Source organism: Eschrichtius robustus, chromosome 14 (assembly GCF_028021215.1).
Source record: "Eschrichtius robustus isolate mEscRob2 chromosome 14, mEscRob2.pri, whole genome shotgun sequence".
NCBI lineage: Eukaryota > Metazoa > Chordata > Mammalia > Artiodactyla > Eschrichtiidae > Eschrichtius > Eschrichtius robustus.
This window is the reverse complement of record NC_090837.1, coordinates 20,262,113-20,333,697: the sequence shown is the minus strand read 5'-3', so window position 1 is coordinate 20,333,697 and position 71,585 is coordinate 20,262,113. Positions and strand designations below refer to the sequence as shown.

General features: G+C 44.5%; 1 protein-coding gene across 3 annotated transcripts; it reads left to right on the top strand.

Annotated features, from left to right (window-relative positions):
* The first annotated feature begins 13,568 nt into the window (after positions 1 to 13,568).
* Positions 13,569 to 71,214, top strand: SLC5A1 (solute carrier family 5 member 1). 3 transcript variants are annotated; one of them, XM_068562604.1, is made up of 15 exons: positions 13,569 to 13,703; positions 18,664 to 18,735; positions 38,405 to 38,509; positions 39,112 to 39,171; positions 40,348 to 40,452; positions 50,531 to 50,636; positions 51,721 to 51,801; positions 53,509 to 53,729; positions 53,975 to 54,110; positions 55,513 to 55,620; positions 59,386 to 59,536; positions 61,486 to 61,654; positions 65,959 to 66,174; positions 67,700 to 67,803; positions 70,989 to 71,214. In XM_068562604.1, the coding sequence occupies exons 1-15, from the start codon at positions 13,569 to 13,571 to the stop codon at positions 71,212 to 71,214; spliced, it is 1,995 nt and encodes a 664-aa protein (XP_068418705.1). The 3 variants fall into 3 exon arrangements, with proteins under 3 accessions (XP_068418705.1, XP_068418706.1, XP_068418704.1); XM_068562605.1 differs by having other exon boundaries at positions 67,700 to 67,805; positions 71,000 to 71,214; XM_068562603.1 differs by having other exon boundaries at positions 67,700 to 67,805; positions 70,997 to 71,214.
* Positions 71,215 to 71,585: the final 371 nt, after the last annotated feature.

Sequence of the window (71,585 nt, the reverse complement as noted above, 5' to 3'; positions counted from 1 at the left end):
CCTGTTCCATTGATCTATATTTCTGTTTTTGTGCCAGTACCATACTGTCTTGACTACTGTAGCTTTGTAGTATAGTCTGAAGTCCAGGAGCCCGATTCCTCCAGCTCTGTTTTTCTTTCTCAAGATTGCTTGGCTATTCGGGGTCTTTTGTGTTTCCATACAAATTGTGAAATTTTTTGTTCTAGTTCTGTGAAAAATGCCATGAGTAGTTTGATAGAGATTGCATTGAATCTATAGATTGCTTTGGGTAGTATAGTCATTTTCACAATATCGATTTTTCCAGTCCAAGAACATGGTATATCTCTCCATCTGTTTGTATCATCTTTAATTTCTTTCATCAGTGTCTTATAGTTTTCTGCATACAGGTCTTTTGTCTCCTGAGGTAGGCTTATTCCTAGGTATTTTGTTCTTTTTGTTGCAATGGTAAATGGGAGTGTTTCCTTAATTTCTCTTTCAGATTATTCATCATTAGTGGATAGGAATGCAAGAGATTTCTGTGCATTAGTTTTGTATCCTGTTACTTTACCAAATTAATTGATTAGCTCTAGTAGTTTTCTGGTAGCATCTTTAGGATTCTCTATGTATAGTATCATGTCATCTGCAAACAGTGACAGCTTTACTTCTTTTCCGATTTGGATTCTTTTTATTTCTTTTCCTTCTCTGATTGCCAGGGCTAAAACTTCCAAAACTATGTTGAATAATAGTGGTGAGAGTGGACAACCTTTTCTTGTTCCTGATCTTAGAGGAATTGGTTTCAGTTTTTCACCATTGAGAACAATGTTGGCTGTGGGTTTGTCATATATGGCCTTTATTATGTTGAGGTAAGTTCCCTCTATGCCTACTTTCTAGAGGGTTTTTATCATAAACGGGTGTTGAATTTTGTTGACAGCTTTTTCTGCATCTATTGAGATGATCATATGGTTTTTCTCCTTCAATTTGTTAATATGGTGTATCACATTGATTGATTCGCGTATATTGAAGAATCCTTGCATTCCTGGGATAAACCCCACTTGATCATGGTGTATGATCCTTTTAATGTGCTGTTGGATTCTGTTTGCTAGTATTTTGTTGAGGATTTTTGCATCTATGTTCATCAGTGATATTGGCCTGTAGTTTTCTTTCTTTGTGACATCTTTGTCTGGTTTTGGTATCAGGGTGATGGTGGCCTTGTAGAATAAGTTTGCTCATTTTGGAAGAGTTTGAGAAGGGCAGGTGTTAGCTCTTCTCTAAATATTTGACAGAATTCACCTGTGAAGCCATCTGGTCCTGGGCTGTTGTTTGTTGGAAGATTTTTAATCACAGTCTCAACTTCAGTGCTTGTGATTGGTCTGTTTATATTTTCTATTTCTTCCTGGTTCAGTTTCAGAAGGTTGTGTTTTTCTAAGAATTTGTCCATTTCTTCCAGGTTGCCCATTTTATTGGCATATAGTTGCTTGTAGTAATCTCTCATGATGCTTTGTATTTCTGCAGTGTCAGTTGTTACTTCTCCTTTTTCATTTCTAATTTGATTTGAGTCTTCTCCATTTTTTTCTTGATGAGTTCTGCCCATTTTTGGATTGGGTTGTTTGTTTTTTGGATATTGAGCTGCATGAGCTGCTTGTAAATTTTGGAGATTAGTCCTTCGTCAGTTGCTTCATTTGCAAACATTTTCTCCCATTCTGAGTGTTGTCTTTTCGTCTTGTTTATGTTTTCCTTTGCTGTGCAAAAGCTTTTAAGTTTCATTAGGTACCATTTGTTTATTTATGTTTTTATTTCCATTCCTCTAGGAGGTGGGTCAAAAAGGATCTTGTTGTGATTTATGTCATGGAATGTTCTGCCTATGATTTCCTCTAAGAGTTTTATAGTGTCTGGCCTTACATTTAGGTCTTTAGGAAGGCAATTCTGACACATGTGAACCATGGGGACATTATGCTAGGTGAAATAAGCTAGTCACGAAAGGACAAATACTATATGATTCCACTTATATGAGGTACCTAGAGTAGTCAAGGTCTTAGATACAGAAAGTAGAATGTTGGTTGCCAGAAGCTGGGTGGGGGTGCGAGGATGGGGAGTTACTGTTTAATAGGTACAGAGTTTCCGTTTTGCAAGATGAAAGGAGTTCTGTGGATGGGTGATGGTGATGGTAGCACAATAATGTAAATGTACTTAATGGAACTGAACTGTACACTTAGAAATGGTTAAGATGTAACTTATGTTCTGTGTATTTTAGCACAATTAAAAAGAAAAACCTATAGTAAGATTTGTTTAGTTAACATATTTATTGAGCTCTATAGCTTCCAGGCCATGTGTGCTAGACACAGGAGATAGAACCTGAACAAGAAAGATATAGTCTCTGCTCTCACAGGGAGGAAGAGAGGCAAGAAATAAGTAAACAAGGAAATCAACAAGATATTTATATTTTGTTATGAGTACTATGAAATTCTTGAACTGGGGTGGGGTGGGGCTGTTTTAGTTAAGATGGTCAGAGAAGGTGGTAGTTCTTATTCTTTTTCTGAGTCACTGATCTTCTGAGAATCTGATGAAAGCTATGGGTCCTCTCTCCAAGAAAACACTAACCTGATCACAATTGTGTATACAATTTAAGGGAGTCCATGGATGTTCAAAACCCAACTCTGAGGGGTCCATGAATCTAAGGTCAGGAACACCTGCTTTACTGGTTCCCCAGTGTTCTATAGGATAAATTCCAGGCTGCTTAGTATGCCACACAAGGTCCCCTGTGGTCCAATTCCTGTCCACATCTCTGGCCTTATCTCCGACTGTTCTGCACAGCCAGGTAGACCACAAGCACTCACTGTTCCCTGAATATGCATACTGTGTTCTCTCACATCTTAAAATCTTTCCCCAACTGCGTTGCCTCAGGAAAACCTACTTATCCCTGAAGACTCAGTGCAAATATCCCCTCTTAATGATTATTTCTTTTGCTCCGCTCCCTACATCTTTTAGTGAGACCAAATCAAGCGTGTTTTACCTCACCTTGCCTCACCATCTATCATGTTATAATTTTTTGTATTCATTATTTTAATTCATTTATTTGCCCAGCTAATATTTATTGAGCATTTACTATATCTCAGCCCCAGTCCTAGGCACAGTAATGGCCAAGAGATACTGGGGCTACCCTCATGAAGCTTATAGTCTAGTGGGAACTGTAGACAGTAAATATATAGTTATACAACTAAAAGTCAATTGAAAATTGAGACAAGGACAGGAAGGACAAGAGTATGGCTTGAGAACAGGGTTCTCAGAGAGCTTTTAGGCTAAGCATGGGGTGCAGGTCAAGAAGACTCTTGGAAGAAATTTAAGCTGAGATTAAAGAATTATGAGAGTTATCCAGGTGAAGAGCAGGGGAGAAAGTGTCCTTGCATAGGGAACAGCACATGCATATCAGATGTAAACTTTCCTTAATGGACTGGGAGGGCCCCCAGGCAGAATTTGTCTTCTTTTTTTTTGGCTAGTATTTTCTTCTCCCCCCCTCACTTCATTGAGGCATAATTGACAAAATTGTATATATTTAAGGTATACAATGTGATGATTTGATATATAGATACATTGTAAAATGATTACCATGATCAAATTAACACATTAATCACCTCACATAGTTACCATTTTTTAATACCCCCAAAATATAAGGAACTCAAACAATATATGAGGAGCCGAGTACATGAAAATGTGCTCAACATCACTAATCATCAGACAAATGCAAATCAAAACCACTATGAAATATCATCTCACACTTCTTAGAATGACTATCATCAAAAAGACAAGATAACAACTGTTGGCAAGGATGTGGAGTTGGTGGGAGTGTAAATTGGTACAACCATCATGGAAAACAGTATGGAAGATCCTCAAAAATTAAAAATAGAATACTATATGATCCAGCAATCCCACTTCTGGGTATATATTCTAAGGAAATGAAATCTGTATCTCAAAGAGATATCTATACTCCCATGTTCATTGCAAAGATTGTATCCTATTCAAGTTTGTAGCCCCCAGTACCTGCTGTAGAATGGATACTCTGAATGAATGGATGAAGTTTCTCAATGTACAATTATCAGGACTAGCCATTAGATGGGAGAGAGTATTCTTTTGATGGTGAAATAAATTCACCTTTTCATTCTGCTCAAATGACTTGTTGAACAAATGGATGAAACTAATGAAACTCTTAGGATCAGCCAACAGGTTGGGGGGAAATAATCTGCATGGGGAATTAAATTTTTATCTCCAGACCTAGTGCCTTGTGCATGGGTTTTTAAAAAATTGAGGTGTATATATGTCCATGCCACTCTCTCACTTTGTCCCAGGTTACCCTTCCACCTCCCCGTGTCCTCAAGTCCATTCTCTAGTAGGTCCGCATCTTTATTCCCATTTATTTATTTATTTATTTTTAGATTGTAAAACCGATAGCTAGTGGGAAGCAGCTGCATAGCACAGGGAGATCAGCTCGGTGCTTTGTGACCATCTAGAGGGGTGAGATAGGGAGGGTGGGAGGGAGGGAGATGCAAGAGGGAAGAGATATGGGGATACATGTATATGTATAGCTCATTCACTTTGTTATAAAGCAGAAACTTTATTGTAAAGCAATTATACTCCAATAAAGATGTTAAAAAAATTGAGGTGAAATTTATATAACATAAAATTAACCATTTTAAAGTGAAAAATTCAGTGTCATCGAGTGCATGCAGCTGCCACCTCTATCTGGTTCCAAAATGTTTTCATCCCCCCAAAAGGAAACTCTATGCCCACTGAGCACATGTATGTGCTTTAAGCTTCTAAAAGGCAGGGACTACACATGTCTTGCTCACTTTGTACCCCTGATGCCTAGACAAATGCACAACTGGTATTTGTTGAATATATAAATGACTTGCCATCCTCATTGTAACCTTTGTGGGTCTTTCAGTTGCCCAAGGACTTTTGAGCCTGGTTTTTGTGTTCCTGGAATCCTGGTCTCAGTGGCCGGTGGATGGATGGGTGGCTATTGGCTGTGTGTGGGGTAAGGTTCACAGGTGAGAGCTCTGGTGAGTTCCTCAGGCAATGCCTTTGGCTACCTCCTGCCAGGAACTGCTTCTCTGTCTCATCTTACAGAGGGAGCTGGAATACATGGGTGATAGTCACACTGAGGTGTGGCTCTCAGAGAGCTGACTTCTCCAGGGCCTTTTAACTCTGCTACTCTACCTGCTGTCTTCCTAGGCTCTGGGTTTTCAGAAAACCAGAGGGGGTGACAGAAGATAGTGCCTGTAACACTGCTGACTTTTGCCTGCATCTGTTACAATTAACGACTCACTGGTATGCCTCACACCAACAGGCAGCTGGGACCGAGTGCCAAGCCAGGGGTGAGGTGGGGGGAGGAAAGAGGGAGGCCTACTGAGGAGTAGGCTTGGAATCAGGGCTAAGGCTTCACCTCCCTTTTCTTAGTCCTCTTCTCTTCCTGCTCTCTGCACTTGGGGTTAGAATATGGGTGGTATTAGACCCATGTGGGTCTAATACCATAGCCCAAGGGGTTGAGCACCAGCTTGACTTTTTACCAACGTGGGCAGGATACTATGAGTGTCAGTGCTCTCATCTATAAAATCCGGATAACAATAGGGTCATTGTGAAGACGAAAGTTGTATCACTTGTCCCAACACACAGTATCAGTTATCTTTTTTGTATCTGTCTTCTGCTCCTTGTATGTTTTCTCATTTATCTTAGATATTATTATCTCCATTTTGTAAGTGAGGATACAGAGGTCTCCCAAATTAGATAACTTGTCCTGAGGTTACTGAGCTAATAAGAGGAGGAGCCAGAATTTCCACCCAGTGCACTTCCCACATTTCTTTAGAGCTGTCAACTTCTTTGGGTGAAGAGCATCCAGGGAGAGGTGAGATGCTTTATGAGCAATGGTCATGTTCCCCCTTTCCACTTTTAGAAATGGTGTTGAGCAATAGAAAATGTCACCCCTGGGGCCAGCAGATGTAGTGGGGCGGATGAGACCTAGGATGAAGTGCCACTGACATGCTTCTGACATGCAGCTGTCAAGGGCTTATTGTCCCCAGTTTGTAAATGGAGACAGAGATTCAGGGAGCTTCAGGGCCCAGGCTAGAGTCATAGAATTGGCACTGGGATTCTTTTTAAGGGAACAGCTGGTTAAATTCTGTTAATTTGACAGGTGAGGTAATAGTCTCTGAGAGGGAAGTGACTTGGCTAAGGCCACCTGGCAGAGGAAGCAGCACCTGAACCCAGGCCTCCTGACTCCTGGCCATGCACTGTTCCTGTTGCCCCAGGCTGAGGAACAGGGTTGAGGCAGTGCCCTGTGAAGAGCTCTGGGAAAGATAGGCTATGGCATCTTGCAGCATCTTGCCCCACAGCTACTCCCTAAAACCTGCCTGGGATTTGGGATCTAGAGGAAAGAACTATAGATTACTGCTAAGCAACTTGGGTTCTGGTCCCGGCCCAAAGCTGGCATGTATGGTGGGCACTAGCAAGCCTCTGTTAGATCAGATTGGAGCCTCACTGTAGAGGTGATTCTCAGATGACATAAGGTGCTTACCCAAGGTCACCCAGCATGACAGAGACCTAGCCAGGGCTCAGATGCTGGGATGGAGCCCCCCCAGGGGTCAACCCCCTGTTGACTTTAGCTTTAGAGAGAGGGTCAGGAGCACTTTGTCTCTTTCAGCTTTCCATTCTTCCCTTACTACCCCCAGGCCCAGACATTAGCTTGGGAGAGAAGGGTGGGCAGCCTGAGGCCAACTCACTGGTTCCCTTTCCTGGCCCTTCTATTCATTCTCACCTCTTCTCCTGGCAGCTTTTTAGCTTTTACCCCTGGGCCTGGACTTACCCCTCCAGTAGCTCCTTCCTCTCCTCCCTGCCCTTACCAAAGCAGCTTCAATCCTGCTTCCTCTTGTTACCAAACTAAACTTGGGTCTGCTTGTCCAACTCAGCAAAACCAATCTACTCATCAGGTTGTGGTGAAGAAAAGTACAGCATTTGTTTGCAGGGTGCCAACCAAGGAGAACGGGCAGCTATTGCTCAAGAGACCTGGACTGCCCAGTGGCTTTCAGGCAAGAGTTTTTAAAGGCAACACTGGAATGAGGGTTGTAGGGTGTGTGGTGATCCCATGAGGGATCAGCTCATGGACATTTTTCTGATTGGTTGGTGGTGAGGTAACAGGGTGATATTTTAGGAATCTTAACCATCAACCTTCTGGTTCCAACCAGTCTGGGGTCTACATGCTTGTGGTCAGCATGTAGTCACCATCCTCCACCAGCTGGGGGATCTTAGTTTCCGCAGAACAACTCAAAGATATGCATCAGATTGTTATCTATATCCCTTCAGGAGGAACTAGGAGTCCTGTTACTCTCTTGTTCTAATCATTAACTGCTTAAGTCTGCTCTTTGGAACTTGAGGAAGACCAAACAAGAAGTGGTGGACATGGAGGGGCTTGTACACAGGAAGGCCCTGCAGGGTCCTGCTTGGTTTCAGTTCCCCCTTTTCTTTGATACTCCTCAATCCTTAGGGGAAGAGGGGTGGGACAAGAAAGGGAATAAAGTTTTGGATAGAAAAGTTAATCATAAACTTGGCAGGGAAACTCAGTTTTAAGGGGACTCAGTTTCACTCCATCAAATCCTTCCAAATTCAGGCTCCTTCACCATCACTGATTGCAGTAGCCCAAATAATGGCCACCCAAAGATAACAGGTCCTAATCCTTGGAACCTGTAAATTCTACCTTATTTGGAAGAAGGGTCTTTGCAGATGTTATTAAGTTAAGGATCCTAGATTGTTCTGGTGGGCCCTAAATGCCATCATAAATGTTTTTATAAGGGAGGGGCAGAGGGAGATTTGGCAGACAGACACAGAAGAGAAGGCAATGTGAAGCTGGAGGCAGATAGTGTGATTCCACTTATATGAAGCATCTAGAGTAGTCACATTCATAGAGACAGAAAGTCGAATGGTGATTTCCAGGGGCTGGGGGAAGAGGGAGTGCGGAGTTACTGTTTAATGGGTACAGTGTTTCAGTTTGAGAAAATGAAGTTTTTGAAGATAGATGGTGGTGATGGTTGTACAACAACATGAATGTACTGAATGCCACTAATTGTACTCTTAAAAATAGTTAAAATGGTAAATTTTATGTTATGTGTATTTAACCACACGCACACCAAAAGAGACAGAGGTAGAGATTAGAGTGATATGGCCACAAGCCACAGAATGCTGGCAGCCACCAGAAGCTGGAAGAGGCAAGGAAGGATCCTCCCCTAGACCCTCAGTAGTGTGGCCCTGCTGATAACTTGATTTCAGGCCAGTGAAACTGATTTTGGATTTCTGCCTTCCAGAACTGTGAGAGAATAGATTTCTGTTGTTTTAAGCCACTGAGTTTGTGGTAATTTGTTACATCAGCCACAGGAAGCTAATACACTGATCAGCAACCTGCTTCTCACACCTGAGCTTGCAACCAGGAAAAGGTAAAGGAGAGAAAATCATAGCAGCCCCCTCTGTCCCTCACCTTCACCCTCTCATTGTCAACAAGGCTTCTTCACATCCCACTTGCACCTCGTAGGTACATAAGACAGTCCTTGTCTACACCATTTTACAGACGTTCAAAGGGAGAGTCACGGATGCAAGTGAGCTGTCCATGGTCCACTGTTGGTGATGGCTGAGCTGAAATTCAAAGTAGTCATATGGGTCCCCTCCTCAGGCAACTTCCCGAACTCATGGCCTCCTCACCTAGGTAATTGATTTCACTGTGGGACAAGAGTTCAGAAGCTGGCCATTCCACTGTGGGGTCCCTTGCTAAACAGCGCCGTTTGGCCAGTGTGAGGTGGACACTGGGGCCTGCTGGGGAGGACCTTCCTGGCTGGCAGGAGCAGGTGGGACTCTTGTGGGACCTGCATAGATGAGTAGTGAGGACAGAGGCAGAGAAGAGGAGACGGGACAATTCCCACTTAGTAATGAATCATTACCCTCCAAATCTTGGGTCTCTCCCCAGCCATCTGTACATACTAGCAACCTCTGGGTCATTTGAATATTTGTTTTTCTCCAACAGTCGGGTTTAGCTGTGAATCTGTGGGCACCTGGCTTTTCAAGCTTAAGACCCCAATCTGACCAGAGGTTGTGAACCTTTGTGGGTTCAGGTGGGGTCTGCTTCTTGCTTTCACATCTGTGTTTCCTCATCAGCCTCATCTTCCCCACAGCCGGGTTGTTTGGCCAGCTTTCTTCGTTCTCTGAGGTCCTGGTAACAAGGTCCCTTTTAATAACTAGACCCTGGGTTTTGTTGGCACCAGTGAGGGCAGGAGAGAGGCCAATAGGATCCTCATCAATGAGCAGTGACCTGGCAGCTCTGGCCAGCTGTGGCGGCAGGTGGGGCATCATACCTTGTTCCTCTGGAAGCATCTGTTCAGGGGAAATAATTTTAAAAAAAATTAGGTTGGACAACATGATTTTTTAAAAAAGGTGTACAATGTGATGATTTAATATGTGCATACAGTGTGAAATGACTACCACAATCAAGTTAACTAACCTCACATGGTTACCCTTTTTTTTTTTTTTTGTGGTGAGAACACTTAAGACCTACTCTCTTAGCAACTTTCAAGTATACAACACAGTATTGCTAACTATAATCACCACACTGTGCATTCGATATCCAGGATTTATTCATCTTAGAATTTGTATTCTTTGACCAACATCTCCCCATTTCCTCCACCCTCAGCCCCTGGCAACCACCATTCTACTCTTTGGTTCTATGAGTTTCCTTTTTTAGATTGCACGTGTAGGTGAGATCATGTAGTATTTGTCTTTTTGTGTCTGACTTACTTCACTTAGCATAATGCCATTAAGGTTCATACATAGTGTTGAAAATGGCAAGATTTCCTTTTTTTATGGCTGAATAATATTTCATTGTGTAATATATATCACAACATCTATTTAAAAATTTTATTTATTTAATTTATTTAGTTTTGGCTGCGTTGGGTCTTCGTTGCTGCACGCGGGCTTTCTCTAGTTGCGACGAGTGGGGGCTACTCCTCATTGCAGTGCGTGGGCTTCAGTAGTTGTGGCACACGGGCTCAGTAGTTGTGGCATGTGGGCTCTAGAGCACAGGCTCAGTAGTTGCGGTGCATGGGCTTAGTTGCTCCGTGGCATGTGGGATCTTCCTGGACCAGGGATCAAACCCGTGTCTCCTGCATTGACAGGCGGATTCTTAACCACTGCGCCACCAGGGAAGCCCCACAACATCTTCTTTATTCAGTCATCCATCAGTGATGCTTAGGTTGTTTCCATGTCTTGGCTGTTGTAAATAATGCTGCTACAGGGACTTCCCTGGCGGTCCAATGGTTGAGACTCCACCCTCCCAATGCAGGGAGCCTGGGTTCCATCCCAGGTCAGGGAACTAGATCCCACGTGCTGCAACTAAGGTCTGCCTGCTGCAACTAGGACCTGGTGCAGCCAAATAAATAAATAAATATTAAAAAAGAATAATGCTGCTATGAAAATGGGAGTGCAGATATCTCTTTGACACAGTGTTTTTGTTTCCTTTAGATATATTCCCAGAAGTGGGATTGCTGGCTTATATGGTAGTATTAGTTTTAATTTTTTGAGAAACTTCCATACTGTTTTCTTGGGTTTAAACTGTTCTTTTAGAGGAGACCAATGAGGAGGAGAAATTGCAAAAGGACCTCAGTCAGCCTGGGGATGGCCATGGTGGGGAGTTACTTGCTGATGACAAGCTTTTAATTTATTTTTTATCTTTAGTCCCAGGTGGTGACTTCCTTTACATTGTAGATAAATCCTCCTCCTCTCCCACCATGCTTGCCCTCTCCTGGTACATCCCTCACTCCCCCCTTACCTGGCTCATTCCTTCTCTTTCAGGGCCCTACCCAAACCAGACTTTTCCCAGGCCTTCCCCCAACCTCCCCTCATTCCCAGGTCAAAATCCTTGCTAGATATTTGGAGCATTAGTGTTTCTCTTGCAAAGCACATATCACTATGTTAATTTTAGAAGTATTTGTCTCATCTTTTTTTTTTTAACATATTTATTGGAGTATAATTGCTTTACAATGGTGAGTTAGTTTCTGCTTTATAACAAGGAGAATGAGCTATACATATACATATATCCCCATATCTCTTCCCTCTTGTGTCTCCCTCTCACCATCCCTATCCCACCCCTCTAGGTGGTCACAAGCACCGAGCTGATCTCCCTGTGCTATGCGGCTGCTTCCCACTAGCTATCTATTTTACATTTGGTAGTGTATATACGTCCATGCCACTCTCTCACTTCATCCCAGCTTACGCTTCCCCCTCCCTGTGTCCTCAAGTCCATTCTCTATGTCTGCGTCTTTATTCCTCTCCTGCCCCTAGGTTCTTCCTAACTTTTTTTTTTTTTTAAGATTCCATATACATGTGTTAGCATGCGGTATTTGTTTTTCTCTTTCTGACTTACTTCACTCTGTATGACAGACTCTGCGTCCATCCACCTCACTACAAATAACTCAATTTCGTTTTTTTTTATGGCTGAGTAATATTCCATTGTATATATGTGCCACATCTTCTTTATCCATTCATCTGTCGATGGACACTTAGGTTGCTTCCATGTCCTGGCTATTGTAAATAGAGCTGCAATGAACATTGTGGTACATGATTTGTCTCATCTTTGATGATGGTCTGTTTCCCCTACTGGGCTGGAAGCCCTGTGAGGAAGGTAAGAGCCCTGTGAGTCTTGTTCACAGCTGTATCCCTAGAGTCATCGCACATGACCTAGCACATAGAAGCTGCTCTTTTGTTGTAAGAGTGAATGAATGAATGAATGCCTTTTATGGTCTCTCCCTGGCTGCCACCCATCCCTTTCCTTCTCTGGCCACCTATGTTCTGCTGTCCTAGAAAGATCAAAGAACAGCTTGGTCCCTCCTTTGAGGTCCTTCAGCACTTCCAAGCCTTCCTCCCACTCACGTTTTGGATTTGCTCATTTCCACAGACTTCACTTTTAGAACCAGGCATGGGCTGGCAGCCTGCAGCTGGTGGTTAAAGGCTGGACTTTTCCTGTGGGTGGGCTCACTTCCAGACCAGATTGGAAGTTCCCTGAGGGCAGGGACTCTGCCTGGCACAGAGTCAGGTGAAAAAGCTTTGCTGAATGTGGGAACCAATGGACACAGATGGAAGGCAAGCTGCTCCAAGCTGTGGCTGACGGCTGAGCTCTAAGTCATGGGAGGCATCCACGGTGAAGAGCCCCTGCTTCCAAGATCCCCAAATGGGGAATTTCTTCTTCCTGTGGGCAGATGTTATGATGGGCCCTTATACAGTTTACAGTCCTGGGGGATGAATGGGGGAAGTGGGGACAAACAAGCACTGAAGAGGCAGGAGGGCAGTGGCCCTCAGAGGCAACAAGGTGCAAAGGAATGGGCTGCTTGACTTTAAGCAGTGGATGGATGTCTGGTGGTGGGCAGGGAGGGCCTGAGGCAGAATAGCATCCTGGCGGGTTTGGGTGGTCCTTCCCCCTCCCTCACCTCATCACCCAGCAAGGGTCCCCTCTCCAAAGTGGCTGCTCTGGGGCCTCCAGCACCAGCCCCTGAGAGCATCCCAACCCTCCTCTGAACTAGGCCTGCCTTGGTCTGGGCTGCATGGTCACCTCTGTCACTGGCTCACTATGTGACCTTGGGTGAGTTGTGCCTCTTCTCACGGTCATCTCTGTTCTGAGCCTTGACTTCCAAATTAGACATGTGTTTCCAGATGGGCAGGCTGAGCCCCCAGAAAGGGCTAGGGTTTGATGAGTTCCTTGGAAGGGATTCTCTAGTATCTTTCCTCCCTCCCACCTGCCTTGGAAGGGCCCCAAATAACATTACTGGGTGAGGCACAGGGCAAGGAAATAGCTCCCAGTGGGATCCTTTTTCCCGGTGTCAGTTCCTTCTTCCTTACAGCTGGGGTAACAGTGCCCCTGGGCACTGCAGGCTGTAGAGGGAGAGGCAGAAAGGTGGATGGGTGAGTGGTCATCCCACTCACCGATGAGTGGCCAAGATACTGCCATCATGCTGAATTTTTTTTCCAGCAACATCCAGCAACTTCTGGTTCTCCCCAGAATGTTCTCCATGGAGACCAAGAACTTGGCTGATTCCTGGAACAGTCCCGCACTCATTTTACACATGGAGAAGCCAGGTCCGCAGAGAACACAAGACTGGTCCAACGGCAGGTGGCAGGTGATCTGAAGCTTCTAGGCCCCCAGCACCAGGAAGCCTGGCTCCTCAATGGAGCCGCTGGAGCCCTGGCCTGGGTGTGGCCCCACAGCAGGCCAGGCGAGGCTGCACGGTGCCCGGTGCCTGATGCCCGGTGCCGGAGCACAGTGGGCCTTTGTGCTAGGAGGGCACCACCCCCTGGCCGGCCCCACCCCGCTCCAGGGAGAGCGCTTATCTACCCGCCCACCTCCCCGCCAAAGCTCTGCCAGCTCCTCCTCGTTCTGCACTCAGAGCTGCTCCCCGACGGCGCAGCGCTGGGGCTCCTGCAAGACAGCACTGCTGCCAGACTTCACGGGTCCCCTCCCCGGGGCTGATCATTAACCCGGAGACCATATAAGGAGCGAGCGGCCTGGGCTGGAGGGACGCATCGCGGCCACCGTCATGGACAGTAGCACCTGGAGCCCCGCGACCACTGCCACCGCCGAGCCCCTCAAGGCCTACGAGCGCATCCGCAATGCGGCCGACATCTCTGTCATCGTCGTCTACTTCGTGGTGGTGATGGCTGTCGGGCTGTGGGTATGTAGGGGTCCTGAAACGCGGGCTGAGGGGGCGAGGGCCAAGGGGAGGGAGGAGGGGGCACACGGAGGAGCCACCGCCTTGGTGAACTGCAAGGAGGGGAGGGTGGGCTGAAGGGTGTGTGGAGCCGAGTGGAAATGACTTTGAAATGTTTGAGAGGAGTTCAGGGGGCACCGTGTGAGGTGAGGGGCCAAGCAAGGGTGAGCAGAAGTGACGGGGTGCTGGCCAGTGCCCGAGGAGGCTCCCCCACCCCGGCTCTGTGAGCAGAGAAGGAGAGTGAGAGATTGGAGAGGCTGGGGACTGGGGGTGTGAGGGGCAGGAGAGGACCAGCTGGTAGCTGCAGGAAGGATCCCAGGGCTTGGGAAATGAGCCCCAGGGAGGTGACTACTGTCCTGCCTCTTAGTCATCCAGTTTCAGAGGGGAAAGAAACAGGGTAGATCCGGAAGGACACCAGCCTTTACCAGCTGCAGGTGCTGTGGGGCAGCCCAAGGCAGAGGGGCTGCCCTGCGTCCCTCACCTGGGAGAGGTCTTGTGCCCTGGGATCTAGGGGCTGGAGTGAGTGAGAGCTGGAAAAGCTGGGCCCAGGAAGAGGAGGAGGAGGAGGAAGACTGGAGGGTAGCCTGGTGCTGGGGAGAGGGAAATGCGTGTGGCTCCCTTTTGGGACTATGGGGACACACCAAACCAGAGAAACTTGTTCTTAGCAGTCTTGAACTTGGAAATTTCACTTGTGACAGACGCTGGCACACCCAGCTACTGGAAGAGAGGTATTTTAAGTGTTAACATATTCCAGTCACTCTCAAAGGCTTTCATGGGGGACCGCAGGCCAGGAGGCTGGGGTGCTAACAGGTGGTTGAAGTCTTTTGATTTAGAGGAGAGGAGGGTGGGCTTTAACCCCTTCATGGCCAAGAGGTTTTTTTTAGAGATAAAAGGAAGTGTTGATTTTTTTTTTTTTGATTCTTAAAATAATAATTGTTTATTTACTTTATCATATAATAGTTTACCTATAATAGTTTCAAAATTTTTATATCAATTTTACTACTAACAATAAGATTTCTAATGCAGTTTATGATCCCTCTATATTTTCTTTTGTCCTAGAATATATCTCATGGAGATACACAGTCTAAATACTGTGTTTCAAAGTTACTTGAATTAATTATTTTCCTCTGGTTATGTAACCAACTTGACATACAATCAGATTTATTTGTTTCCGTTTTCTTCGATTTGGGGGAATTGCTTCTTTTTCCTTTTTTAGTTTAATTTTTTTTTTTTTTTCACACACACACACTGTATTTTATTTTTACAAGGGATAAATAGACTGACACCAAGCATTGTACATGGATGACCACAACGAAAGCAACAATGATTGCAATTACCAAACATGAAACACACTCATACTATGTCATAATATTGACATTCAGTCCAGTAATCCTCCACTGTAACAGCTCCTTTACTTTGCAGTGAAAATTGATTTGTATATTCTTTGCCTCTGAGTCCTTGTGGGATTTTTTTTTTTTTAAATTCAGACAGAAAGTCACAAAAATTATACTCATCCTCATCAGTTCACTCAGTCCCATGTAATTAATTTTTTTTTTCATCTTGATCTTTTGTTAGCACTTTTATGAGTTCATCAGTTTTTCATTAGAGTTCTGAAAATGCTTATTCATTCAGTTCAGCAGTACAGTCAGTTACCAGAAACCTGTACTTGTCAGAGTCTTTTCCATGAATTTCTTGAAGATGAAAAGGAAGTGTTGATTTTTAAAAAGAAAAAAGTAATTGTAGAAACCAGATGTGACTGAAAACCTAAAGTGTCACAAGGAATCTGTGTGACACGTTTCAGCCTTGCGATGTTGGTAACCCCGCTCAGTCTCAGTTTATTCAAATGTACAATGGGTACAATCTTACCTGTTCTTGTGACACCCCACGTGGCTGTGAGGATCTGCAGAGATGTATCTGAAAGCTCCTTATGGACTCTAGGAGTCTTTTTTAGTACTATTATCATTTGCCCTCCAGGATATGAGCCAGGCCCTGAATGATTTTTATCCTTTTAAGTAAAATGGACAAAAGTTGTCAGTTGGGTAGGACATCTTCAAAAAAAGCCATAAGGAGGGCAGGAATGCTAATCCCCACATTACAGAATGAAAAACTGAAGCCCCAGGTGGTTGTGATTTGCCTAAGGTTGCAATACATGGAAATCTGGTCTCTTGACTCTCGTTTTTCCATGGCACCACGTGCTTTGCCACCTTGCCTGCCTTCCTCCCCCCACCCCAGCTTGTAAGTGCTGCAGGCAAGATGGGAATCCATCATCTGTTAGATGTGCTGTACCACCTGTTTCCCAGACGATTGCTGATAATCTCCGTTCCCCTAACCAATCTCATTTTAGCCCTACCAGTCCTGATGATTACAGTGTTTACATTTTTCAGATATCTGTGAATTAGTATCACTTGTCTTGTTAAACGCTACTTAATGAGCCTGCTAGTGTTTGTCTACATTTAGTCTTCCCTCATTAGTCACTGCCTCTAAACCCTGATCATATAACGTGCTGGATTTCTTCCAGTTTACATTCCTTTTTCTGTTGGAGTGTCAAGGGTGGCTTGGTTCAGGGACAGGCATCCTGACTCCTGCATGATCCCTGGGCTGCAGAAACAGAGTGATCCAGGCCCTCTGTCACCATCCCCATCTCTTCCAATATTGTTTTGTTCTGTTTTATCCTTTTCCAATGCTGCCTCATCCAATCATATTTGGGTTTGGGTTTATTATTTCTTTAGGGTGTAGTTCCATTTTTCTTTCACCACCTCTCAGTTTGTTTCTGGAGGGATTTTGTATCCTTTTAGGCTGAATCTCTGACTTTATTCCTTCTGGAAGACTTCATTAAGATATCCTAAAACCCCTTGTGCCAGGGGTTGTTAAACTACAGCCCATGGGCCAGATCTGACCCACAGCCTATTTTTGTATGGCTCACAAGTTAAGAATTTTTTTTTTTTTAACACTTCTAAGGGGTTGGAAAAAACAAAACCAAACAAGAAGAATATGCAGTGGAGCTCATATGTATCCCACAAAGCCTAAACTATTTACTACCCGACACTTTAAAAAAATTAATTAATTAATTAATTAATTTTTTGGCTGTGCTGTGTCTTCGTTGCTGTGTGCAGGCTTTCTCTAGTTGTGGTGAGCGGGGGCTACTCTTCGTTGTGGTGCGCGGGCTTCTCATCGCGGTGGCTTCTCTTGTTGTGGAGCATGGGCTCTAGGAGTGCGGGCTCAGTAGTTGTGACTCGCAGGCTCTAGAGCGCAGGCTCAGTAGTTGTGGCACACGGGCTTAGCTGCTCCATGGCATGTGGGATCTCCCCGGACCAGGGCTTGAATCTGTGTCCCCTGCATGGCAGGTGGATTCTCAACCACTGCACCACCAGGGAAGTCCCCGACCCTTTTTCTTAACAGAAAAAAATTTACTGACCCCTGCCTTATGCAGTCATTTGCATTAATAGCATCATTGGATGCCTGAGTCTTAATGGCCCCTGGGGGAGCCCAACCTTTCCATTTTACAGGTGAAGATCAGAGAGGGTGACCAGAAGTCACTCAGATGAATCAGCCCCAGAGCTGCGACCAGAACCCAGGTCTCATGAGGCCAAAGGCAATGCTCTTTCTACTATCTCACCCTTCCCCCTCCCTAAGACACTGTCCTTTCTGGGAATACCCTCTCCATGGTCCTTATCACAACTTGCACTGCTGTGACAGTGTCCCGGTGGTGCTGAGTTTCTTCTTTCTTCATGTATTTTCATAAAGTGAGGGCCTAAGTTTATTGCATTCAACCCTCTTCATCCTATTCTCAAGTATCTTGTTTAAACCACTTGACAAAATCATCTTGACAAATTGTTAGCACTTCACTCGAATACTTCCAGCAGAAACTTACCCCAGTGGTGCTATTTCCATCTCTGGACAGTTCTGATGGTGAGGAAATTCTTCGTGGTACTGAGCTCAGATCTGATGTTCTGGAGCTTCTCCCAGACATCAAATTGTACACCTTAAATATATACAATTTTTATTTGTCAAATATATCCCAATAAAGCTGGAAAAATTTTGTAATTTAATAACACAAAGTAAAAAATTTGTAAGGGCTGTGAATGAGGTATAGATGGAGTTTGCTAGATGTTCACAGGAGAGAGAGATTATTTTTGGGGGGGGTTGGCGGGGAGGCTGTAGGGGAGGAGGTGTGGGGGAGTGTCTGGTAAGGTTTCATGGGGAAGGTAGTGTTTGAGGGGCCTTGAAAGAGGGGTATGCAGGAGATGAGGGTATGAACATTCCAGAGAGGAAAAGCCTCTGTACAGATACACCTCTCCTCACCTTTTATCCATCCCCGATATCTTTGCTGAATTGTCCAGCTTCCTACTTAGTCTTTACACTAACATTCTTCCTCTAAGCTCTTCATTTCTGAGACCAACTTGGAAGTGTTATGTCTGGGCCCCGTACCCTCTTTTCCTGTCCCTCCAACCATGCCTGGAGGGTATCAACCTGCTTCGACTTCAGAATGACCTTCAGAATGGTCTAGCCCTGACCAACTGCCAGAACCTGATTCCTTGGAACTTATTTTTGTTTCAGCCCTAGCTACCTCCCCTGCTCCTTGGGGCTCTTGGTCCCCTTGCTATTCCCAGAAAAACCACTATAGAGGCCCTAAGACTATGACCTATGGAAGGCTCCCTGCCAGGGGTCCAGAAAGATCTGAGCTATGCTCTCCCTGGCACTGCCTAGCGCACAGGGGGCTCAACAAATCTGTGTTAATTGTCTGTCAAATATAGGTTCCTGCCTCCGTCTTCTGAGCTCCAAGGAAGTAAGGAATGTGGAAGTGTTTCAGAAAGTGAAGTGGGTTGAAGAAAGTGCAAGTATATAGGGGATGGGGTTGGTCCTCTTGGCTGGCAAGGTTACTCTGTTCTAGTTTTCTATTAAATTTTTGACACTTCCTCCCCAGGCCATGTTTTCCACTAATCGTGGGACTGTTGGAGGCTTCTTCCTGGCAGGACGAAGTATGGTGTGGTGGCCGGTAAGTTTTCTCTGAAATACTATTTGCTGAACTATGATACTCCCCATAGGAGGCCATTTTCTTGTTGGCTTTGGGTGATGGTGATTCTTTCTTCCTGCCTTAGATCCCTGATAATGGGTCACCTGCTCTCCAGGTCTCTGGGCACCCTTAATCTTTTGCGGTAAGGGAATAGCCTTTAAATAAATAACACTTGGAATTTTTTCAAGGGATAAACAGAGGAAAGACTTCACAAGGAGGACAGTGTGGAGAAGCAAAAAGAGCACACAGTCCGAGGTGATCTTGGGCAAGTCTGAGATTCCACTTCTCTTTCTATAAAATGGGAGTTGGTAATATTTGCCTTCCAGGAGTATGATGAGAAGTGGAGACTGCTTGTGGGGTGGAAACTCAATAAATAGTAGCTCTTTTGCTACCTTTTTGCTACTTTAAGACCCACAGAGGAGAGACTTTATCTCTCCTATCTCAGGAGCCTAACACAGTGCCTGATACACAGGAGGCCCTCAATAAACATTTGTAGAGTGGCTGGAGAAGGAGCCCCCTACTGTCCCCAGTTACAGTTTTCCTCATCTCTTGATGGATTTTGTATTTTGTATAAATGTGAGGTGTTTTCCCTGACACTTGCACATAGGCAGAAGTATCCCAATCAAAGGACATGTGCATGGGTGGAAGAGAAACTGGAAGGGCCCTTCCATCCTAACAGCACAGGGCTCTGCTGGGTTATCAGTCAGCCCAATGATTATTTCAATCCAGAGTTCTCATCGAAACTACTGGTTGACCAGATTGGCCAAATTGTGAAATTCTTTGGGCGTAAGATACAAGCAGGACTGGCTGGTGAAAGGGGCAGGGGTAATGAAGTGTACATACAATGAGAAGAGAGAGACAGCTATGGAAGAAGAGAAGCAAAAAAGTGGAGGCTGTCACTGTCGTATACACAGAACAGAGGGAAGGTAGGAGGAAGTCATGCCACTTCCTGCACTTGGCCTTTGATCAGCTATTTGGGGATGGATTTTAATAATTGGCATCTTCACAGTTGCTAATGTTATCCCTCAAGTCACTTCTGCTTTACCCTTGGCCAAGAATACTGGGCAGATGCTGACTCCTGTGGTGAGTCCCTCATGGTGGTCTCTCCTGACACATTTTATCTTCTCATGCTTTGGACTTTGGTGCTTTCCTAAAAGCTGGTGTTGGATAGGCAGCTCTGATTGCAAAGTTCAAGGCAAGGTTGGAGTAGTCCCTCTAGAACTGCACTGTCCGATATGGTAGCCACTAATCACATTGGCTTTTTAAATTGAAATTAAAATAAGATAAAAAATTTATTTCCTCAGTCACGCTAGCCATATTTCAAGTGCTTAATAGCTACATGTAGATGGTAGCCACCATATTGGACACTGCAGATCTAGAACATTTCCATCATTTTAGAAAGTTCTATTGGACAGTGCTGCTCTACAGATTTCACAGCCAAGGCTGGCATGAAATCTCAGTGGACTTGAGATTTTCTGAATTAGAAAACTGAATAGGACCTTGAAGTTTACTTTAGTTGTTTGGAAACCAGTGTACCCCCACCCCATCTAATGCTTCAGTGCCCCCAAGAGTAAGCCTGCCATGTGTTCATCCAGCCTTGGTTTGCATCCTGACCTCTTTTCTCTTCCTTCCTCCCTCTTTAACAGGAAACTCATATCTCTTCATGTAAACTTTCTAGGGCTGATTTATTGGGGATAAGGCCTTAGCTTCCAATCTCTGGGTCTTGGAGAAGCCAACAAGAAGGCAGAGGCATGGGGCAGAACCACCCGTAGGAGATATACATTTTGGGCTAGGCCTGGGAACACATCACATCTTAACCAGTGATGATGTCTTTCTTCCTGATGGCACCTGGGTTTGGGTCTGGGCTGAGAGTTGGGTGATGAGAGGATTAGCCCCACCCAAAACAGGCAAGTTTCAATGGTTCATGTGGGGTTTCCGGTGGGTGTCGTTTTCCTTACTCATGCCTCGGATTATTCTAACCAACAGAGAAACATGGCATCATTCCGCTTTTGTGCAGAAGTTCCTGCTTCCTTGATGAGGCTGAAATTTGACTTTTCTTCCTCCAACAACAGTTTCCATCTAAGGTTTCACGAGATTACATTAATCGTTCGTAAACCTGCCCATGTATCTGAGTCACCTGGATGTGCTTTCTAAAAATACATATTCCTGGGCCTCACTCCAGACCTACTAGATTAAAAAACCTTGGAAGAGGGCCCCAAGAATCTGCATTTAAAAAAAGCTTCCCAGGTGCTTTTGATGGTCAGACAGGCTTGATAATCACTGGTTTGGGTAGACTCTTCCCTATCTGGTCAGATTTACTGAGAATATCAACATCTATTAGGGATCCTGGCAAGGGGAATTCTTTTTTTTTTTTAAAATAGTAATCTTTTTATTTATTTATTTATTTATTTATTTTTATATTTATTTTTGGCTGTGTTGGGTCTTCGTTTCTGTGCGAGGGCTTTCTCTAGTTGCGGCAAGCGGAGGCCACTCTTCATCGCAGTGCGCGGGCCTCTTCACTATCGCGGCCTCGCTTGTTGCGGAGCACAGGCTCCAGACGTGCAGGCTCAGTAGTTGAGGCTCACGGGCCTAGTTGCTCCGCGGCATGTGGGATCTTCCCAGCCCAGGGCTCGAACCCGTGTCCCCTGCATTAGCAGACAGATTTTCAACTACTGCACCACAAGGGAAACCCCCGCAAGGGGGATTCTTGAATGGGGATACAATGACCTCTAAGTCCCTCCCAACTCTGAAAATGCTCTAATTCTAGAAAATTCTAGAGTAGAATGAGTATGGGCTTTGAAGTCAGCTCATCTGACCTGCCTCATTTACTAGTTGTATGACCTTGGGGAAGTCACTGAACTTCCCTGAGCTTCAGTTTCTCCCTCTATAAAACAGGAGAATAATATGTACTTTGGAGCCTTCTTGTCAGGATTAAATGAGATTATGCATGTGCAGCACTCAGCACTGTGCTTGGCAGGTGCTCAGTAAATGGGAACATTAACAAATGGAAGGAAGGTTAAGAGTGTCAGGGCAACGCCCCAGCTGGCACTTGTCTGGTGCCCAGTAAATGGAAGCTAGCATTTATGTGAAGATATTGCTACCACATCACTTAAATTTAACTTTCACATTGACTGTGTGAGTATATGAACACGATTTATATGTAATTTATTTATACTACTGTAAGTCATCAATTCCAGCTACACATTGACCACATTTTTACAGTTCTGAGATTGACTGTGTCTGACAGTCAGTGGCATGCCATACTTTAAGTGGCAGTGTTTTTTCTTTCTTCGTGCTCTGTGGTATGTCTTAACAATAGTTGGTGTTTTTGATTCAGTAAAGGATGGTTATATTCTAAGGTAGTAGTTTTTATCTTTTATTTATTTATTTTACATCTTTATTGGAGTATAATTGCTTTACAATGTTGTGTTCGTTTCTGCTGTATAACAAAGTGAATCAGCTATATGTATACATATATCCCCATATCCCCTCCCTCTTGCGCCTCCCTCCCACCCTCCCTATCCCACCCCTCTGGGTGGTCACAAAGCACAGAGCTGATCTCCCTGTGCTATGCGGCTGCTTCCCACTAGCTATCTATTTTACATTTGGTAGTGTATATATGTCAGTGCTACTTTCTCACTTCGTCCCAGCTTACCCTTCCCCCTCCCCGGTAGCAGTCTTTAAAAATATGTTCACTACAACTCTTAGGCGCTGTAGAAATGCCTCAGGGGTGCCCTCACTCTCCTTCCCAGCAACCCGTCTTTTATTTATTTTATATGAGGGGAATCTGCTAAGATTTTGTTTGAGGGCAAGGTTCTGCTGACTTACAAAATTTAAAAACTGCTCATTTAGAAGAAAAATAAGCATGATGATTTCCATCCTAAAATTTAAAATGATTTTAAAACTATTGTAGTACACACTTGAAAGAACAACAAAGCATGTAAGAAAATGCAAATCAAACTACTTTCTCTCCAGAACTGAAAAATAGTTTAAACTGCATCAAAACTATATTTCAGAAAGAATATATTTCTTTCTTTTTTTTTTAAATGGATATGGCTGCCTTCTGCAGTCCCCAAATTGGGACGTGTGGTTTGACCAGTTCAATTGCACTTCTGGGTGCAAAGGAGAAGCACGTGCGTGGGAAATATGGGGCACCCCCCCCAAGGTTTTAGGGACATTTGAGGGACCCACACCCTGGTGGGGAGGAGAGGTTTGGGGACCTCTCTTGGGTGGATGTGTGCCTCTCCCAGCCATCCTCGTCCTTGCTCAAGCCATTGTGCTGATGTTGGCCAGGCTGGAGGGGATCCTTCTGGGTGAGCATTGAGAGAAAAATACCTGAATAGGTAGTGCAGATAATTGGGGCCTGCCAAGACATTCTGTATTTTCTTTCTTTCTTTCTTTTTTTTTTTTTTTGGCCACGGGGCATGCGGGATCGTAGTTCCCTGACCAGGAATAGAACCCGTGCCCCCTGCAGTGGAAGTGCGGAGTCTTAACCACTGGACTGCCAGGGAATTCACAAAACTATGCTTCTAAATTTCCCTTTGGATTAAAATACAAAGTCAGTTTAAGCCTGTCATTGGTCTATAAATTTATAACCAGAATATCTGCCCTCAAATGTGCTGGCCCAAGGAGGACATCACAGGGGCCACAGGCTCTTGGAGCTGACATTTCTCTCAGCCTCCAAGGGGACACTTTTCCTCCTTCATCTGCCTTTAGCCCTGTTGCTTTGTGCTGTAGAATGCGTGAGCAACCAGAGAAGCTTCGGAAAGATAGTCCCAGGGGATTTTTAGGAGGAAAGGACTTGTATTGACCTTGGATTGATACACCTGAGGCCCCGAGGGCTTGGATAGTCACCCATGAGAAAAGCAGGTGGAAATCGGAGCTCATAAAATCTGAAAGAAGATTGGATAAAGGAGACGCCAGTTGGGGGGCATTCCTGGGGGCTTCAGTGACTTTGAATGCGGCAGTTGTGACCTGTTAACAGGTGGAGATCCAGGCACTCTGGAAAAAGACCCCGTTCCTAAAAAGTTAATGAGGCCAAGAGGGAGAGATAGTTTGTGCTTGGCCTAGGGATAGAAGTGAGGGACCACTGGGAGGAGGAGCAAGGACTCCAGGGCTGGGTAAAGGAAGGTCAGCTCACAAAGAGGGCCAGGCAGGGAGGGCCCCAGAAACCTGAGTCACATTGAGGCAAGCCAAGCCAACTGAGAAACACGAAACCTCGTGAGTAAAATGAAACCTTATGTAATTGTGGGCTGGCACCATGGTTTGGTGCCTTTGATGAACAACTGCCTGGATGCTGTGCTGTAATGATTCTTTGAGGATGTGGGAGACATGAAAGCAGGAGAGTGAGCTTTGAAGGGGAAATTCTCCATGCCTTGGCTAGTGGCAGCAGAAATTACTCAGAGAGATAGAGCTCCAGGTACACAGCCCCACGGAGAACTTTTGTTTTGGAAGAGAGTTTGGTCACACCAGCCAGGACCACTGGCAGAGCCAGGTCCATGGGAGCAGCGAGCACAACAGGGCTGAGCCAACCCTTCAACAACGCCCAAGGCATTTTCAAACACTTAAGAAGTAAGTATTCTAAAGGGAATGGGGACCTCACAAGGAGCCAGAGGACTTGCTTTGTCCTAGATTTGTGACGTCAGGCAAATCATCAGCCTCTCTGAGTCTCAGAGAGTCTCCTCAGTGTGCGAAACAGTAAGATTGAGATCTCAAAGCCTCTTCCAGGACTAAAATGCTGAGATTTCACACCACAGAGGAAGGAACAAGCATGGGGGAGATGGGTGTGTACATGCGAACCAGTCCATCGCCAGTGGAAATGTGATGGCTGTGTGTCTCTCAATAGCCACAGTTTCTTTCCTTCCTTTACTATTAAAGAATCATCAGAGAGGAGTATATCACAGTGGTTTAGGTCACGGGTTGACAAACTTTCTTTGCAGAGGCCCACAGAGTAAATATCTCTGTCACAACTACTAAACTCTGCTGCTGTAGCATGAAAGCAGCCATGGACAATACATAGATGGATGGGCATGGCCGTGTTCCAGTAAAACTCTATTTATAAAAACAGGAGGATGGCCAGATTTGGCCCATAGGCGCTAGTTTGTTGACCTCTTGTTCAGGTCTGGGCCAGGCTGCTTGGGTTCAAATGCAGCCTCTGCCCCTTACTAGCTGTGTGACCCTGTTTGAGTTACTTAACATCTGTGTGCCTTACATTTGTTTTCTTATAACAGAGATAACAGTACTTACTTGAGGTTGTTGTGAGGATGCACACTCAGTCTCAGAACAGAACCTGGCACACAAACTCTCAGGTTTAGCTATTGTTCTTTTTTCAATCATCTATCTGATTGAATCCTCAGTGATCCAGCAAGAATGATGATTAACCCCATGGGTTGCCCAAGTTCACACAAGATAACAGCAGAGCTAGGGTTCTCCCTGTTCTTCTGGTTACTCACGTCTCTTTTTCCTTATCCTTTGAGATGGAAATTTATGAGATCTATAGGTACAGTCTACAGGTTTCTCTGAAAACCAAGACATTCTTTCATTTAGGTTTGACCAGAGACCCTGATGGAAATTTTCTCTGAGGAAAGAGGACAGCTTCTCATACTTCTTAGACTCTTGAGTAAAATGTATCTGATTAAGTCCCTGAAACCTAATGATCAGATCAAAGTTCAGCCACTTAGGATGCTACTGGAGTGGCCACCGGGAGGCCTGGAAGAGGCTGGCAGGCCTAAGACCTAGGTGAGAACTCATGAATGAGAGAGGAAGAGCAGGAACAAGGCGAATGGACACAGGAGAGGCAGAGAGCTCGCCAAGGGAGCAAGGGTTGGGAAGATGTGAGATGGGAGACAGACAAGTACTTGACCTTCATAAGCCTGGGTGGAAGCGACTGCCAAGTCCAGGTGGCCCTGTCTTCCTGCTCTGATTGCATGTAGCTGTGTGTGCTTTCATTTGTCCCAGGGTTAAGCCTGTGTTTTTCTTAATCTTTTTTTTTTTTTTAATCTCTTCCACCACCTAGTCCAGGGCCTTGCATCTAGTATGTGCTGAATTAAAGGAATGAGAGGGAGAAGAGGGATATGTCCCCAGACCCTCATACTGGATCCCTTTGTTGATGTCACCTGAGCCCTCAGCCTGCATTCTCCTCTCTGATGCAGTGACCACACTGTGTAGGCGGTGGAAAGAATTCAGGAGGTTAGGAGGGTGCTGAGTCCAAGTGAAAGGCTGCTTCCAGCAGTGCTCCACGTTTCTGTTCCTATGTACACAGAACATTTTTTTCTTTAGGTTTTTTTTTTTTTTTCTTGGCTCATGGTAGTAAAACTGGAAAACCAAGCCTGGCCCTAATCAGAGTGCCTGATTTCAGCCCAGATTGGACTCCTTGGTAAAGTCTGGTGTGGCCATGCTTCCTCACTATCTCAAACATTTGGTTTCTCTCAGTTTAAGTCAAGATTTTGCAAAACTTGTCAGTTCCCATATATCTGTGTCTCCTTTGTGGTGAGAGTTTTTTGCTTAGCATGCCAGTGACTGCCTTACTCTTGAAGGACCAGTTCTTTCTCTTCCTCCTCCTCTTTCTTCTCTTCCTTCTCCTCCTCTTCCTCCCCTCTGCTTTCCTCCTCCTTTTGCTCTCTCTCCCCCTCATCCTTCCCTCTCTCTCTCTCTCTTTGGTGGACCCATTTCCCTCCAATTCTTCAAGGCTTGGTCTCCTCTGAGGAGTTTCTCTGATTCATGCACAGGCACTCACCATCCCATGTATCCTTTGTGTTCCGAGGCCTCAGTTGACTGGTGTGTAGCCAAGTTCCTGTCATCTAGTTTGTACCTAAACTCCTGGCTTCTCCTTTCCCTCTGGCTGTCTTCCCAGCATTCTCTAACACATTAGCACTTCTGCCAACAGAGAAAGGGAAAAGTAGGTTATAATCAATATCTCTAGTTGGTTGAGGTCAGAAGAGTGCTGAAACTATCAGCCATGATGAAGTCTTTGGACTGTTCATGTTAGAAATGTGTCTGGGCTTTCCCTGTCTACCAGTGGCATGGCACATTTTGAGTTGGCTGCAGCTATATGTTTGTTTTGAATAAACCGTATGCAAGGGAGGTGATTTGGAGTTGGGGTTAAGAGCATAGGCTCTGGAGCCAGGCTGCCTTGGTCTTAACCCCAGTTCCATCCATTCCTATCTCTGTGGCCTTGGCTGAGTTACTTACCCTCTCCTGACTCAGTTTCCTCAACTTCAAAATAGAGGTCATAGCACCTACCTCACAGGGTTGTTTTGAGGATTAAAGTAGTTAATACATGTAAATCTCTTAGAATAGTATACAGTTAGTACTACCCAAGTTGGACATTCTTATCATCATCATCATCATTGTCCTTATTATTGTATCTCATCTCCAGATCCTCCTTCTTTTTATTTATTTATTTATTTAGCTGCGCCAGGTCTTAGTTGCGGCACGCGGGATCTTCACTGCTGCAGGCGGGATCTTCATTGAGGCATGCGGGATCTTTAGTTGCAGCACGCGAACTCTTAGTTGCGGCATGTGGGATCTAGTTCCCTGACCAGGAATCTAACCCAGGCCTCCTGCACTGGGGGCGCAGAGCCTTAGCCACTGGACCACCAGGGAAGTCCCCAGATGCTGCTTCTTAAAGTGTGAATTCAATCATTTATCCATATATGCATTGCTATTATTTCATTCTACATTTACATATTGATTATCTTCTATGTGCCACATTCTGTGTTAGGTGCTGGCATATATTTGTGTGTGTGTGTGTGTGTGTATGTGTGTGTGTGACACACATTCTTACAAAATGTATCTGAAATTTCAAATAGTGGTGAGGATTAAGAAGGAAATGTGTTTGAGTCTTTATGTACATAAGAGGATCAGGGAAGGCCTTTCTGAGGACTGGGCATTTAGGTTGAGCTCTGAAAGATGAGAAGGAGGCAGCCATGTGAAGACTGGGGGAAGAGCGATCCAAGCAGAGGGAACAGAATTGTCAAAGGCCTGAGGTGAGGAGGAGCCTTGGATACTTGGGAACTGAAAGAGGGCCAGCATAGGGGAGAGACCATGCATATTGATCAGGCCCTTCAGGTGAGCGACCCTGAGTTGTTGATCATCCCAAGGATGAGCCCGTCTGAGCTGGTGAGAGGGTTGGTCGTCAGCCTCCTTGACCTATAAATGCCAACAGAAGACCTCACCCCCCTTTTGTGCCAACAGCCTGTGGGGAGATGCCAGCTTTGGCAGTGGTTTCCTGATTTCACGCCCCTTTGGTTGTTGGGGCAAAGAGAGAGTTCATGAAGATAATAAGTGAAAGGCCACCATTGTCCGTTTTGAGCTGACATAGGGTAAACAGAGATTATGATGACTCTGGAGAACGCCTGTGTCTAAATATTTACGAGTCTCTGAAATTAAATAGCCTGAATATGTGAGCCCCACCTTCTCTTCTGTCCCAATCCAGGAAATGTCATTCCCTAAGAGATGGCAAGGGTCAAAGATTAAACCTTTTCAAACTTCCCCTGTGAAAAGATTCCTTACTAAGGGAACCAAGATGTTAATTAATTAATTAATCAATTTATTTATTTTTAGTTTGGAAAATAGAGTCACTTTTTATTAATACATGTTATTTTTTGTTATCATATAATAAGTCTATTATTGTTATTTTAAATGATTTCATAAGTACATATTCTTTCAATTTCTCATTTTATAGCTCCAATATAAATATAGATAGATATAATCCTCATAAACTCTTTGGAGTCTTTAAAATTTTTTTATTTTATTTTATTTGTTTTGAATTTTATTCTATTTTATATTTTTATACAGCATGTTCTTATTAGTTATCTATTTTATACATACTGGTGTATATATGTCAATCCCAATCTCCCAATTCATCCCACCACCACCACCTGCCCCAAGATATTAATTTAGATTAAAGACCAGTTCACCAGAGGATGAGGGAAGTATCGGAAATACAAGTGTGATGCAGATACACACATGCTGTTCCTGAATTTACAATGAGTCGATGAGGTGGGTTGGGGGGTCTGACCGCATTGTGCCCCTTCAGGGAAGTTCAGAAGGGAATGTCTGGGGAGGAAGGGGGACAGACAGCGTGGTGCTCTGGCCTCTTCTTCTGTCCCTTGGGCATCGGTCACATTGGGCTGTGGGACCTTGGGCAAATCACGTCACTGCTCTGGTCCTCAGACTTCTTACCTGTAAAATGAAGATGAGAACAATATGCACTTCACAGACTGTTGTGAGCATGATCAGATAAGGTGAATGAAGTGCCTGGCCCAACACTTGGCCTCCAAGGAGGCACTGTAAGTTAGTCATCCTCTCTCCCTTTCTTATTCTCCTAGGATGGAGCTCTCAAAGTGTGGTATCCACAGCAGCAGCAGCAAAAAAAAAAAAAAAAAAAAACTTGGGTTCTTGTTAGAAATGCAAAATTTCCAACCCTAACCTCGACCAGTGTATCAGAAACTTGAGGGGATGGGGCTCAGCCATCTGTGGTTTAGCAAATCTTCCAGGTGATTCTGACTAGGGTTGCCAGATTTAGCAAATAAAAATACTGGCTGGCCAGCTAACTCTGAATTTCAGACAGTGAATGCTTTTTTAGTATAAGTATGTATCACGCAATATTGGCACATACTTTTACTAAAAAATGCATTCTTTTATCTGAAATTCAGATTTAAGTGGACATCCTGTATTTTGAGTGTAGATTGTGGTGCATGCCAAAGTTTGAGAACCACTGTCTGAGGATATCTCGAGGGAGGCATCCAGCACAGCCCAGAGGAGTGGAGAGGAGGCCCTGAGATATCCTGGTAGCATTCCTTAAAGGAAAGACAGAGGCTGAGAACAGGAAGCCATCTCCAGAGCTCTGGACATTCTGGGTGTTATATGATCCATTAACAAAGAAAGTGGTTCCCTGAAATTAGCTGAGTGCATTTTCCATTTAAGCTACAAAGATCTTGCTCCGTCCAAGAGAAAATGACCACTCTGTCTAAGGAAATTCAGGGAACTCCATCAAAACACGGGCTATGTAAAAGCATCATTAATATTTCTTCTGAATAGTATGGCTTTGTGGGGTAAAACTTTCCTAAAGATTTCTCACGTGTCACTTCATTTAAGCCAGAGAACACCCTTGTGAAATAGGCTAAGAAGGATTCTTATCCTCAGTTTATAGTGGAGAAAACTGAGGCTCAGGGTAGTAACGTGACTTGCTCAAGGTCACATAATTTGTCCCGGCAGAGCCAAGAATTATTTTTCTTTGGCTGCACCACATGGCTTGTGGGATCTTAGTTCCCCTACCAGGGATTGAACCTGGGCCCTCGACAGTGAGAGCGCAGAGTCCTAACCACTGGACCAAGATTAGAACCGGGTGGGAATCCTCTCAGTGTGCTTAATAGGAGGGGAAGAAGCGGGGGTGGGGGGCAGGTACACCGTTTAACTGTGCTTTCAAGGCATATACAGGGCACTGTTTTTTCAATCCAGTGGCTACCTCTGATAGTAAAGCTAGGGACACACACAGAGCCATTGTCTGTTGCTTTAGGCAGTTCTTGACTCTTCAGCTAGTGGTCCTGAGTGTTCACATACTATCTTACTTTGCTAAGGGTGTGGAAGTAAAGAAAAAATGAATGTGTAAACGTGAATCACTTTCTTCCTCTGGGCTTTAATTTTGTTTTCATTTGAAAGAATAGGGTTGACTTTAATTATTTCCAAGATAATCCCTGCTCTAACATCAGATGACTGAGTGTTGGCAAGTAATAAGCTTTCCCATATATTTCCTATTTTCTATTTTATGTCATATAAAACATAATTTTCAATTAGCATTCAATGATATTTTCATGTCTTTTTCTACAACCCCAGAAGCAAATACATAACTTCCCTGCATGCTTTGTTCTGAGACTTCAGGCTCTACAAGTTAATCTGAGACCACCCTGGAATTGTTGCCCTTTATTGTTAAAGGTTTTAAAGAATTGTGTTCTGATTATAAAATTACACAAACTCATTGTGGGAAATTTAGAAAAATACAAAAACACACTTACTGTTTTCTTTTCCAGAGATAATCACTGCTTAATTTGGATATCTCTGTCTCTATATCTGCCCATCTATCTTTAAAAATTTGGGGATCATATGGTATATAACTTTGTATGTTTTTTTTATTTGACATTTTTGTGATAATCATCTCCTCATAACAAATTCTTCAAAGCTATAATTTTAAAGGCAGTGTAATATTTCATCCTAAGTATGTACCTTAATTTATCCAGTGGTTTTCCCATTGTTGGTCATTGATGTTGTTTCCAACTTTCCTGTATTGTAAATAAGGTGGCATTGAACATACTAAGGAAATCCTTAAGTATAAGTCTTTCTCTGCATCTCTGATAATTTCTTAAGATAGAATACTAAAAGTAGGATCGTATGGTGGAAGGAGATGATCTTTGGATTTGTGCCAACAAACTGCTTTCCAGAATTACATTTCTATCGGAACTATATGGGAGAGACTATTTACTTGCCAATACCAAATATTATCATTTAAAATTTTTTGCCTATTTGATGGACTAACCCTCAAGGTCGGATCCCCCTTGAGGTCTTGGTCTCACTAACACTGAGCTTACAGGTCACCCTTTTGACATCTCAGAGCAGTTTAGAGTCTCTAATCAGCCCCACTGTCTTTAACAGGCCCCGTGTGGGCCTGGCAGGACAGGTTTATTGCCTCTTCCTCAGGAGAGAGCCATCCTTGGCATGTCCCCATTAAGAGTCCCGACTCCATGCAGCCAGTGGGAATAAATGCAACTCAAAGGCATTTGGTCACCATGGTTCCTGTCGTTTCCTCAAGGGGAGACTCCAAGGATTTGCTGTCACTCACCCACCCACTCACTCACTCACTCAGCAGACTTTTACTGAGTGCTTGCCATGTGCAAGAAAGGTCCTATGCTAAGTGGAAGCAGAAATGCTCTTCAAGAGCTAGAGGATATTTGGGGGACAACACTTGTACGGAAGCAGTTACCAAAATAGGGCCTGACAGGCACCAGGAGAGTGCAACAGACGACAGGTGGGGTAAGAGGTCAGAGGAGGAAAAGATTGGCTCTGGAAGGTGTCAGCAGAGAGATGGGACTGGGCTTCCCTTTGGTCACTGGGACAGTGTTTTTGCAGGTAGAGCTTGATGGAGAGGGAGTTCCAAGCAGAAGGAAATGGTGTAAACAAAAGCAGGAGGCAGGAAAGCCCAGGGCATATCCAGGAGGCTGGGTCTGTGTGATTTAGCTAGAGCATACAGGACTTGGAAGAGTGTGGAGGGGCTTCTGGGATTGGAGAAGGAGGATGAGGCTAGATTGCAGAGACCCTTGAGAGCCTGTAATGCCTCTTCCCATTTTCATGCCATGGCAGGGCAGAGGAGCCCTCCAGTCAGCAATATTTATTGACTCTGGTGGTTGAGGTCACGCTCTGGGAACTCTTATAACCCCCTCTCTTGAGGAGACAAATTGTGGAAGGATTTCCCACAAAGCCTTTGAGTGGCTTCTGTAGACTTCCGTATGAAATGTCTCAGTAACTTTGCTATGGCATGAGGATACTCTGGAAGTCTTTATTCAACTGAGCCTGCCGGGTCTGGGGTTCACCAGTGAGACTCGTCAAAGCTTGTTTCAGTCCATGTGCTATATGTTGGCATGTAGAGAAGTGACAGTGTCTCCCACTGGGTGGCCCAAATGCCATGGTAAACTCTGGAAGTTCAGTAGGGGATTTTGGAGAGAGAGCCTCTTTCACCCCAAACTTTTTGTCCACCTCATCTTAGCATCCCAAGTTTGTAGTTAGTCCCTGGCTTCTGCTCCCAAAGAGAGGTCAAAACAAGTTTAAGGAGGAACAGTGAGCTTCAGTGCAGCCTAGGGCAGGTTTCTCAAACTTCACTGTGTGTAAGAACTACCCTTACTTCTCTGATTCAGTAGGTGTGGGGTGGGGACTAAGCACTCATAGCTCTCCTAAGCTCCTGGGTGAAGCCAATGCTTCTGGCCCGCAGAGCACTCTGTGAGTAGCATGGTTTAGGGAGCCCATTTCTAGGGCTGAGTTAAGCACTGAAGGAGCGATCACTAGATGGACTGATGTCTGCCTTTGGTTTGAGAGGTAGATGCAGTCCCTGCTAGCTTCCAACTCCAGACATTAATAGTTGGTATGGAGAAATGAATTTGGTCAGATGTCTTCCTTGTGGTTTAAGTGGTTTTCCCTTTAGAGAAGGCTCATGGGAAAACATCAGATTTGTGCCAAACCCTGGAGGGACTGAAGTGAAAAAAATTTAAGTGATAGAGCCACTGTATTGTTAAGGCAAACCACATTATCAGGAATCTAAATTGCAATGAGAGGAAATCTATTCTTGTTAAATGGTCCAGATAATTTAGAGGCAGATTCTCTGACAGTGATGGGAATTAGAGGGACTGGCTTCATCCTCAGCACTGCCAAGGACCCATGGCTGAGAGGCAGGTTTAAAAGTATTTGAAGCCACATGATGTTAAAAACAGATGGTAAGTCAAGAAGGGCAGCCTGCTTAGCTCTGGACAACCCATGTCTGGACTGGTCTAGAGGCCCAGGGTCTGAGACCTATTTGGGACACAGGTGGGGCTGAGGGCAACAGAGAGAGCAACAAGGGTGGCCAGTGAGAAGCAGACACATGAGAAGAGGAAGCTTAACCTGGAGAAGATTTGAGGGTGGGTACAACCCCTGTCCTCAGATATTGGAAAGACTAGCTTGTGGAAGAGAGATTTGACTTGTTCTGTTGCACTGTAGAGGGCACAAGTAGGACTAAATGGGGAGATTTAAGCTCAAGGTAAAGAAGGACTTTGCAACCATTAGAGTTGTTCCACTATGGATTCAGCTGCCTTGTGAGGTGGGGCGTTCTCTGTCACTAGAGGCACACATCGAGAAGCTGACCTTCACTTGGTATGGGGTGGGGGAGGGAGTGTTTCTGAGGGGATTCAAGCTGTGACATCTATGGGCCCATCCAGTTCTGGAAGATTCTGTGATCCTCTAATTTCTCCCTAGGTTTTTCCCTCCTGCCAACCTTCTAGGATAGGAAATTTAGGCAGTAAAGTATGATTGTGAATTCCCTAAAGTCAAAGGAAAACATAGTCTTTTTCTCTTTGTAATGTGACATTACATTATTTCCCCAATTACCATGCTGTGAAACCTGTTGGGTTTGGTCAGACCCAGCACATTTTGCACTGTGACAGCAAACCATCTAAATACTTGGAATGGCTTCTTGAGACCCATCAGAGAATGAGGAAGGCCTGGAAAGAAGTTAGTCAGAAGCAAGGTCAAGCTGGGAAAATTTCAGAGGAAGTCTGAAATCCTGAACTGAGAAGGAATGCGGGAGGAAATTACAGAGAAGGACAAGATGCTTCATAGGTCACTCCCTAGATGGGGCATGATTCCCAAGTGGGCATGAACATGGGTGAGGTGTGGACAGAGAGGGCTTTTGGGAAGTCAAAGTGATGAAAGCATTGTTAACAAGCTCCAGTGAGAGGAAGGGTGGTGTGAAAACCTGTCAGAGGAGTGTAGGTGATAAAGCAATGATGTATGTATTAACCTGCTTGGGCTGCCATGGCAAAGCACCACAGACTGAGTGGCTTGCACAACAGAAATTTATTTTGTCACAGTTCCAGAGGTTAGAAATCCAAGATCAAGGTGCTGTCAGGGTTGATTCTGGTGAGACCTCTCTTCCTGGCTTGTGGATGGCTGCCTTCTCTCTGTGCACATTCAGCGAGAGAGAGAGAGACAGAGACAGAGAGAGAACTGGCGTCTCTTCCTCTTCTTATAAGGACCAGTCGTATTAGATTAGGCCTTACCCTTATGACCTAATTTAATCTTAATTTCCTCCCTAAAGACCCAATCTCCAAATATAGTCACATTGAGGGTTAGGACTTCAACATATGAATTTTGGAGGAACACAGTTCAGTCCATAACAGTGTCCATTGTAGCTCTTGTGAACTGTCTTTGAGGGTGAAGTGACTGTCCTCTTGGAGGAAAGAAAGGACACTGATTGAGGGCCCGCTGAGTATGTCATTACTGATTCATAATCTCCTTTGATTCCTGCACAACCCTGTCATGGGAGAAGATTGAGGCTTGCAGATGTTATGATCACCCAGATTGGAAGAGGGCAAGAGATCATTCAGACTTTAATTTTTAAGCTCATGCTGCCTTCTCACTGGAGGGAACTTAAGCGTGAAATCTTGCTGAATTCCTGAGACTGCATCTTTAAACCCGGAACTGCCAGGAAAGACTGCTTGGCAGGCTCATTTGGGGGTCCGGAAGGGTCTCTGAATAGGGAAGTGACTTGATCAGAGTTGTACTTTGGAGATGTCATATGGGTGGGGGGAGACTGGAGAGCACCTCGAAGCCTGTTAAGAAGCAATGACAGCCTGTACAAGGGCGATGTAAAAAGTGCTAGCTGCCTATGCCATTGTGAAGGCAGAGTCAGGGTTTTGTAAATAACTGAGTGCAGGTCATGGGGCGAAGCGGGGGAGGTTGGATGAGGCCAAGGTGAGCGACTGGAGAACAGTAGTGACCATGATAGAAATGAACTGAACCTGGACTAATACCCCCAAAGCTCCCCTGGCCCCCATTCCATCAGGTGGTGAAGGGCTGCCTCAGGAAAGCCTACAACTGCTTAAAGACCACTGTCCCCCTTTGGGGGGATCTTGGAGAGAAATTCTTGAACTTAAGGTTAATCTAATGCAGTTAATCATTACTGGTAATTATGCTCTTAATAGTATAACATTAGGCTTAATAATTTATCAAGTGAGAGATGGTAAATGAAAAAAAAAGATAACGTGTAATGACAGGCAGGCTACATGCAGAAGGGAATCCTGATTAAAAGTGAACTGTTATCCCCACCAAGCTCTGAGGAGAAGGAGGAGGTGGATGTGTTTAAACAGCCTGCTTTCCTCTCAGTTTCTCCTTCTCCTTCTTCTTCTTCTTCTGCATCACAAAGCATTTTACTGTTTGTGCTATAATGAGGACGAAATGCAGTCTAGAGCAATAGAATTTTTACACAATGAGAATTACACTTATGGTCAGAGCCAATGGTTATATACTTCTTTATGCAAAGCTTACTGGGTCCTATTCTTTCAACAAAGGCAAGCATGCATATGTTGTACAACACACTTTAAAGTACAGATAACAAAATATTAAACTCTTAAGCAGCAATAATCAAAGTACACAGTTTCCCGTCTTAATGAATGATGTCCACCAGTTACTAAAGTCCCGAATCTAGGGGTTACCCTTGATTACCCTTTCCCGCATTTCCCACATCTGATACATCAACAGGGCTCATCAACTTTGTTTCTAAAATGTACCCCAATCTCTATGCTTGTCTTTATCTCAACTGCCACCACCTGAGACCAAGCCGCTATGCCCTGTTACCTACAGGCAGCAACTGCCTCCCACATGGTTTTTTGTTTTCTCTCTTGCCCCCAACACTACACTCTCCACATGCTTGAGAGCAATACTTAAAAACAAGTTAGATCCTTTCCCTCCCCTGCTTGAAACCCTCCAGTGGCTTCCCATCAGACAGAGTAAAATCCACACTCCTATCCTGGCTTGCTAGGACCTACGTGATGTATCCCCTCCCAACTTTCCAGCCTCATCTCACACCACCCACCACACTCCAGCTATTCTGGCCTTCTTTCTGCTTCCCAACCATGATGACCTTCTCACTTGGGCAGGGGGTGGGGGGTTGGTCTTTGCTTTGCTGGAACGCTTTCCCTCTGATCTCAGCATGGTTGACTTCTTTTATCATCTTGATCTCAGCTTAGAGGGCACCCCACAGAGGGACCTTTCCCAGACTAAAGCAGTCACTCTATCTATCACACCTTCTCTATTCTCTTCACAGCACTTAACCAGTCTCTGATCTTTTTTGTTGTTGGTGGTGGTGCTTTTCATACAGGAATCCCCAGTGTCTAGAATGGCACTTAACACATTGAGTAGGTGCTAAGTTAATATTTGTTGAGTGAATGAATGAAGGCACTTACACCACTGTCTCTTCATCATTCTGGAGACCTCCTGGCCCGGCCTTCAGAGATCTCCCTCTCCTCTGACTTAGCATATGGCACTAAGCACCCACTGTTTTATATCGAGGAACAGTTAGGACAGTTCCTTGGAGTAATCTGCCTTCTGGGAAATATGTGTTTTGTTCCAAATTTGAACCATATTAGGGATATTAGACAAATAACTACCAGCCTCCCCCAATTGCTCAGCAAGACTGGGGATAATTATACTAGTTTGGGGATCATCAAATGTTGTTATGCCTTCTCCTCCTGGGTACAGAAAAGCTCTAGAACTTTTTGGAGTTCTCTTGGACCTCAGAGGCGGTTGAGTTGATGGTACAGTACCATGATTGGTCAGTTCAAAATCCCTCTCTTGTTTCACCTGATACTTTCTCCTTCACCTCCTATTCAAAAATCCCATTCTCTGGACTTGAGGATATGGGGAGGGGGAGGGGTGAGATGTGACAGGGTGAGAGACTGTCATGGACATATATACTCTACCAAATGTAAAATAGATAGCTAGTGGGAAGCAGCTGCATAGCACAGGGAGATCAGCTCGGTGCTTTGTGACCACCTAGAGGGGTGGGATAGGGAGGGTGGGAGGGAGGGAGATGCAAGAGGGAAGAGATATGGGAACATATGTATATGTATAACTGATTTACTTTGTTATAAAGCAGAAACTAACACACCATTGTAAAGCAATTATACTCCAATAAAGATGTTTAAAAAAAAAAAAAATCCCATTCTCCTTTCCTCTCCCAGGCTTCAACTCTTGGATATTTAGTATATGTCCTTCCAATTTGTTTTCTAACCTATGTTTTTAGACATATGTATATCTTTGAAAAATGCAGTGTTTTGTGCATGTATCCATAGGACCTTTGTAAAAAAATAAAAATACTATATCGAGGGAATTCCACAGCGTTCCAGTGGTTAGGACTCCATGCTTCCACTGTCCGGGGCCTGCGTTTGATCCCTGGTTGGGGAACTAAGATCCCACAAGCCGCGTGGTGCGGCCAAAAAAACTACTATATTGACTTAGAGAGTTATTATTATTAGCATCTCTTGTTACTTGGGAGCTCATGGGATTACAGAATTTAACAGCTAAGAGTCACTTGGAAATTATTGGCTCTACCCCCTGCCTTCTTTGACAAGTGACAAGTAACTGACGTCCAGAGGCTTCCTTTTAAATGATTTCTTTCAACAAAACTGTCCACATTTCCTGAGATCCTGTATTGGTCAAGGTCCCAAGTCAGGAGTGCTGGGGGACACAGAGATGAATGGCACAGGTCCTGCTCCTGAGCCCTCAGCCGCTGGGGAGACTTCCAGAGGAGGCCGGTCGGGCTGTGGAGCTTCCCATGCCTTCTTGACTGTTGCGCATTGGGCTCACAAAGGACTCACAGAGATCTGATTTGGGGATGCATCCCACGACTCCTTCCCCAGTCCTCTCCTTTTTATCTTTGCTATTATCCAAGTCCTCACATCTGCCTTCTGAACCAGTGGTCCCGGCAGACTCCAGCATAGTCAAGTTCCTGGCTGGCCTCTGCTCTTTCTTGTCCTTCTCTTGGATGACATGTCTCTTCTATCTTTGGTCCACCCCTGAGTGTCCTGGTGAAGCATGGAGTTCTCACTTGACCTTCTCTTTGTGTTTCCAGATTGGAGCCTCTCTGTTCGCCAGTAACATCGGAAGCGGCCACTTTGTGGGACTGGCGGGAACGGGAGCAGCTGCAGGCATCGCCACTGGGGGCTTTGAATGGAACGTGAGTAACATCAGAGACACTGTGTCCTGGAGCTGGAAGGATCTTTAGCTGTCAGCCAGCCCAGTCTACACTCAGAGATGTTCTAGATGTTAGAGAACCTCCCAGGGCCACCTTGGAGTACAGATGGATGAGGGGCACAGCTTCAGGAACCCCAGGGTCCTGCTCCCCTTCCACCACGAGAAATCACTGATTTGATGGCGATAGTGTTTCTTTCTTCTTTTAAAAAGCCAACCCCTCCTGTACCCTTTCAGCCATATCAAGAGGTTTGGAAATACCACCAGATTTCCATTATTATTATTTTTTTTAATTTTAAAAGCTCTCTAAATGGTATTTTACTCCTGTAAACCAGGGAAGAAGCAAAAGGAGCTGTGATGTCAGTGGGCAGCCCCCCGGGTTCCTCTCCACTGTTGCCCAACTGTTGTTCCTGTGGACCAATCAGGCATCAAAGGCCTTCTCCAAGCACTGATGGCCGCTTAGGGAGTTGTGCCCAGAGCCCAAAGAGAAAATGCTGGGTGGATGGTCTGCAGCAGCTGCAAGCCCTGCAGGCAGCAGGATGGGCTAAGGTTCCTCCTGGTTTGACTCCACCTCTTTTTTGGTTTCAGGCCCTTTTTTTGGTGGTTGTGCTGGGCTGGGTGTTTGTCCCCATTTACATTAAGGCAGGGGTAAGTATTTGCTCTGTTATTATGTAATATATATTTCCTGCTGGCAAATATCTGTGTGAACTTGGTCCTCCTGGAAGGCAGAGGAGACTTTCTGGGATAAGAGCCTATGACTTGGCTCTCTTTCCTGGGTTATAAAGTTCCTGACTGCTCTCAGGGGCATTCAACAGATATACTTGGCCACGACTTGTCCCTCTAGGAAGCCCTCCTAAGCAACCTCACTCTATTCAGCATTGAAAGCATCACATCCCCTCAGTCTGGGTGAATACTTGCAAGGCACTGTCGTGCATTTGCACATGATACGTAACTGTCTGCCTCAGCCCCTGGAACAGAAGCAACATGAGAAAAAGAACCATATTTTCCCTTTATTTAAAAACATCAGCAGCCTTTGTTTGCTGAGCATGCATCTGGTACTCAACTACCAAATGCATGCTCGGTCTCTTGACTAAACCTCTGACGTCTTACATAAGAGAGCTTTAGCAACATCTGTCCATTGAGATATAATGAGCAGCTACCATGTGTACGTCTATACATTAGGAGCTGAAATCAATAAGAAAGAGGCACAGGCACAGACTCTGCATCTTCTGGAGGCTCATGGACTGCTGGTGATACATGTCTGATTCCAGGAGACAGCAGGCTCAGGGTTGAGGACACGAGACAGAGTGTGGTTGGAATTTGCAGAAAGGAACTGGGAGAGCAGTTGAGCTGGCCTGCAGCCACAGTCCTTGGCAAGGCTTATGTGCAGAGCAGGGTGAAGCACACACCCAGCCTGGACACCTTTTTTGGTGCACTGAAAAGGTACCACCGTGGTTATGATGGCTTGTTCACAGAAGGTGCTTTGTATAGGACTATCTATCTATTTATCTATCCCCTCCTCCTTCAGGGCAAGGATCTGCCTTCTTGGTTATGTGCAGGCATGTGTTCATTAAAAAAATTGTTTATTGGGCCCTTCTATGTCCTGGGATGATACCTAGCTGCCTCTGCAGTGGTAGGGCATGTGGGACGGAGATGAGCAAATGGATGGAGGATGGGGACATCTGGCCACCTTGCAGACTTCTCTGACCAACGAAGGTTAACCCTTGATCATACCTCTGACACCGGGGTGGATGCCTCTGTTCTGCTTGCTCTGGGCCTTCTGATCACTCAGACTGGCAGTGACCGCCCTTCCATCCCATGCAGGTGGTGACGATGCCAGAGTACCTGCGGAAGCGATTTGGAGGCAAGCGGATCCAGGTCTACCTCTCTGTTCTGTCCCTGTTGCTGTACGTTTTCACCAAGATCTCGGTGAGTCCTCTGCCCTAGGGGCTGAGCACTGGCTGTCTCAGAACCTGCCTACCCTCGCTCCTCAGCACATGCTGGCCCACCAAAGGGCAGTGCTATATGTTTCTATTAACTCGGTCCCTTAGGCCTTTTTGCTTCTGAGAGTAAAGTCCTATTTCATACATCAAGGAGTGAACACATGGAACTCCTTATCCTCTACTGTGGGGAAGGTTGAAGACATAAACGGTTCAAGAAGGTTCAGTGAAAGCTGTTCTTAACAGAAGATTAAAAGGGAGTTAGGGATGCCTGAGGGCTGGCCCGGACCTTAGAGGTAGCTGTAAGCCTTTATGCCCTGTCAGGGTCAGAATCTGGCTCCAAGTGACATTTCTGATGCGCTTAAACATGGGCAGTCAGTGGCAACTCTGGAAGGGACCTCAGAGATTATTCCCCCTCTTCCTTCGTGAACAGGGAAACAGAAACTCTGGGGATGGAGATTCTTGCTCCGGACTAGAACCCAGACTGCTGGCTCCAGCTCGCTGTCCTTTTCACTGCACAAGGCTTCTTATATTCGTTCAGAATCAGCTCCCTGGGCCTTTAGTTGCTAACCCTCCAGGGGATTTTTGCTCTCTCTGAACCCAACCACTGGGGTGGACCCCCTTCCATTTAGCCTGCCTCCCTGCCAACCTGGAGCTGCAGGCCCCAATATGCAGAGCTGAGATTTCTCAGGGATTGGCTGGCCTTTGGGGTGTGTTTGAAAGCTGTGCAGAGCTCTTGGCTGACCCACTGGAGCAAGACTTGAATTCCTTCTTTACTTCTCTTTTCCTTTCTTGAAAATGTTCAAGTCAACTCCTTTTGATGGTAAAACAAAACAAAGCGAAAGACCCAGGAAACCATTGAAGTTCTGAGATATATTCCCCCTGACGGCCCAAAAGATGGCAGGAAGAAAAAAGTCTGCTTATAGGTCTTGCCTGGAATTTTTTTTTTTAATCCCTGAGGAGATTGTCAGTCTGATAAAGGTTAAAGCGACAGTGGAAAAAAAATTTTAAAGAAGGAAAATGTGAATAAAGAATAACAGAAAGAAAATGGGACCTTGGTAAGAACACTATCTAGGAGAATAATTGGAGGAAGCATGGGGTTGTGGAGGAGCTGGGCTTCTGCTCTACTGCTCGCCAGCAGTGACCTGGGGCCAGTAGCATATTGCTTTACTTCTCTGGAGCTTACCTTCTTTGTGAGTAGGATGGGGATAAAAATTCCGCCTCGCCTACCTCCCTGGGTGGTAGTGAGGATCAAATGGATTTTCTTGAAAACATGAAGCGTTTTTGGGATGTAAGATATGATGATGATGAACATGAGAACCATCGATGCTCCCCGTAAGAAGCTCCCTGGATTGCTTCAGCACCCTAGCTAGAGAAGAAGGCTATATATTCTGGATACTAGGCCCTTATCAGATATATGATTTGCAAATATTTTCTCCCATTCTTGAGGTTGTCTTTTCACTTTCTTGGTAGTGTCCTTTGATGCATAAAAGTTTTAAATCTTGATAGAGTCTAGTTTATCTTTTTTTTCCTTTTGTTGTTCATGCTTTTGGTGTCATTTCTAACAATCCATTGCCAAATCCAAGGGCAGAGAGAGAAATGGCATTTTCTGTGCTCACATAGGAAGTGGTTCCAGCTTTCCCCCTTAGCCAGCAGTTACAAAGTACTCACTGCTGTATCAGAGGGGTTATCTCATTGGCTATGGTCAGTTTTCCTCTTTTTTCTTGTCCCTCCTCATCTAGCACCAAAGGTGAGATTGGACCAATCTCGGCACTTGTAAAAGATCTGCCCTGGCTGAAATCTGAGTCAGTTGGATCTGAACTGAGCCTTCTCCTCTAGTTAGGTAGGGTAATGAAAAAATAGCAGCTCGTGCTTTTATTGCCCTGATTACTTAAAAGTGAGAAAACAACAATATTAGATAACATTTTCAATTTTTTTAATTTTGGAAAATTTCAAACATACACAAGCAGAGATAGAATAGTATAATGAGTACTCATGGACCTAATTCTCATCACTTGGCTTTCACAATGAACAATATTTTGCCATTCTTGGTTCATCTCTCCCCTTCCATCTTTTTTCTCCAACAGTATTTTAAGTCAAATCCCAGACATCATGTCATTTCACTGTAAATTCTTCGGAACGCACCTTTAACTTTTAAAGAACTTAACCATTGTGCTATTATCATGCTTAACAAAATTTATAGTAATTTCTTAATTTAAGTAGTTTAATACCTGGTCCATATCCAGATTTTCCTGATTATCTGAAAAATGTCTTCTTACAGTTGATTTGTTTGAATCAGGATTCAAATGAAATCTATACATTGCATTTGACTATTGCTTCTTTAGAGGAAATGTATATATATCTTCAGCCTACCACAATAATTTTTCCCTTCTATGTTATTACTTTCTACATGCATACACTATTTTTTTTTTGACTGGGTTGTCTTTTTTGATGTTGAGTTGAAAGTGTTCTTTATATATTCTGAATACTAGACCCTTATCTGATACATAATTTGCAAATATTCTCCCATTCTGTAGGTTGTCTTTTCACTTTCTTTCGTGTCCTTTGATGCACAAACGTTTTAAATCTTGATGAAATCTGATTTATCTGTTTTTTCTTTTGTTGCTCATGCTTTTGGTGTCATTCCTAAGAATCCATTGCCAAATCCAAGATCATGAAGATTGAATGCTAGGTTTGTTCCTAAGAGTTTTATAGTCTTAGCTCTTACATTCAGATATTTGATCCATTTTGAGTGATTTTTGTATATGATGTGAAGTAAAGTCCAGTTCTCCCAGAACCGTTTGTTGAAGAGACTTTCATGTCCCCACTGAATGGTCTCAGTGGGAACATGTGCTCCGGGATTGGACTAATAGGGCTTTGTCTTGGAGTTGGGATTGACACCCAGCCTTACTGCTCCCTCCCTGCCCAGCTTCCTGACATAAAGTGCTACTGCCCTTGACTGGTGCCTGTGTGCTTTCCCTGCCTAAGTGATGATTCCACCTCCTTCACTTTCTCCTCCTTTCCTTCAGGGTAGTTTTTAGTTATAAGATGAAAAGCCTGGGCATTTCAGTCTTATTTCCTTAGAGACTGGTGTGCATAGCCTGGACTGGGAGTTGCTGGGAGGGGTAGAGAAATCGGGCTTCCTGAGGGAGGGAAGGTCAGGTGCAAGAAGAGAAAAGGAATGTAAGTGGGAGGGTGGGGAGGTGACCCTGGCACTAGTGGAGGTTGGTGAGGGAACTGCTCCTTGCTCCTTGGTTCAGCTTGTGAGGTAGCATCTGTCTACTAAGCATGTAGAGGAGGGCACTGGGATTCCCTTTCTTGGAAGCAAGCCTTCTCCTAGTCCACAGTTCAGGTGGGTGAAAGTCTGTTGGCTGACCTTTGCCCTTGAAGCTGATGTAGCAGTAGTCATAAAAATAAGCTTACTGCTCAACCTCTTTGCCTGCCTTCCCAATCACCTCACCTATTGTTCAGGTTACTGATTAACCCTCCCTGGACTTGGGAGCCCCCAGGTACCTGAGGGGCAGCCTCCCTCAGCTCAGACCCTGATGGAGTCCATCCCCCAGCAGTTGGCTTTTTCTGAATTTTACTTTTGAACAGTACTTAGTATGGTCTGCCCCCTTTCTGTGTGATTTCTGCGGTTCCTTACTGGAGGCCTTGCCCAATGTCCTACCAGCTCCACCTGCTGCCCAGTGCCAGTAATCCCTTGAATAATGCACACGAAGGATGATAGCTGCCTTTTATTTGGTGCCAATAGCTTTACTTAGTCTCCAGTAGGGGCTTAACTTATTCCATCTCCAGTCCTCATAAGAGTTCTGTGCAGGTGGGGATTTTTATTTAATTTTCCACTTGATGGAAGAGAAAACTGAGTCTCAGAGAAGTTAAGTAATTTGTCCCAAATCACATAGCTAGTGTATTGCAAAGCCAGGACTGGAGTCTGGGTCTCTCTAGTCCCAGCATCTGTGTTCTCACAATTCTGCTCTGTGCTTGGATGGGATGAAGGCATAGGATAACAGGATAGATCATCTAGTTCTATGATCTATGCTCCCATTTTACAGAGAAGAGAAGGGGCTTTGTGGGGTTAAACAGTAGCAGAATTAGATTGAGAAGCAGAGTCCCTGATACTGAATCGAAACCTTTTGACATTATGTCCCCCTGCCTTCTAAGGCCAGTACAAACAAGTCAAAATTCAAGACCTTGGGGAAAATTAAAATAGCCAGTTAAGTGACCTTCCAATTTAAATGAGTTTCTGAGAGTAGGATTTGAGAGGACTGTGAAGGGAGAACATCAGCTGCACACTGGGTGTATAAGGGATCTGAAGGTGGGACATCTAGGCAGTGGGGAAGGGCAGGGAAGGGTCAGACAGGCAAGACTTTGTAAATTTGGCTGACTTCAGGTTCACCATGGGTCACAGAGCATGAAGTCTTTAAAAGAATTACACTGATATTGACTGTACTTGCTAGGAGCTCACATTAAGATACACGAGTTCAGGGCTTATGAACAAAAGGAAAGAATTGTTAGTTAACAGAGTAAGGTAATCATGTATTTACATTGCACACAAACAGAGATTAATCACTATCGTTGTGTGTGTGGGGAGGCATGGGTAAGAAGAGAGGAGTGGTCTTGTGATATCCATGTCCAGGCAGGGAACAATCAGGGACCTACCAGGAAGGCTTTGGGAGGATGCAGGGATCCAGTGGGCATGTAATTGATAGGAGAGAAAAAGTGAAATGCATTTCAGGTGGAGAGTCCCAGATGTGGCCCAGGCCATTGAACAGGGGTGGTGTGGAGTCTTGACTATGGCTGCCATCTTGTGGCTATGTCCTTTTGGTTTCTGAGACCCAGACTTGATTATTCCTCCATGTAATCCTGAATTTTATAGGCTCCTTCCCGCCCACCCACTCCACCCCAGCACCCTGCCTTACGAAGTTCAGAGAAGCATTCTGTTCTGTAAAATTTCCTGGCATTATCTATCTTATTCAAATGTGCACAATCACTTGAGATAAAGCCTCAGATTTTATGAATTACATGTGATGACCAAATGTCCCTATTTATATTTCCTGGGGCTATTATCACAGGTCACAACTGTAATAAACTTTTATAGCAACTATGCTATCTGTTTTGGATCCTTGGGTGAAAATAAGAGCTTCGGAGCTTGCTTAAGTTTTGAATGCTTATCACCTGGTTCATTCACTCACAAATGGAAAGAGAAATTTGAGTAATGGGGCTCTCCATCTCAAACCTCATTGCCAGGCAAGATCTACTGGGTGCTCAGATACAACTAGGACTAGAATGGGCAGCAAATGCACACATGTAAAATCCCAGGATTTCAAACATCAGAGCTGAGACTAAACAAACTACCCAAGGCTCATGGTCAGAGACTGTTACTCTAAGAGGTTTTCCAACTGGATCTGTATTTATTGTCCCCTGTGAGTTCCATGGAGCTTGTTCAGCCAAACTTTCAAAGTGGTGGGCTAAATCCAACTTCCTGTTTCTGTAAATAAAGTTTTATTGGAACACAGCCATGCCCATTAATTGGTGTATCATCTACGGCTGCTTTCATGCTTCAACGGCAGGCAGTCTTGAGCAGGTTGGAAAGAAACTGTATGGCCTGCAAAGCCTAAAACATGTATGAAGTGAGACTTTACAGAAGAAGTTTGCTGACCCCTGGTCTAGAGGACCATAATTGTTTAATTCACTTCAAGTTAGTTTTGCTTAGCAGCACTGGGGAAATTTGCTTGTTCCCTTCTTCCCTCCCTCCCTCCCTTTTCCCCTACCTCCCTTCTTTCCTTCCTTCTTTCCTTTTTTTCTTCTTTATTAAGAGCTAAGAGTAGTTTAGAGAAGGAGCAATCTGAGATGAGCTGTGAAATAAATGATCTCATAGGATTAGAGGAGAGTTCTTTTATATCAAAGCTGGTGGTATATTCCCTATCCAGCCCCTGATTTTTATAAATAAAAAAGTAATGAAATGCTTCAAACATACAGTAAAGTACTATACTAATACCACCACCAGGATTCTGTAGATCTAAACAGCTTATCATTTTTTTAAAAAAGAAATAAAACATAACAGATCAGGCTTATCTATATACTTTTGACCCTATTTCCTTCCTTCTTAAAAGGTAAACACTATCTTGAACTTGGTATGTATTCTTCCGGTCTATTTTTTAATATTTTTACTACATAATGTGTGTATAGCCATATATCCATAGAGAATGTATTGTGTTGTTAAATTTCTGCTTCTCTCACCTTTGGAACTGTAAGAAAAGTGATGGCATTTAAGAAAATCTGGAGCGGAAAAGCACCCATAACCCTATAACTCTAACATAGACATTTTCACATTTTGGCTTTGCCCATATTGTGTGCTTTCCTTTAGCGAGCTGCAATCAGAATATGCAAACCATATCGTGGTCATTCTCCCCCTTCTTAGTATCAAGCTGTAAACATTTTCCCATATTTCCATCTTCATAATTATTATTTTTTTAGGGGCCATGAAATATAATTGTTGATATACAAATTTAAGCCAGCCACCTAAAAATCCTCTGGTGGACGAAAGGCTCTCAACAGTGGTCACTTTTGGGTCTAGTGATACAAGTGGGACCACATTAACTTTTCAACGTATAACTTTTTGTGCTATTGATTTTTATATCATACAACATAATTATTTTATTTTAAAAATAAGTAAACAACATTTTTTTTTCATTAAAAAAGACCTTGCTCTCTGCAGAGAATATTCCAGAAAGGAAAACCCTTACCTTTCAATGTTGTGGGAAGGTCATTGGATTTGGAGACAGAAAACTTGAGTTTTAGCCCTTGAGCAAGTCATTGACTTTTTCTCTCTCATCAGACAATTTACTTGTCCTGTTACCTTGATTTGAGAATCAGAACAATGTATGTATCTAAAAGTCCTTGGTCAACTGTAAAATCCCCTAAATATGGAGGAAAAAATACCCTAATGAAGTAAGGAAATGTTTGGGCACCTAGGAGACCCCAAGACAGATGTCAGAGCACCCCAGCTTACATAAGCTTAGCTATGGTGTCCCCAGGCACATCTGCTGGCTTTCAGGGTTCCAAGGACAGAAAGAATTTATTACTGAAGTTAAGAATGACTCATGGGAGGAAGCATTTGTTCTAGGTTTCTTCAATTCATGAGGGAGGTTTCCTTGGAATTCTTTATCTGCCCTGTTAGCTGGAAACAGAATGCATATCATAAGAACAAGATTTCGATTAGCCCAAGACTTCCCATAAGTCTTTATAGACTTTGTTTTTTGTGTTATCTTAGGAGTTGTGAGTTACTTATTTGTGACTAATGATGGTAAGGCAAATATTAATGAGGGTATCATAGTCTACTATGGCATGTTGTCATAAAGCATTACAAATTAACTACTCTGGAAAGTAAACCAACCAAGGGCATTTTAAAGGCAGTAGCAGCCTTGGAATTTTTTTATAGCTCACTTATGCTTATTAGCTAATCCACTGACTCTAAAGTGTGCACATTTAACAGCATTCCAATGAATGGAGCCCCTTTAACTGAAATAACTTTAGTGACAGTACAGAGGCCTTGGAGGGGAGGCACTGGCATTGTGAATACTCATCACAATTTCAGGTGGCCCAGAGTGCAGGGTCAAGGAGGGGTGGCCATTTCACCTTTAGCGAGGCTAATGTGCAGCTGGGGGCTCTTTCTTCCTCTTCAGCTTTAGCTGCTGCAGAGGGCAAGGTAGAAGATGTCTCAGATCTGGGAGGGGAATGCTTTCCTCGGCTGCAGGTCTTTCTCACTTCCAGCCACTGAGAATCACAAGCCCCAGGAGTCAGAGCTTTTCACTTTAAAGATGAGAACACTGAGACACAGAGAGGCAAAATGTTTTATTAAAGGTCACTCAGACCTATAGTGGCAGCGCTGGGGTTAAAACCCAGGTCCTCTCACCACCAGCCCTGAGGTTGGGGGTCTCTTTCTAAGTCACCATCTCTCTCCCCACCTCCTGTGTCTGCCTTTCTTACTCTTCCAGGGAAGACAATGACAGTAGGTCCCCTGGGACTAGAGGAGCTTCAGGGAGCTAAGGCACTAGGTCCTCAGGAGGGCCAACTTGGGGGAGGAGGCCGGGCATTAACACAGAAGCTTGGAGCTGGTGTGAGACGAGCTCTCTTCCAACCAGGAGGCAGGGAATAGGAGATTTGGTTGGTGGGGACCTGAGCCACTGGAGGGCACCGACGAGCTGCAGGGAGGTGTAGAGGGAACGATAAAAATCGAGTGGAGATGCAAGGGTGCCCTTCCCCAGGGCTCTGACGGGGTGGCCCTTTACATGCCCTGAAATGTGTTCAGTTTTATGCAATAAAACAGCCCTTTGTGGCATCTAGGGGAAATCAGGTTCTTTTGCATCTAGAGATTTGAAAACAAAAAATTCACCACCATCATCCCTTAATACTGTCCTCCTGGTAGTATTTTGGAGAGGACCTGAACATTCATTTTGGGTGACTCCAGTGCTCTCTGTTGGTTTAAATTAGCAACTGCACCATCCAGCCAAGTAGAAGGTTCTTTATGGAGCTAAATGAGGCAGGGGGAAAAAGAACTGCATCAAGAACTGGTGAATTCGGGGGTGAAGAGGGAGCAATTCTCCCTAAATTTACATGAGATAATCTAGATAAATCCACCTATCAACAAGCCTGCCACACAAGAGGTTCGTGGTGATGCTCTGGTTGTGTCTGAGTCAAGATGGATCCCATCTGGGCAGAGGAGATAAAATTACAATGTTGCTAACATCTCTCTCCACTCCAGGGTGAGGCAGGGTTTCCCTCTCATGGACTCCAGCACTCAAACTTGCTTTTGGGAATAGATCAGATAAACCTTTTACACTGAGGTGTAAATGAAGGATAATAGCTTAGAGCAGCAGTCTACAAAGTGGGTTGGGTGGAACCTCAAGGTGTTAATAGTTGTTCCTTGGCAAACAGAGTTCCATAGTTAAATAAGTTTGTGAAGGGTCATTTACTATGTTTTCCTCCTGGGGATTCACAGTATATTAGAGGCTCAGAGAAGTTGTGTGGTAAAGAAACTGCCTTAACTTTATTTAATCCAGTATTTCACAGACCTCTTTGACTATGGAATTCTTTTTTTTTTTCTATCATGTAATATCTATTATCATCTTGAATAAACTTGTTGGGAAATTTAGGAATAGAGCATGACTCTCAGGTGTTCATATCATTTTTTTAAAGTTAATTAATTAATTAATTAATTTATTTATTTATTCTTGGCTGTGTTGGGTCTTTGTTGCTGCGCACGGGCTTTCTCTAGTTGCGGTGAGCGGGGGCCACTCTTCGTTGTGGTGCGCAGGCTTCTCACAGCAGTGGCTTCTCTTGTTGCGGAGCGCCGGCTCTAGGCGCACGGGCTTCAGCAGTTGTGGCTCGCGGGCTCTAGACCGCAGGCTCAGTAGTAGTTGTAGTGCACGGGCTTAGTTGCTCTGCAGCATGTGGGATCTTCCTGGACCAGGGCTCGAACTTGTGTCCCATGCATTGGCAGGCAGATTCTTAACCACTGTGCCACCAGGAAAGTCTTCCTTTTGTTTTTTATTTTTATTTTATTGTGGTAAGAACACTTAGCTTGCCCTCTAGCCTCTTGACAGGTTTTGAGTGTATAATACATATTGTTGACTAGGTACGATGTTGTATGGCAGATCTTTAGAGCTTATTCATCTTACTTAACTGAAACATTATACCTGTTGATTAATAACTCCCCCTTCCTCCAGCTTCTGGTAACAGCCATTCCAGTCTCAGATTTTATGAGTTTGACTATTTTAGAAACCTCGTATACATGGAATTGTACACTACTTGTCTTTTCATATTCTCAACTGGGGATAAAAATATGAACCTCTAATTGTGGGAGTTCAGCCAAAGGGCAAAGGGGTGTGGGCCAACGTGGGGCCTCGGAAATCACAGGCATCGGCACTACTTGGGGGTCGGCTTCTGCTAACCCCTCCAAGTTCTCCTCCCTGTCCCTGCAGCTGACGTGCCTCAGGCAGGCCCCGTGCACCCTGCAGCCAGCGGCCTCTCTCCCCCCAACCCCAGCTCTTCTCTCCTTCCAGGCAGACATCTTCTCTGGGGCCATATTCATCAACATGGCCTTGGGCCTGAATCTGTACCTGGCCATCTTTATCTTACTGGTAATCACTGCCCTTTACACAATCACAGGTGAGTCCCCTTGAATGACTCAGCCCAAGCCCAGCTCGGGGTTAGGCACTTGTGAAGACGTGGCTTCTCCTCTCAAGGAAGAGATCCACCCAGGAAAATGTTCGAGGAAACAGTTGTAGGTGGCCCCAGAAAAATCCAGTGTTGGTGGGAACAGTCAGGACAGCTTCTTACAGGAGGTGGGGCAGGGTTTGGCTTTGCAGGTTGTGGAGAGAACTTGGCTGAGTCGGGAGAAGCAGAGAGGGAGTGCCAGGCTCGGGGAGAGGTGGGAGCAAGGGAATGGAGTCAGGAATGGGAGTGGCAGGGCCAGGGCAGGGTGAGCAAGCAGATGAGTTCGGCTGGAGGAGGGGCGTCAATGGGAGGTAGCTGAGGGTGGGGGGTGTAGACGATGCTAAGACCTGATAGTTCAAGTGGGGTCACAGTGCGGGGGCCTTGGAAGCCAGACAGAGGCCTTGGATTTGATGTGACAGGGACTGGGAGGCACTGTAGGGAGGAAGGGAGGGAGTGACACACAGAGACCTTAGAGGAAGGCTCCAGAGGTGACCGGAGAAGCTGGCAGCACTAGTGACCATGGGGCACCTTTGCAGAGGTTGCTCTGCCCAGTTAGGGGGGCCAGGGCCAGTGATGGAGCTTGCTGCCCAGCTGGAGCCCCATGGTGCTGGGGATAAGAAGTTACTCAGATGGCCTGAGAGAAGAGAGAGTGGACTAATTTGGTTATGTCCCCAGACATCTTGTAGAGATGTCAGCTCTTTGCTCTTCCCTGCCTTTGTTTGCGCAGATGCTTCTCACCATAGCCGTTTCCTGGCTTAAAGCGGTCACATCAAGCTCTCTGTCCTCAAATAGGGAGAAACATTCTTTCCCCAAGGCCTTCCCAGCATTTCTGTGAAAAGTGGAGATACTGGAACATGCTGGGTGGCAGACCTCTGTAACAGGACAAGGGAGGGAAGGAAAGGAAGGCAGACTGAGGGGTGCAGAAGGTGTGCAGAGGGAGAGGAGTGGGGGTGGGGGTGAGGGTGGGGAAAAGAGGTGGGCTGACAGGTTGCCCTCCTACCTGAGGTTAGATGCCTTGTCTCCTTTGCTTGCTCAGGGGGCCTGGCGGCTGTGATTTACACGGACACCTTGCAGACGGTGATCATGCTGGTGGGGTCTTTTATCCTGACTGGGTTTGGTAAGTGGGGCTGGGGCAGGCTGAGGAGGTGGGGAGGCAGAGGTAGAGGCCCAGGGAGAAAAAACGAGTCCAGCCTCCTTGCCTACTGCTGACCTAGACAGTGAGCTGGGTATGCTCTGCTCTTCCCAGGGGAGTAGACTGGCCTAGATTGGCAGTCACTGTGGGTGTGCAAGGGACACCTTCCCTAGCCCTGGAGGTTTCAGGCTGGGCCCGGCCCAGACAATACCTGGATTCCTTGCTGCCCTCTCTAGGCAGTCTGGGCCATTGGGCCCCAGTGTGGGCCTCTGATGTCACAGAGAGGTCTTCTCTCCACAGAGAAACTGGACAAAAAAAGGATAAGGCTAAATATCTATTAGGCTAAATATATTTAAATATTGCATCTTAAATCTCAGATTATGTCATCTACATTTTGATGTTAAATGTCCTTTCTTTTATAAATTGACCATTTTCTTATTTATTTCCTGATTTGGTAAAATTTTAAAAATCAGCCACGAAGTAAGTCAGAAAGAGAAAAACAAATACTGTATGCTAACACATATATATGGAATAAAAAAAAATGGCTCTGATGAACCTAGGGGCAGGACAGGAATAAAGACGCAGATGTAGAGAATGAACTTGAAAAGACTGTGGGGGGTGGGTAGGGGAAGCTGGTACGAAGTGAGAGAGTGGCATGGACATATATACACTACCAAATGTAAAATAAGATAGCTAGTGGGAAGCAGCCACATAGCACAGGGAGATCAGCTGGGTGCTTTGTGACCACCTAGAGGGGTGGGATGGGGAGGGTGGGAGGGAGGCTCTAGAGGGAGGGGATATGGGGATATATGTATACATATAGCTGATTCACTTTGTTATATGCAGAAACTAACACAACATTGTAAAGCAATTATACTCCAATAAAGATGTAAAAAATAAATTAATTAATTAATAAATAAATTAAAAAAAAATCAGCCACTCTGTAGTCCCCATCCTCCCAGTTTTGAAATTTTATTTGTCTATGAAATCCTAAGGAGAAGACTGGAAACCCTACAAACAGAGGTATTTGTTATGGGAGGACATAAAATGCCATTTTATTTTTAAGGGGGCCCATGCTCTCTGTGTGTCCTGTGAAGCTTCTTATCCTCTCTATGCTATGTTTTCCAAGAGCTTCCATTTGATTTTCCCTAGTGGTCCTCAGGGGTCTCGAGCAGGGGAAAGAATGCCTTATTCTGCAGGGCAGGGGCTGGAATGCCTTATTCCCACAGCCAAGAGGTGGCAGGGCTCCAGACTTCCTCACCCATTCTCTTCCATCCCACCACACTGCTGGGACTGGGGGCCTAGTCTGTGTCTCTGGGTCTGTGTCCAGAATCCCAAAGGCCACTGCTGATAGCAGGAGGTGAGGGGAAAAACAGAGTCTTTGAATCTGGTTCAAAAGCAAGGTCTTTCTTTTAATAATTCAAATACTTTCCCTTTGTAAAGAAGTATATGGTTGGAGTACTTTCACAGGTTGTTGCTTTGGACCCTCACAGTAGCCCCCTGAGGGGGCTGGGCAGGGTTAATAATCCCATTCTATGGATGAGAAAGCTGAAGCCCAGAATGGGACAATGACTTGCCCAAGACCCCACAGTGAGGGCTCTGGCTGTGGGTTTCTCAGGCATCCACAGGAAGAAACTGCTATGAAGATTTGCGAGTTTCAGGATGTTGACTTATGTTACCACTGTTTTCCAGCTTTTCACGAAGTGGGAGGGTATGATGCCTTCATGACGAAATACATGAATGCCATTCCAACTGTGATTTCTGATGGAAACACCACCATCAGGAAAGAATGCTACACCCCAAGGGCTGACTCCTTCCACCTCTTCCGAGATCCTCTCAAGGGAGACCTGCCATGGCCTGGGCTCATCTTTGGGTTGTCCATCCTCGCCCTGTGGTACTGGTGCACAGATCAGGTACCCATGCTGGATGTGTGGGGAGGAGAGGGTCTTCCCCAGGGTGGTACAGAGACTCCTGTCTGCCTGTGGCTTGTGGGGTTGGGAAAGGTAGGGCAGGGCTCATGTGGTCTGAGGGCTGCTGAGCCTCGGTGACATCAGAGTGCCAGGCCAAAGACCCGGGATGGTGGGGGAAGCTGGGGTAGTTAGAGCCTGTTGTGGGGTCTCTTGCCTACACCCCTCCCTCACTGGGCTTTCCCTGGCAGGTCATTGTGCAGCGGTGCCTCTCGGCCAAAAACATGTCACACGTGAAGGCCGGCTGCATCATGTGTGGGTACCTGAAGCTGCTGCCCATGTTCCTCATGGTGATGCCGGGGATGATCAGCCGCATCCTATACACAGGTGATGCCTTCTGCTGGACTTGCCGACCTCTCTCTTCCATTTTCCTGGCTCCAAGTCACTTCTAAAGCCCTGTAGATCCCTGTTTCTTTTTTTCTGCCCTCTTCTTTTCTTGCCATGATTACCAAGCATTATTGTACCCCCCTGCCCCAGACAGTGAGCAACTTGAGGCCATAGAATGTGTGGAGTTGTGTTCCCTCGTTCTTTACATTGGCAGTTATTTTTCCCCTTTTGCAAATTCTCTGAAGTCATGTCATGCCTCCAGCTATAGCTTCTTCTAGCTAATATTTACTTATTTTTTGCTCTGTCTTCTCCCCAACCCCCAGGCTATAGTAGTGTGTATGATGCCCTTAATGTCAAAGGACCGCAGCCAGTCTCTAACTGCCTGCTGCCCTGTTTCCTGGACCATTTCTGTGAAGGGGCCCCGAGCCTTGCACTTTGCTATCCAGGGTGTTAGATTCTTCCTTGGCCTGTTTGTGGCCTCTCCTACACTTCTGTTTGCGTGTGTGTTTTGGTCAGCCATCCCAGGTCCAAACTGTTTCCTGGAATATAAAGTAATGGCAAAAAGAGAGCACCACAGAGTGAAAGTTCGGTGAGCACCTTCCAAAATGAAGACAAGACAGTCTGGGGGCACTTGTTGCCGTTGGCTACATGCTCCTAATAGTGCTTTCACCCTCCTATACTGGCTCACCTGTCATGAGAAAAATATATCTAACTGAAGATTTTAAAGTATAATGGATATGACACACAGACAAATATTTGAGATGGTGCTGTGATGATTCGGTACTATATGGGGCAGCACTAAATGACCTACCTGTAGTAGGTACCTAATAAATGCATGTAGATCTGAATTCTATAGAAGTTTTTAGAACTTCCTCCAAGTCTCTAGATCATGTCCCCTTCCCCTCCCAGCTTACTGCCTTTCTATTTCTAGCCCAGATTTTCCACATCTGGGAAGTTCTACCCCACATTCCTCCCACTGGGGAATTCCCTTAGTTGTCTAGATGTTCAACCCTACTTGCAAGAGCTGTTGAAAACAAACCTCAAAATTAGGAACCGCAAGTCACTGTGATGTTCAGGAGAAACAAGAACACAGTCACTGCTGAGCAGGGTAGCTAGCTAAAGTCTGAGGACCATGCCCTCTCCTTTCCTGCATAAGCATTTCTTTGCTTCTCCCTCATCTGCCTAGGAACTGTCTTTCTTCCCCAGGCAGAGCTTGGAAATGGTCAGGACCAGCAGGGCAGGGGGATGGCATGGAAGGGCTTAGTGGGAGCTGTGCTCTTTGTGGAACCATTTCAGGGCCATGGGCAGGAACGTCCTGTTTGAAGCCCTGTCTTAAAAAGGTGAATCCTGGAAATAGTTCCCAGATGTCTGCTTGCTGACATGACTCTTCATCTCTCCTCAGAAAAAATTGCCTGCACTGTCCCCTCGGAGTGTGAGAAATATTGCGGCACCAAGGTTGGCTGTACCAACATCGCCTACCCTACCTTGGTGGTGGAGCTCATGCCCAATGGTGAGAGTTGTCCCTGCTGGCAGGGTCTTTCTTGGGAGGCTGATTGGGCTTGGGCTCTATCTACATAGCTGTCTGTGGGCCTTCTGGGGCAAAGCCATTTCTGAGCCTGGGGTGCTAGTAGGGAAAGCCTCATTCCAGGCATCCTCAGTTTTTAAGCAGGTCTTGCCTTAGTAGGGAGGAGACATCTGGCTTGGTTGGGCTCCATGAGTCCTGGCACTTGTCCATCAGTCAGGCATGGAAAGGAGATGATCTGAAAACATGTTAGGGAAAAACACGACTTTTTCATGCTCATCTAGAAAGTCTTTTGATGCTCTCCAACAGACATTAACATGAGGCTTGAACTAAATGGAGTTTTACCTGGAGAATGAATTGACTTCTAGGCTGTTCCAAGGAAAAACATGGAGGGAAAGGCAAAGAGCGATTTTAGCTCTAGAATGAGGAAGTTCAAGGCAGTAGGTAGATTGGATACAAGGGGGTTTCTCATTATAGAGAATGTGGTGTCCTAAGAAAGTGAATACTTAGAGTCCAGAATAGTTAGTTTTGGGGTAGACCTGTATGGTTACTGTTCATCTTCATGTTGAAGAAAAATCTAATTCTGGCTTAAGGGATGGAAATCTCGTTAGGTTAGGGGTCCCGGGAGACAAAAAATTCAAAGGTATTGATCAGGAAAATTTAGAATAAACATAAAATTTTATTACTGAAAGGAAACATGGAGATCATCTAGTCAAACCTGTTCATTTTACAGTTGGGGAAATTGAGGCCTACAGAGAGAAAGTGACTTTTCCAAGGCCACACAGTAACTCAGCATCTGGCATGGTTAACTCAGCTGAAGGCTAGAATTTAGGAATTTGGATTTTTTTTTTTAAACCACAGACTGGATAGATGACCTTGGGCAAACCCTTTGCATTCAACTTCTATAAAAATGGGAGTAATAGTTAACTATTCCACTGAGCTGGGTTGCTTATTAATTAAGGTTGCAATTAACAAGAATCATGGCTCTTTTAGAGTTCTGGCTGGGATCCTGGCCTCTGTGGCGTGTTTATGCTATTTCCTTAGACTGGCAGATCCTGGGTGAGGACTGTAGCTCTGAATACTGTGCTAGAGTGGATTGTGCATGACAGAAAGCTGTGTGGCACATAGTACACAAAAACGCTGCATTTGCATATACCATTGCCATTCCTCACTTTTGGCTGGAATCTGGCTTCTGTAAACACCAGATTCCCCAATGACCTCTCCATGCTAGATCAAATAGATATTTTCCATTGGTCCCTCAGTAGCATTCATCATTATTGATCACTCATCTTTCTTGAGTTATTCCCTTCTCTTGGATTCCATAACACTATCCTCTTCTGTTTGTCTTCCCCCCCGCCCCCCGCCCCCATCCTTTCCAGCTGTTCCTTTTTGTCTCATTTGCAGATTCAGCCTCCTTCACTCAGCCAGTAAATATTCCCCCATCAATCCATCACCAAATTCTGTCCATTTTACCTCCTAAGTATCTCTTATATTCATCTACCTCCTTCTCTTGTTATCTCCATCACTCTACTCTGATATACCGTTATTTGTTGCCTGGACTGCTCTAAAATTATGTTAAACAAATATTTGTTGTGTGAATAAATGAATGTGAGTCTGAGAAGAGTATCATACAGAGGGGAGAAAGCTCTATCCCAGCTGAGCAATTAAGTGGTAAAGTAACTCCGAGCGAATGGCAGAACTAAGACTTGAAGCCCTACCTACTAACTCCTTGAAATGGACCTTTGTTTTATTAACTGAAAAATGAGACTGTTGGATGAGATGGTCTTTATAACTCGTACTATAGCTCCAATAGTCTGTAGTCTACATGATAGACACTCAAGTGGGACCATTAAAAAAACATCCCAACCAATGACAAAATAATCAGAATAGGCAAACTTTATTTTTCTTCTTGTGAGGCTGTAGATGAAAACACAGCTATAAAATTATTTACAGATACAATACCTAGAGGATGATAGAATCATGTTCCAAAAAGATCTCAAGAAGCAGGAATGTTGACTCGAAGCTAACAAGCTGAAGTTTAGTAGAGATATATGTCAAGTTCTATTATACAGGGATAGTACAAGAAACTGAAGATGTTTAGCTTGGAGAAGAGAGAGTTCAAGAGAATATGAGTTGTCTTTGAATATGTGAAAGATGGAAAAGTGGATGAAGAGTAATACCGCTTCTGGTGGGTGGCGTAAGGACTCTGTCTGAGGCTATCAACCGGCAGATATCTGCCTAGCTAGGACTGTCCAAGAGGGAGCAGACTCCTGTTGGTTTAGGCAGAACAAAAGTTGTGGAAAGGATTTGTGTATCAGATGGGTGGTAGGCCTAGGTGACCCCTAAGGTTACCTTTACTTCTGGGATTGTACTCTCAATAGTGGGCCCTCAGCATGGCCTGGCCTCCTAGCCTCAGTAGGGACAACCTCGTGCTCTCCTTGGTTAGTATTTCACAGAGATGTGAAACTATCACCACAGTCAATTTTAGACAATTTTCATCACGCCCCAAAGAAATCCTGTACCCATTAGCAATCACTCTATGTTTCATCCTAGCCACCCCCCAGCCCTAGGCAACCACGAATCCACTTTTTGTCTCTATGGATTTTCTTAGTCTGGACATTTCATATAAATGGAATCATACAATATTTGTCCTTTTGTGTCTTTCACTTAGCATAATGTTTTCAAGGTTCATCCATGTTGTAGGCATTTACTAGTATTTCATTCCTTTTTTAAAAATGATATTCCACTGGATGGATATACCACATTTTGTTTATCCATTTATCAGTTGACGGATCCTGTGTTGTTTCTACTTTTTGGCTATTATAAATAATACTGTTATGAACACCCATGTGCAGGTTTTTGTACAAACCTATGTTTTTATTTCTCTTGGGTAGATGCCTAAGAGTGGAATTGATGGGTCATATGTTAACTCTATGTTTAACTATTTGAGTAAATATTTACCATAGTGGTGGTACCATTTTACATGAGTGCCAGCAATGTATGAGGGTTCCTATTTCTCCACATCATTACCCATGCTTGTTATTATCTGTCTTTTTAAAAATTATAGCCCCTCCAGGGGGTGCAAAGAAGTATTTTATTGTGATTTTGATTTGAATTTCCCTGATGCTTAACAACTTTTCATGTGATTATTAGCCACTTTATCTTCTTTGGAAAAGTGTCTATGTAGGTCCTTTGCCCATTTTAAATTAGGTTATTTGTCTTTTTATTATGGAGTTGTAGGAATTTTTTATATATTCTGTATAATAGACCCTTATTAGATATATGCAAATATTTTCTCCCATTCTATGGGCTGTCTTTTCACTTTCTTGAAACCTTGTCTTTTGAATCCTAGTTTAAATATTTCTTCATTATCATTAATCTTTTGGGTGAGAGACCTTGTAAAAGTCTGCTCAGATGGAAACACGTACACACACACACACACACACACACACATACACACACACACACACCACCATCACCACCACCACCACCACCACCACCACCATCAATCACCCAACTGCAAAGCATTTACCTCATGTGTATTTTGTCCCTAGCTCTTTGTTGACTGCTGTGGACTTACAATGTATTTTTAAGCTACAGTCCATTCCTTAAAAGTTCTAATCTTTCTGGAGAGATAAATCAGAGAATATGGTGTGGTGTCAGAAGGCAAAAAACTTTCCAAGTCTTCACACTTCCCAAGCACAAAAGAGCTGAGGTTCTCCATGTACCACTCAGAACCTCCTTTTCTTTCAGGACTTCGAGGCCTGATGCTGTCAGTCATGTTGGCCTCTCTCATGAGCTCCCTGACCTCCATCTTCAACAGTGCCAGCACCCTCTTCACTATGGACATCTACACCAAGATCCGGAAGAGAGCATCTGAGAAAGAGCTCATGATTGCAGGAAGGTAAGTTCAGCTCCCCCTGTCATGCACCATAGAAAGCTTGAATGATCAGAGAGTTTCCCTCAAGCTGGGGAAGATTGGTACATGCTGGGTAGAATGGGAGCAACCTCTGTGGCAAGTTATATTTGCTTTCAGTGGCATTTAACTTTAAATTGGAGACCATCAAACAATGTCCCTCTGAAGCAGGAAATGACATCAGAGATCATTTAGTCTAACCTCAGTTTATCAATAAACAAAATGAGGCTCGTCCTGCCCAAATCAGGAAGCAGAGGCAGGACTGGAACCCATGGCCAACTGAGTCCTTGTCCAAGGCCCTTTCTACTGTCCCACGCTTTCTTTCTCAGCCCTCCACACTGCAGCTCTCCTCACTGGACTTCTTTTAGGCCCAGGTACCTCCAATACCTTGACCTTTGCTATAACATTTTTCAGGACCATCGTGAGGGTTTGGTGATATTAGGCTTGTGAACATGCTTTGTAAAGTCTAAAATACCAGGCTATGTGCACGCTTGTAATGGACGCAACAGGATACTGAATGCAGTAAGCATTGATCCGTGGGTCAGGTGTGCCCATTTTCCCAATTATCATGGAGCAGATGCTCTGGATAGAGGACTAGTGGAAGCTCTGCTGTGTCTCTCCATGGGGCTAAGGCAGGCCAACCTCCTCAGGGGAGGTGGAAAAAGTCCCTGGAATGTCTGTCAAGGGAAAGGTTCCCAGGGAATGCTGCCACCTCATAAATCTCATGAGCAAGATTAGGGCAAAGGAAGGAAAGGAAAATGGCAGGCCACTTTCAGGAGATGAGACACCTGGCACCCAGGGGAGGTCTGACCACTGAGCCAGAGTCCACCACTCTGCTTCACCGGAAGCAGCATGGTTACCCTGACTGGGTTTTCCTTAGAAAGAAGTTTACTGGTGTTTTTCTGTTATTTATAAGGCTCAAGATGCAACATGGGAAGAAAACCATTTTGTTACTTTGCTCAGGGCTGGACCTCTTGGCCCTGAGATTATGCTGGGGCTCACATTTTTTTTGTGCATCCAATGACTGCTGCCCAGGGGTTTGTCCCTGTCCTAGGTGAACTTACAGTTACATGAAACAATTCCAAACTTTGCTGTGACACCTGTAAGAGCAATCAAGGGCTCAGAGAAGGGAGACATGAGTGCACCATGCAGTAGCTGAGGAAGGCTCCTGGGGGAGCTGCGTCCAAAATGGTGGATAGGAGTTGGGTAAATGGGAGGCAGTGGGAAGGGCATTTTAGAGGGAGAAATATGTGAGTGAAAACATTGCTCCGCAAAGGTTAGCTTAAGACTCGTGCCTTAAATTCAGGTAAGAGAGATAAGAGGATCACAGCCTTCCTTCTATTTAAGTCCAGAGGTTATAAGGAACCCTCCAATCTTTTCAGGACTTGAAGTGAAACTCAAAAGGAGGAAAGCTAGGGAATTCCCTGGTGGTCCAGTGGTTAGGACTCTGTGCTCTTGCTGCCAAGGGCGCAGGTTCAATCCCTGGTTGGGGAACTAAGATCTGCAAGCCATGTGGCGTGGCCAAAAAAAAAAAAAAATGGAGAGCTGGCTCCAAGGTCCATACCTTTGTTCCTATACTCCACTGCCTCTCAAAGTGGGATTCTCTCCTGGTGGTTACTGGGTCTACTTTACTATTGAAAATCAAGTGCATTTTACTTACAGGCGAAGAAGATTTTCCTGAAGAAGCAGAATACAGAAGAAAAGAGTCTCAGTGAATTTGCTAATTATTTTTCCTTGCTGTGGTCATATAAAACTTTATATCTATCTATCTATCTATCTATCTATCTATCTATCTATCTATCTATCTTTATGTGTACATGTGTATTTGCTAGTTATATATATATACACACACACACACAGATATATATATATAGTGATATATATTTATTCATGTGGAGGCATTTATTGACACCCTATTGTGTGGGCTTTGATTTCAGGTTGTTCATGCTGGTGCTGATTGGCATCAGCATTGCCTGGGTCCCCATTGTGCAGTCAGCACAAAGTGGGCAGCTCTTTGATTACATCCAGTCCATCACCAGTTACTTGGGACCACCCATTGCAGCTGTCTTCCTGCTTGCTATTTTCTGCAAGAGAGTCAATGAGCAGGTAGGTATCATACATGTCTAGAAAAATCATTCTGGAACAGAAATTCCCATCTGGATTTGTATATTCTCTGGGAGGGATTCTACTTCCCAGAGATCTTAAGCAGGAATGAATGTGCTGCTGAGGATTTATATGGAAAAGCCTCCAGGGACCATGGGACTCTCCCGGGTTCACATTCTCTTGGACTCCCCTCTTCTCTTTGCTGCAGGTTCCAAATTAATTCCCAACTAATGATGTATGTTTTTCCATCCACTCGTGGTGATTTTGACCCAAATGCATGGGACTCCCTGGGAAGTTTGTAGCCCCTGGGTGAGCAGCTCCAGAGGAAGTTCTAGCACAGGCTACCTCCTTGGTTCGGCAGTGAGCTAGATTTTCCAGCCAGCACTTTTCAGGGCCCAGTGAAGGACCAAGTAGTGATACTCAAGGAAGATAGGGATGAGGGACTGTCAGGAATCTCACCTGTTGAGAGAGTTTGTGTGTGTGGATAATGGAAGACTCAGCTGGAAAGGCAGGTTAAGGTTAGACTAGGCATGGTCCCTTTGAAAGCCAGGCTGAAGAATTTGGGCCATCAGTGGGGCAGCGTTGCAGATTTTGAAGCACCACTAAAAGGATGCCTTTGGATAAGGCTTCTGACTGGGATGTTGCTCAGTGTCTCTGTATCCAACCACCTCTATGCCTGGGAAGGATTGGGAAGGGGTAGGGGTGTTGACTATGTAGCTGACTGTCTGAAACAATATAAACAATGATGTATTTTTGGTTAGACAACCCCTTTCTCTCAATAGGACAGAGACAGATATATATCAGGGAAACACTTCACTGCAGTGACCCAGAGTTGAGGTGTGTAAATCACAACACGTGTCTCTCTTCCTTTGCCATTTGCCATTAGGAACATAGTCCAGATTTGCTGGGGACACAAAACTGGGTGCATGGGTAAGTAGCCTTGAGAGATCAGAATTAAACATGCAAGTGATCTTGGCAGGTTAGGGAAATTGGCACACATCTTGGAATACGTTTCAATAGGGATTGACAGAAACTGGTTCACTGGGAGATTTCTAAAATGCAGGTAAGGAAAGTGTGGCTAGAAGCCCAGCTGGGTATTGCAGTGGGCCACAAGCAGACTCAGATCAGCAATGGACCAGAGCTTTCAAAAAGTAAGGCTAGGGACTTCCCTGGTGGTCCAGTGGTTAAGACTCCAAGCTCCCAATGCAGGGGGCCCAGGTTCGATCCCTGGTCAGTGAACTAGATCACACGTGCCGCAACTAAGACCCAGCGCAGCCAAATAAATAAATAAATAAATTAAAAAAAAAAAAAAAAGTAAGGCTAAGAATTGGAATAGATTGTCATGGTTCTCAACTGGGGGTAATTTTTCCTTTTCCCAGGGGAAATTTGGTGATGTCTTGCAACATTATTTTTTCATATCTGTGAAAATTTTAAAATTATATTTCATATTTAAAAATTTTGGTCAAACAGAAATTGCTTTGATACCCCAAATCCAGATTATTACCTACATTTCAAAATTCCTTAAGGAAAGGTTCAGTTTATTCTACTATTTTGGTTTCCTTGGTAGGAGATATAGCTATATATCTTTATGTCCATGTCTATGACACTCTGAAAGGAATAAACACATTTTGTTAGCATTGTTCTCCTTCATTTGGCAGTTATTTACAACCACTCTTCAACTAACTTCAGAAGTATTCCAAGTTATTAAAGGGAGTGCTTTTTGGGTATGTAAACACCCAATAACTACTGTATTGGGAACATTTTTTTAAATGGTGCACTAAATTCATCTCTTTAATTAGGAAATGAGATGACTAATTTTCACATCATAAATGCAACATTCTCTTATTTCATTATTTTTTTTAAAATTTATTTATTTATTTTTGGCTGTGTTGGGTCTTCATTGCTGCACGTGGGTTTTCTCTAGTTGTGGCGAGTGGGGGCTACTCTTTGTTGCGGTGCACAGGCTTCTCATTGCGGTGGCTTCTCTTGTTGCAGAGCATGGGCTCTAGGCGCGCGGGCTTCAGTAGTTGTGGCTCGCAGGCTCTAGAGTGCAGGCTCAGTAGTTGTGGCGCACGGGTTTAGTTGCTCCGCGGCATGAGGGATCTTCCAGGACCAGGGCTTAAACCCGTGTCCCCTGCATTGACAGGCAGATTCTTAACCACTGGGCTACCAGGGAAGCCCTTATTTCATTATTTTGGAACATTTTTATTTTCTTGGCTGCGCCGTGCAGCTTGTGGGATTTTTAAAGTTCCCCGACCAGGGATCAAACTAGGGCCCTCTGCAGTGAGAGCACGGAATCCTAACCACTGCACGGCCAGGGACTTCCCATTTGGGAACACTTTTGATTGTTATGATTTGGGGAATGTTACTGGTATCTAGTGGGTAGAGACCAACATTCTACAATGCATAAGACACCCTCCTGTCCCCCTTCCCCCAACAAAAAATTATCCAGCCCAAATGTCACAGTGCTGAGGGTGAGAAGCCCTGGCCCAGAGTCTCTGGAGAGTAGCACACAAAGACTGCAAAGTGATTCTCAGGACCCGTCTCGCACTCTGTTTGCTGAGGGGTGACTAAGTCTTGAGGAAAATTTCAAAGGATCCCAGATTTTTCTTTTTTTTTTTTTTTTTAATAAATTTTAAGCTACACTAACTGTTTTTTTTTTACTTTTAATTAATTAATTTATTTAGGCTGTTGCTGCGTTTTAGTTGCAGCACGCGGGATCTTCGTTGCAGCATGCAAACTTGTAGTTGCAGCATGCATGTGGGATCTAGTTCCCCCACTAGGGATCGAACCTGGGCCCCCTGCATTGGGAGCGTGGATTCCTACCCACTGGACCGCCAGGGAAGTCCCCCAGATTTTTCAAGAGCCTCTTGAGAATAGAGACTAAAGGAATAAGAGCAGACTACTATTGCCAAAAGAAAAGGAAAACCTAAGCGAGTTTTATCAATACTATTCACACAAACTAAAGTTAAGAAATAATTTTTTTACTGAGAAAGTGTATGAGGGACAAAAGGAACATCTTTTTCTTCTTCCTTATTCATTTATTCATCCAGCAGACACTTCCAGATGCCAGCATAGGGCTAGGCATTAGCAACACACAGGGAATGAATCCTGGTTCCTTCTCTGGGCAAGCTCCCAGTTCAGATGGGGAGACAGGAGCGAATGCATGATTACACGGCAGTGTGGTCAGTGCTGGTGTGGAGGTGTGTCCACAGTGCTGCAGCCACAGCAAGGAGGATGCACCCACCCAGTTCTGTCTAGGCAGAAGGAGAGGAGACCTTCCAGCTAGGGCAAGATTCCCAGGAAGGGATGAACCTGTGCCCTCCTAGGTAGAGAGAATGACCTGTGCAAAGAGCCAGGACATGAACATACATGACACGTTTAAAGAATAGCTGGTTATTTAGCACACCTGTAATATACAGTGTGGGGGTACAGATGGCTAGCAAAGGAGCCGTTCAGACCAACACTTGACAAAATCACGAAGGCTCCCTTTGGCCACCCTTCTATGTGCTCACTCTGCTTTGTCATTGGTCCTTTTAAAATATGACCTGTAGACTCAGACTTTGTCCTCTAGGTGAGAACTGACTGAAAGGAAAGAAAGAAGGAAGGAAGAAAGGAAGGAAAGGAGGGAGGAAGGAAGAGAGGGAGGGAGGGAGGAAAGAAAGGGTTTTTTAAAAAACCTGAAAAATTGCCCCCCAATGTTACTAGTCTCTTAAGGGCTTTCCATAATTCTAATATGTAAACCCAAAATTTAATGTAAAAACACACAGTATAATTTTATGTTCTCAAATTAAAAACAGTGACTTTGGATCTATAAAAGGGGGTGATGGAAAATTCCTTTCTCCTCTGTCCCCAAAAGACCCAATTTCTTTTTCCATGTCTTCAAGGAATACAAATTACTTCACCAGTAATTGTTGTACATCTGAATGTGCCTAAATCTGGAGGCTGATGGTAAAAGTAGCTGCAGGTAGAGAAATTCAAATTATTTTTCAAGTTAAAGGGAATTAAGGCCTTTGGAATTAAGGCCTTGGGTTGCTATTCTAACTAGTTATTAGACACTTTACTCCATTATCTTGTGAATCCTTGTTTTATGACTTACGTAAAATCACATTACTGAAACATGGTAAACGCAGCCACTGAAGGCCTGATGTAACATTCCTAACCGTATTCTGAACTCCACTGTTTCTGTTTTAGATAGCCTGGAGCTTTCATTTCTCTCACTGTTATTCTTTTGCCTCTGTCCCCCCAGTGAATGCGCAGCTGTTTTCTGTATACAGTGTTTCTTAACCCAGGTTTTTCTTTCACAGGGAGCCTTTTGGGGACTGATCATTGGATTTGTGATTGGGGTGTCCCGTATGATTGCTGAGTTTGCCTATGGAACTGGGAGCTGCATGGAGCCCAGCAACTGTCCCACAGTTATCTGTGGTGTACACTACTTGTACTTTGCCATCATCCTCTTTGTCATTTCTCTCATCATCATCCTGGCTGTCTCCCTCTTCACCAAGCCCATTCCAGATGTGCATGTGAGTATCCATCTGGGAGACCTGTCCTGCCCTGGTTTCATGTTCATGCTGCAACACCCATCTTGGTTGCCTTTGGCTCAATCAGACGTCATATACTCACATGACTAAAATAGGCCATCCTTGCTTTTGGTGTCATGTAGAAGGATACAGGACAGAAAACACGGTTTCCCAGTAGAGCAGTGTCCAGAGTGTGTCTTCAGCAGGAGTCCTCACAGCAGGCCTCATTTCACTCCAGGGGCTATTCTCTGGATCCTGCTCCCCAGGTGACAGCTCGGTACAAGGGAATGAGATCACATGGGCAGGCACAGGGGTCACCCTGGCTTGGATGCTTATGTCCCAGATAGCAACAACACATATTTCTTGTAACAGTCTCCTGGTCATAGCTTCCAGGGGTCCCAGCAAGGGACATACCTAGTTATAAAAATCACCACATTGAGGGAAATCTGAAGTATGATTTACCCTTTATTTTTTCCCAATTAAGCCTCCAAACAGTTGCCCATAGAATTTAAGAAATTTCAAATAGTATCAAAGTATAATTGATTCAAGACTTCAAAAATCACAAGTACTCTTCTTTAGCTCTAGATGTCACCCTTGGTTTAGGGTATGTTCGCAGCCCTCCCAATGCAGATGAAGATTACCAGTTATGGGTCATGTTTACCATAAGCAATATAGTCTGATAACCCAGCACAGCTGACATTCTGTCCTTTTCAGTTTTCCAAGGAACAGAGCTAGAGAGTTAACCCAAGATCGCATTTGTCTGTAGAGAAAGAGAAAGTGTTTTGTTTATCCCTTTCTGGTGCGTGCACAAATACAGGGGCTTACGGAATCCCTGAGAGACCTTCAGTCTCACTGCCAAATTTTCAAAACTGTGACCAACCTTAATGTCAAACAAAGATTGCTTTTATAGCAGCAGAACCGCCATCATGGTTAGTGGCCAAATCTGTCACAGGCTCGCTTTACGTTGTATTCATTGCTTCTTGATGTCTCAGTTTTTGAAAGTATTGTAGCCCCAAACGCATTTAATTCCATGCTTCCTCTTGAAGTAAAGTGGTTTCTGGTTTCATGTCAATAGAAACTGCACCTCCAGCTGTTCCCTGTTCTAAATGGCTTATGAGTCTACAATTCTCCGCCCATAATATAGTACAAAAAACCTGATCTTACACTGCCGGTCTGGATAAATGAGTGTCTAGCCTTGTTTCCCAGCACGAGTGCTAAATGGAACAAATTCACTTATCATATGTAACAAGAGATCATTCATTCAAAACATTTCTATGTTCAAGGCAGTCTCTTAGCCTCTGAATATGCACATAGCATAGGGGCTGGTGTGCACGTGTGTAAGATTTATATCCACATTCCCAACATATTTAGAGATAGTGCTGTGGATGGGAACTGTTATCTGTGTTCTTGATGGTATTGAGAGCCACATTCCTTTTCCTTTCTTGATGTACATCTCTTTGTTCTCCCAACTTCTTGGCCCAAGACACTGTTTGGATCTTTCTGCTAATCTGTTCTGCTTTCTCCACAGCTCTACCGCCTGTGCTGGAGCCTGCGTAACAGCAAAGAGGAGCGTATTGACCTGGATGCAGGAGAGGAGGACATTCAAGAAACCCCAGAGGAGACCATTGAAATAGGTGATTTGTGGCTCAGAGCCTATTCCCAAGCCCTAAAGGGTTACTCCTCCAACAGCAAGACCACCTTACTGAAGCCTTCACTAAGTGCCTCATCAAAGCTCAGATCTTTCTTCTAGAGGGGAGTGAGGAGTGGGGTGTGGGGTGAGATGGATAAGTGGGTTTTGAGCAGTTTACTCAAGGTCTGGTCAAGGGGAGGAGGGGGATACCAAATCGTCCCAGCTCTTCAGTCTCTGGTTTTTAGTGCTCAGTGAGTAAGCGTGGGTGAGATACGTGCCACCCTGGCTTGGTTTGGGGCTTGGCTAGGGACAAGGGAAGGCTCAGGGCTCTTCCGACATAGCCTGTGAACTGAAAGAAGTTGGAACCAAAGCTATGGTCAGTTCTAGTGATATCAGGGGGATGGGATAGAGGCTCGTAGGGTCTTGTGTCTTACCGGCTTACCACATCATATTTAAAAAATCAAATTTCCCTGGAAGTCCAGTAAGATAATGCTTAGGCAATGCCATGATTATCCTGATCATGGAGCAATGCTTTCCTCAACTTCTGTGTTGCAGCTTTTCCTCCCTAGATGGGAGGGGTGCACACATGGAGGATAGTTGTGGTGATGTGCGGTGTGCAGAGGTGTGGTAGCACAAGGTCATATGTGTTTTACCTGGTACTGGGCTGGAGGTCTCATCACTCCATCTGAAGGGGAGCATGGATGCTGCAGAACAAGGTCTGAATCTGGCCATCAGGAAACTCATAGAACTAGCTCTGGAAAGGGCCCTAGAGATTGTTTGGTCTTATCACCTCATTTTACAGACATGGAAATTGAGGCCCAGGAAGGGAGAGGCTTTGCCTATGGTCCCAGCTCTGATGTAGTCTGCTCTGAGATTACTCTAAAGACCTCTCAGTTCTGAAATGTGACCCTGCAAGTGCTGGAAGGAACCTAGAGCCATAGGCAGCTGGCCATGGTATTGAAAAGGCTGCCCCTTCCTGCTTCCTTGGGGCAAGCAGGTGTGAACATGCCCCCTACTTCTCCCACCCCCCAAAATGTCTCCACATTGAGTGAGAATATCACAGATTTGAAAGGAACATGGATGAGGCATATTTTGAATGTTTTAATGTGGAAGAAGAGATGAGCTCTGCACCACAGGGAAGGCTTAAGACAGATGAGTGGAAAGAACTCTTCCAATTTAACTTGAAGTATGGAGGCAGGATAGTGCAGAAACAGTGTGGTATTTGGATTTGGGGAGAACTGAGGTTGAATCCTGAATTCTCTACTTACTACCCTGGGCAAGAGATTCCATTTTTTTAAAGCTCAAGTTCCTCACAATAGTATTCTAAATGATAGGCTACACTTCATAGCACTGTTGGAAACATTGAATAAGATAATCCTCCACTATAAGAATTGGCTATAGTTATCACCGTCATTACTGATACTTAAGGAAGAGTTTTCTGTGTTTGTCTGGAAAGGGGTGGGCAGCAAGTATGCTTCTAACAGGGATGCCATAGAGGAGACTCCTACATTGACTAGAGAACTGGCTTAGTGACTTCTGAGGTTCCTGGCAGCACTTGAATTCTGTTGTTTCTTGATGAGCTCATGGTGAAATCAGACTGAACACCCTGCCCTATTAAAGTTCAATAAATGAAGATTTCTTGAGGGCTTTTGCAGGCAATAGGTGTGACCCTCAACATTCTCTGAGAAATGGCAGCATGAGGAAACTTGCAGCTGCATCATCATCATCCCCATATCATCACCACCAGCACCATTGTCATCATGACTGATATTGATATGATCATAACATATTTTAATTATGAATACTTTAGGGATTCATTTTAGCACTGCATCATACTTGTAAGGCATATAATGCAAGTATAAGTACAGATGAGGAAAATGAGACATAAAGACTTTCTCAAGGCCACCCAACTTTTTATTGACCCAGATAACCAGGCATTTCTCACTTGGGCTGGTTAGTGAGCCCAACTCCTTGCTACTCCCTCCCCATTCTCCTATTTTGGTAGAGTTTACTGAAATGGAGGGGTACAAGGAGGTTTGTCTTTTTTATGTGTGTGAGAGAAAAGAGAGGGAATGGAAGGGGACTAACACTTCTTAACCCCTACTACACACTGGGCACTCTCTCAGGAAATCTTATTAATGAAGAAGGTGTTATTTATCCAACTTTACATATACTTGAATATGAGGGGTGAATTAAGACGGCCATAAAGTGGATTGACATATATACACTAATATATATAAAATGGATAACTAATAAGAACTGCTGTATAAAAAAATAAATAAAATAAAATTCAAAAATTCAAAAAAAAAGCAAAAAAAAAAAAAAAAAAAAAAGAAGGCCATAAAGCTGGGTTTTGGTTCCAGTTCTGACACATATATGTGCTTGACCACTGAGGTTCTTTCCAATTCAGTAAGTCTGTGATTCTTAGAACTGGGAAAGTGGAGAGCAGTGGTCCCTGACCATGGTGCTGAAAACACAGTGGGCTTGATTTTGTATCTAGTGAGTCACAAACCTGAGATTCTAACCCAGGTCTGCCTACCTCTAATGCCACACCTGGGCTCAGAGGACAGAATTAGTTCCCTTGGTGGGCATCCACTTTGAATGGCAAGGTCGGTTGAATGGTTCGACTCAGCAGTATCAGATCTTAAGCCCTGGAAGTGTTGGTCACTGCTGCCTTGTATCAGGGACTATTCAGACCAATCCTTACCACATGGCTGGATCTGTTGTGAAGCCTTGGAGTTTCCAGGTGTAGCCAGTGCACTCCTGAGTCATGCCAATCTCATTGCTTTTCAGTGATATAGCAAACAGACATGAGTTTCTGTGTTTGGGAGGTGGGTTTTCCATGTTCTTCATACGTCACAGTCCCCAGCCAATTGTTAACATTTCTCTCTCATAAACTATTATTTCCTGTTTGATTCTGACTGTTCTAAATCAAAAGGTATTTACATTGGGCCCAACAGAGATAAAACGTAGGCAAGCTGATCATAAGGATGTAGAATCCATCTATTAACATCATCTTATAATTATGTTTATACAAACATAAATTTGTACCATTTTCATTCCTGCAAACAAGAAAACTGGGAAATGTCTGCAAAATGGCAGATCTTTCATGGAATGGCATCTCCCCTGGAAACCTTTTCTGGTGCCTCCTGCTTCTGTATCCAACAATCCTTTTATGCCTTTCCCCTGACACAGAAGTTCCTGAGGAGAAAAAAGGATGCTTCAGGCGGGCCTATGACCTGTTTTGTGGTCTGGACCAGCAGAAGGGCCCCAAAATGACAAAGGAAGAGGAGGCAGCCATGAAGCTGAAGATGACAGACACCTCGGAGAAGCCTTTGTGGCGGACGATAGTGAACATCAATGGCATTATCCTGCTGACTGTGGCCATCTTCTGCCATGCATATTTTGCCTGAGTCCTGCCTTCTGCTGCAGGCTGTGCTTGGGAAGGCTGGGATCTTTATTCTGTCTCCTTTTAATTCCGTTCTGCAGTGTTGAAGGCACACCAGCTAGTTGTAAATTTTGCCCAGTCGATAAATGTGTACATTTGTAATTACAGGCTAGCTAGAGAAAAATTGCTGTTTTGCTGTTAACTTATGTATTTGAGGCCAGTGTGATACAGTCATCTGTACATATCGGAGCTGCAGAAGGAAATTCCACTCAGTCTGATGTCTAGGAAAAGGCAGACTAAGAAACAGAAGCCCTGTGATGTATGATGCGAGTTTGTCTCAGGTAGATTCAGCACGTCAACATTGTTTGTGATCCTTGAATATTGTTTTAAGAGTTG

Bases quoted from the DNA above. Each gene is read 5' to 3' on its own strand.
- SLC5A1 (XM_068562604.1), top strand. From the start codon at position 13,569: ATGGACAGTAGCACCTGGAGCCCCGCGACCACTGCCACCGCCGAGCCC. The intron at 51,802-53,508 runs GTAAGTGGGGCT...ACTGTTTTCCAG, and splicing joins TTTTATCCTGACTGGGTTTG to CTTTTCACGAAGTGGGAGGG. The intron at 55,621-59,385 runs GTGAGAGTTGTC...CTTTTCTTTCAG, and splicing joins GGTGGAGCTCATGCCCAATG to GACTTCGAGGCCTGATGCTG.